The sequence below is a fragment of the Schistocerca serialis genome, chromosome 9 (genome assembly GCF_023864345.2).
Source record: "Schistocerca serialis cubense isolate TAMUIC-IGC-003099 chromosome 9, iqSchSeri2.2, whole genome shotgun sequence".
NCBI lineage: Eukaryota > Metazoa > Arthropoda > Insecta > Orthoptera > Acrididae > Schistocerca > Schistocerca serialis.
In genome coordinates, this window is record NC_064646.1 from 458,915,392 (window position 1) to 458,987,480 (window position 72,089).

At 42.0% G+C, this 72,089-nt stretch overlaps 2 long non-coding RNA genes across 3 annotated transcripts; both read right to left on the reverse strand.

Annotated features, from left to right (window-relative positions):
- Nucleotides 1-23,716: 23,716 nt before the first annotated feature.
- LOC126418920 (uncharacterized) lies at nucleotides 23,717-51,973 on the reverse strand. 2 transcript variants are annotated; one of them, XR_007575910.1, is made up of 4 exons: nucleotides 51,739-51,973; nucleotides 51,506-51,635; nucleotides 37,810-38,355; nucleotides 23,717-24,143 (listed from the first exon to the last, which is right to left on the reverse strand). It is a non-coding gene; the product is annotated as an uncharacterized LOC126418920 (long non-coding RNA). The 2 variants fall into 2 exon arrangements; XR_007575909.1 differs by having other exon boundaries at nucleotides 51,506-51,631; nucleotides 51,723-51,972.
- A 3-nt stretch (nucleotides 51,974-51,976) lies between these two features.
- Nucleotides 51,977-59,474, reverse strand: LOC126418921 (uncharacterized). Its single transcript, XR_007575911.1, has 4 exons — nucleotides 59,313-59,474; nucleotides 58,185-58,335; nucleotides 57,958-58,077; nucleotides 51,977-52,122 (listed from the first exon to the last, which is right to left on the reverse strand). It is a non-coding gene; the product is annotated as an uncharacterized LOC126418921 (long non-coding RNA).
- Between the last annotated feature and the right edge of the window lie 12,615 nt (nucleotides 59,475-72,089).

Consider the following 72,089-nt stretch of genomic DNA (forward strand, 5'->3'; position numbering starts at 1 on the left):
GGCGCAGTCAGTGTTATTGTGATAGCCAGAACACACCATGCACTCAAATTACGAGGGGAGGTAGACAAAGACACCACAGATGATTATTACTCTAAGTTCAGTCACATGCAACAGAAGCAATACAATTAAATACTCTCCCTACAGTAGGAAGGGAAATGGAATGCTATCCATGATGGTACAGTTACACATTAATACTGTAATGTATTTGAGACAAAGAAAATAGACAGGTAAAAGAACAAGCCACATGTGAATTTTGCTCTATAATAATTACAATGTAACTAGGCAACATGATTTAAATCCTCTCGTTACTGTGAAGATTGAAATGATTGGTTATTGCTGAAAGGGCAGTCCCATTCTGGTGCACACGTGCACTCCCCTTTAACAATACACCTGTAGAGATGCGATACAGTCCATCATGCTGTGAAAGTAATACAAGCGATCCCATGAGTCAGAGGTTGTAAGCTGTGGAAATGAAGCTGCTTGGTAGTATGTAAGGATCAACTGTAAAACCCGGTTTGTATCAAGAGTAAATGGAGGACTCTGCCTCAAGTTCTCAATAAGGCTTGAACATGGCAGCAATTACAGTTTGGCCAAAGTGCATGGTACTGACACACTGGCATTATCTTCACTTCACCCATACCTGTATGCAGCACTGTTACAGCAAGCCGTCATATGTTCTCATTTAAACGAAGATGCAAGTCGCTCTGCATCTGTGCGAAAAGTGCTGGTCAGGGAGAGCTTTCTGCTGTGTGCCTTTCTGGGAAAAAACTCTCAGTTGCAGCAGGAAGTGCAAAACAGGGACTCCAACTCTTGGGTCCACTTTTGCTCACAGCCTGATCTGGCACTGTGCAATGAGTCATCTGCTGTTGCCATCTGTTGAAGTGGACTGTTGGGGTGTATTTGCTGTAATACATCTCCACAGTAGTACTGCGTGAGTCAAAAAGAAAGAACATATTTCAGTTGTTGTTTATTACAGACAGACTACAAAAGACAAATACATTACACATGGCAATGGACAGAGGAAGGTTCAAAGTTTTGACATACTGTGGTGTTTGTAGGAACATGCTGACTGTACCACAAGAGAAATCACTTTGTGTTGGACAACAAAATCTTTTTCACCGCCTTTGGCCTCCCAGGCCACCAGACCTCAGACCTTGCAATTTTTTTCTGGGAGGGACTACATAAAACATAGAATCTTTGTCCCACATAAGGCCACTACTCTTCAAGAGCTGAGAAATCCAATTGTTAAAGCTTTTGATTCAATAAGCAGGGTCCTATTGATTTGTGTGTTGAATGACATTGACTACCATTTTGATGTTTCTCAAGCAGCGCATGGTGCTCATGTTGAGTGAATGGTACAGCATTTGTATGAACATAAAACTTTGAACCCCCTTCTATCCAGTGCCATGCACAAAGTGTTTCCATCTTTTTGAAATTGTTCTTTGTTTTTGAGCAATCCTCTACGATTTCCTCATATTTATATACCTATCCTTGTACTCATTGCTTTTATGAGATACATCTCACAATAATCTGCAATACTATGACTTTGTTGAGTTCTCAAATGTACCATTTGTTGGTACAATGTTGTTCATGAACAACATTAGTGTGACTTTTTGAGCAGCAGCTTGACACGTCTTCTACTATGCATTTACTATCAGCTAGGCATATAGAAAAAAATCTGTCAGTTGTGTTATCAGTAGACAAGAACATATAATTTTTATCTGGTTTCTTTTAATTTTTTACATTACTTTCAGACAGAATTCTGTACATATCTCCTCTCTGTGGAACTGAAAACAGTTTTCGGGTTCAACCCATGATGTTACAGTCTCCAATATTCCTCCATTTATGAATATCACATTCAAGACATTTTCAATGTACACTACTACTAATTTTGTGAGTACATGCATATAGGCAAATGAAGTTTTCATTTACACAGCAGTGCGCCTAAATAGCACATGGTCAGCATGTCCAACAGGTGTGGAGATTGGTTGGTTGAGACCAAACTGTGACGTCATCGGTCCCTTGTTCCTGGTAAAATAATTACACAAGGGGAAGAAGAAAAGAAAGACGTGTAGCACAATAACGGGAGAAAGTAAGAACCAGAAGAATGACAGAAGGACAACCAACACTACTATGGACAAAACAGGAAAAGAAAAAGAGGAAACAGGTAGAAGGGGGTAAAAACAAGAGAGCAGATGACCATGGCTTGCCGACCATGAGAATAAAAAGGAAAAGCCAGCCACTCTGCGACACATTAAAACATCCACCCTAAAAGCATTAGAGTGGAGAACGTGAAGGGACAAAGGACATGCACTAAAACTTATATAGATTGATAAAACCCACCGTCACGCATAAAACGTAAAACTAAATTAACCAATGAGGCGCTGTCAGCTAAAATTAAAGGCAACAAGTCCAGTAACTGAAGAGTCCATCGCAGGGCAGCCAAAGGAGGACAGCTCACCAAGATATGGGCCACTGTCAACTGGGCACCACACTGACACCGAGATGAGTCATCACGGTGCAGGAGATACCCTTGTGTTGCCCAAGTGTGGCCAATGTGCAGCCAGCAGAGAACCACAGTGTCCTGCGACAGGCCCGCCACACATTCGTAGTCTCCTTAATGGCAAACAATTTGTTGTGTGTGCTGATGTTACGCCATTTCGTCTCCCAAAGCCACAAAAGCTTGTGGTGTAGTACTGAACGCAGGTCAATTGCAGAAAAGCCAACCTCCGTAAGCAGTTTCCGTGTAGCCTGTTTGGCCAGCCTGTCGGCACGTTCATTACCTGCGATTCCAAGGTGACCTGGGGTCGAGACAAACACCACTGAACAACTGGACCATTCCAGGGCATAGATGGACTCCTGGATGGTCGCTACAAAAGGATGGAAAGGGTAGCACTCGTTGATAGCTTGTAGGCTGCTCAAGGAGTCAGTACACAGAAGAAATGACTCCCCAGGGCATGGACAGATGTGCTTAAGAGCACGAGATATAGCCACCCGCTCGGCAGTGAAAACACTGCAGCCATCGGGCAAGGAATGCTGTTCAATATGTCCTCCATGGCACACGTGAAGCCGACATGAGCATCAGTTATCGAGCTGTCGGTGTAAACCACGTCGTGGCCTCGGTACATGTCAAAAATCAAGAGGAAGCGGCATCGGAGAGTCGCAGTGTTAACCGAGTCCTTAGGGCCGTGTGAAAGGTCCAAGCGAAGCCGTGGCCCAAGTGTACACCATGGAGGTGTACGTGAACGGACCTCAAGTATAGGTGGTACAGGGAAGGACTCCAGTTCGGAAAGAAGGGATTGGACACAAACTACAATTGGAAGCCCTGACCTAGGCCACCAATGCGGGAGATGAACCACCGCGGGTGGGAAAAACAGATGTTAATTTGGATGTGCAGGAGAACGACGAAAGTGTGCAATGTAACTGGCAAGCAGTTGTGCATGCATAACCTTCAATGGAGGGACTCCAGCCTCCGCAAGGACACTGGTGACTGGACTCATCCTGAAAGCTCCTGTCGCTAGGAGAATGCCACAGTTGTGCACTGGGTCGAATAAATGCAATGCTGAGGGCATCGCTGTACCATAAACCAGACTCCCATAGTCAAGGCAGGATTGAACAAGGGCTCTGTAGAGCTGCAGCAGTGTACAGTGATCTGCACCCCAGTTGGTGTAGCTCAGGCAGTGGAGGGCACTGAGGTGCTGGCAGTACTTCCGCTTAAGCTGATGAAGGTGAGGAAGCCAAGTCAATCGAGCATCAAAAACCTGTCTTAAAAATTGACGTGTCTCCACTACGGTGAGTGGATTGTCATTAACGTAAAGTTCTGGTTCTGGATGAACAGTACGACGCTGACAGAAGTGCTTAACACATGACTTTGCAGATGAAAACTGGAAACCGTGGGCTAGAGCCCATGACTTCATCTTGTGAATAGCTCCCTGTAGGTACCGCTCAGCAAAACCAGTACTGGTGGAACAGTACGAAATGCAGAAGTCGTCTGCATACACAGAAGGTGAGATGGACGGCCCTACAGCTGCTGCTAGACCATTAATGGCCACTACAAATAGAGAGACACTCAATACAGTGCCCTGCAGGACTCCATTCTCCTGCATATGAGGGAACTATGGGAGGCACCAACTGACACTGAAAGTACGAAGCAACAGGAAATTCTGGATAAAAATCCTGAGCGGGCCTCTGAGAACCCACTCGTATAATGCAGCAAGGATATGATGTCGCCAGGTCGTGTCATACGCTTTTCGTAAAAAAAATGGCAACCAGGTGCTGGCGACTGGAAAAGGCTGTTCGGATGGCAGACTCTAAGGACACTAGATTATCATTGGTAGAGCGACCCTAGCGGAAGCCACCCTGCCATGGAGCCAGTAGGCCACTTGAATACAGTACCCAACCCAACTGCAGACACACCAAATGTTCCAGCAGCTTTCAAAGAATGTTGGTGATGTTGATGGGCCAATAGCTATCCACATCAAGTGGGATTTTACTGGGTTTCAGCACCAGAATGATTGAGCTCTCCCACCACTGCAATGGAAAGACGCAATTGCACCAGATCCAGTTCAAGATGACCAAGTGGTGTCACTTGTCAGATGAGAGATGTTTAATCATCTGACTGTGGATCCGATCTGGCCCAGGAGCTGTGTCAGGGCAATGTTGAAGGCCACTAAGGAGCTCCCACTCTCTAAATGGGTCTTTATAGGATTCACTGTGGCATTTAGTGAACGAGAGGACTTTCCCTTCCAGCCACCATTTGAGAGTGTGAAAGGCTGGGGGTAATTCTCCGACGCAAAGGTTCGAGCATAGTGCTCAGCAATCGCGTTTGCGTCGGTAGATAACACGCCATTTATGTTGAAATCGGGAACACCTGCTGGGGTCTGATATCCGAAAACACATTTGATCTCTCCTCAGACTTAGGAAGGCGACGTATGGCACTCAATGGTCGAGACATATCTCGACCAACACTCCTGCTTCCGTCGTTTGATAAGTTGGAGAACATGAGCACAGAGCCATTTAAAGGGTATGATGTGCTCTAGAGAAGGGTGCCACTTATGCCACTGTAGAGCTCGCTGACGCTCCTTAATTGCTTCAGTGCCTTCTGGAGATCACCAAGGGACTGCCTTTTGCCAGGGGCATCCTAAAAAGTGAGGGATCGTGTTTCCTGCCACAGAAACGATTTTTGTAGTGAATTTCATCCATAGTGGATGCTGTTTAACTCCGTGACTGTTCCTTTAAAGCTTGTGCCCATCCTCAGGTGCTTATATTGCTGGTAATTACTGTATAAATACAAAAAAAAATATTTGCTTGTGACTAAACAGGTACACGTGGGATAATTGTAAGTGGCAAGGCAGCATTTGTCAAAATTATCTGTACTTACATAAAGATGAAGCACCATTATTATAGTTACGCTGTGGTGATAGTTTTTCCACTTAGTTGGACACTTATTTGCACATCCATATTTCAGTTTTATAAAGTTTAGCTGCATGTTTCACTATTATGATGTGCACTCGCGAAATACACTGTGTTTATATACAAACATGTGGGCCATGGTCAAAGAACTTAGATGTAGCAGGTGCAAAGATGCTGCACATACATAAACATGTAGGTTATAGTTAATGAACTTAGCCACACGAAGTGCAAGGGTGCTGCACATATAGAAACTTAAGCTATTATAGACTGCAAAGCTTTTCAATACACATCATGAAATTTTTTGATCCACCTTTTTGACAGAGTACTTAGATCTAGGAAGTACAATGATGTTACACACACGAAATTTTGAAACCTATTACAAATTATACAATGACAGTTACAGTTTGTGTTTACCATGTGACTTATAAATTCTGATAATGACACTAACTGTTGTGTGACAGCTACATCTAATTTCCACAGAATATTACTTTGTTATTATATCAGAGGATAATTAGTTTCTGTTTTTCAATATTTCATGAAATATGTTGTTTGCAAGCTCCACTTGTTCATTGAGAATAAGGTCTGGTGAGTTAAAGGGGTGGATATAAATTTCTAGTTCTTCGAGCAAATTCATTTTCTTTCCTTTGTTCATAGTGTGTAGTATTTGTTGGTTGTCTGTAATAGCTGTGGCTGAGTGACCATGGTCTTTTAGACATATTGCAAAGATGGATTTATCAAAGTTATTTAGCCAGAAGGCATCCATATGCTCACGGTATCTTATAGTGAAACTCCTTCCAGTTTGGCCTACGTAGAACTGTGGGTAATTGTCACATAAAAGTTTATAAATACTTGATTTGTGGTGGCACTGGTTATTTGTCTTACTGTTGTGGATGATGTGCTGTTGTAGCTTCTTGTTAGTGCTGAAATAAATCTGAATACCAGTTTTCTGTAAGAGGAAGGCATGTTTGTTGTTTATATTAGATATTGTAAGGTCAAGAAAACTGATGCCTTTATTTAATTGATGTTCTACAGTGAAGTTTATGTGCATGCTGCTGAAGCCTTTAGCTATTTTCTCAATCTCCTCAGCTGTACCATTATACAAGATAATGGTATCATCCACATACCTTTTGTAGTATATTTTTTTATTTTCAAGTACACTACCTGATCTGAAAAATTTATTTTCTATGCGGTTAATGCAAATATCTACAAGTATTCCTGCCAAACTACTGCCCAATATGGTGGTGTTGTCACCTGCTCAACCATCACATCAATGTTACCGTGTGGGAGAGATTCAATAGTGACAGCAGAAGTGAAAGTTTCCCAGCCTGCCTCGTTTAAAGCAGGCGACCGTGGGCCTGACGTCGGGGCAGTGACAGGAAGATGGGTAAGTGGCCACCACCACACAGGTCATCATGTGCTCTCCAGTGGATAGATGGGGAGAAGTCCTGGGCTGCAAATTGATAAATCAATGGCCTAGTAACTACCACGAGCCACACTGAAATATGTAGTGGCCCCAGTATTTAAGAGGCAGAGGAGTACTGCACCATCTGGAGGAAGATATACATTGCATTTATTTCCCACATCGTCTTTATTCTGACAGCCACAGCATCAAGAGGGGTTTGAAGGGGCACAGTTTAACTACACACTGAGTTTAGGACATAAATGCAAACTCCACCCGACACACTGTTATAGTTGCTACAGTTCCTGTAGTATCCCTTATAGTCGCGGAGGGCCGCAGTCCGCATTGCTGGGAACCAGGTTTCCTGGAGAGCAATCCAGAAAGCAGGTGTAAAGCTGAACAGTTGCTGTAGCTCAGCCAGGCTGTGGAAAAAACAGCCACAATTCCACTGGAGGATGATGTCATTGTGAGACTGGGAAGGCATGGAACATTCAATGAGGCTTTTTTTTTTTGTTTAGGGCGCTCAACTACTAAGGCCATTAGCACCCAGTCACAAACGTTAGTGCACTAATAGCGTAGAAAATAACAAGGGGACAACACCAGAAATTACTTAAAAAGACGCACCTAAACAAAATAAAAGAGTTAGATCTCTTTGGAAGGATCTGTCAATATAATAAAACTAAGGACACGAGCAGCTGCTCGAGAGTCATCAGATGGTAGGCACAGGACAACACGAGAGTGAAGAAAACGGGGACAGGACAACAAAACATTGTGCACTGTCAATGGATGAACACAGAGGCACTGCGGGGTGGGGTCACTGGACAACAGGTAGCGGTGGCTAAATCGGCAATGCCCAATCTGCAACTTGGCGAAAATGACCTCTCGCCGGGAAGGGCGCGAGGAGGTCGTCCAAGCCGTTGGGATCGGTTTGATGGCCTTAAGCTTATTTTCATGCAGAGAGGACCAAGCCTCATGCCACAATAATGAAACGCGCCGACAAAGAACTCCACTAACATCAGTTGATGGGACACAAAAGGAAGCTGCCCGAGGCAGGAGGACAGCAGCCTCGGCCACAGCATCAGCAGCTTTGTTCCCAGGCACACCAACGTGGCCAGGAATCCACAAAAAAAAAAGGACACGAGCACTGGTATCAGCTAGGGACTAAAGGGGCTGTTGAATTCGTTGCATGAGAGGGTGGTCCAAATATGGGTCACGGAGACTCTGAATGATGCACAAAGAATCAGAGCAGATGGCATAGGGAGAATGACGATGGCAGCAGATATACTGAACAGCCTGATAGAGAGCAAAAAGCTCAGATGTAAAGCTTGAACACTGGTCAAGGAGGCGGTATTTAAAGGTATCATCCCCAACGACAAAGGCACATCCGACACCAGCAGTAGTCTTGGAGCCACCTGTGTAAATGAAGACATTATTAGCGAGCCGCGAATGAAGTTCGACAAACCTCGAGCGGTATATCGAATCCACGGACCTCTCCTTTGGGAGTGAGCTGAGTTCAAGGTGAACGCGAACCTGAGCCTGGAGCCAAGGTGGCGTCGGGCTCTCACCCACTCGAAAAGTCGTAGGGAGGGTAAAATCAAGTTGCTGAAGCAGGCAACGAAAGCAAACTCCAGGAGGTTAACAGGGCAGACACATACAGTCCATATTGGCAGTCGAGAGAGTCATCAAAGAAGGAGAAATATGACGGGTGGTCGGGCATTGACATCAATTGGCAGGCGTACCGACAGAGCAACATATCGCGCCAGTAGTTTAGTGGTAATTCGGCAGCTTTGGCATACAGACTCAACAGGGCTGGTGTATCATGCTCCAGTCGCCAGACGTAACCCCCGATGCTGGATAGAGTTTAGATGGCCTAAGATGGACGGCCGGGCAGAAGAGTAGACAAAGCTCCCATAATCCACCTTTGATCGGACAATGGACCAATATAAGCAAAGCAGGATCATTCGATCCGCTCCCCATGCTGTACCGCTGAGAACACGGAGGACATTTAGGGAACAGGTACAACTAGCAGCCAAGTAAGACGCATGTGGAGACCAGTGAAGTTTCCTGTCAAATGTAAGACCTAAAAATTTTGTTGTCTCCATGAATGGGAGAGCAACAGGACCAAGATGTAAGGATGGTGGAAGAAACTGTAACGCCAGAAGCTCATACAGACCGTTTTCTCACCAGAAAAACGGAAGCCGTTAGCGACACTCCAGGAATATAGTCACTCCAGGAGACATGTTCTCTGAGCGCTGCAGTAGATTGTAAAGTCGTCCACGAAAAGGAACCTGAAACGTCATCTATTATTGGATTGATAGCTATGGCAAAAAGGGTCGCGCTCAAAATGGAGCCCTGGGGCACCCCATTCTCCTGGCCAAAGGCGTCTGACAAAACAAAACCCACACACACCCTGAACATTCGATCCATTAAAAATGCATTAATAAAAAGAGGGAGGCGACTCCAAAGGCCCCAAGTGTGCATGGTGCGGAGAATGCCCGCCCTCCAAAAGGTGTCTTAAGCCTTCTCCAAATCAAAGAACACAGCCACCATCTGGCGCTTACGCAAAAAGTTGTTCATAATGAAGGTCGACAAGGTAACTAGGTAGTCAACAGCAGAGCGGCGCCTATGAAAGCCACATTGGACATTGGTAAGGAGGCATCGAGATTCAAGGAGCCAAACCAATCGAGAATTTACCATGCGCTCCATCACCTTGCAGATGCAGCTGGTAAGGGAGATGGGGCGATAACTGGAAGGAAGGTGTTTGTCCTTTCCTGGTTTGGGTATGAGAACTACAATTGCTTCACGCCAGCGAGTGGGAACATGACCTTCAGTCCAGATTCAATTATAGGCGCGAAGAAGCAAACCTTTACCTGCAGGAGAAAGGTTCTTCAGCATCTGAATCTGGACACCATCGAGCCACGGAGCAGAGGATCAGGACCGGGCAAATGCACTTTCGAGTTCCCGCGATTCAATGACTGGAAAGAAGGTGGTCATGCCTCCTCTGCTTGTTTGTGGGGGAGGAAGGCAGGGTGGTAATGGGCAGAGCTCAAAACCTCCACGAAATAGCGGCCGAAGGCCTTTGAGACACCCTCAGGATCCACAAGGACTTCATTTGCAACAGTCAGGACAGAAATCGGGGAGAGGACCTTGGTGTCAGATAGCCGGCGCAGGCCACCCCAGACAACCGAAGGAGGAGTAAAACTGTTGAATGAGCTGGTAAAAGCCACCCAGCAAGCCTTTTTGCTTTCTTTGATAACACAACGACATTGTGCACGGAGTTGTTTGTAACTGATACAGTTCGCCATCGGTACATTTGGAAGGTAACAGCTGAGGCAATGACCCCTCCCTGGGCCTGGCCTTTACCAGGGGGTACGTGTGTGCCTTACTTGTCTACCCAGGGTGAGGAATTACACGTTACCCTATCACCGGCTACGCGTGCGACTGTGTGGGTCAGCCTTCAGACATGCACAGGGAGGAAAGAAGAGAGGAAAGAGGGAGGGATAGAGGGATAGAAGAAAGAATCTCAAACACCGAAGCGGAGAATAAAACACAGAAAAGAAGACAAGGAGAATAGGGCAAGGAGAATGACGCAGAGATAGAAGTAAGGGCATGAAAGCAAGGGGAAGAGCGAACGTAGAGAAAGACCAATACAGGAAGAAAGAGTGAGGATGGAGAAAAACAAAGCAAACAGCATCCTGGAGTTTTGAAACGTCCGTCTCTGGACGAAGGCTTGATACATTACTCCCTAGAAGAAGAGTGTTAAGGGGAGGGAAGGTAAGGGGGGGGGGAGGATTGGGTATGAGGAGGGATGGGGGAGGCGGGTAGGGCAGCCCAGAAAAGGAGAACTGCACTAGCTCAGGGCCCCGTGCTCGCCACGTACGTATCCACAAAAAAGTCATGGACGCCCTTGGGGGGGTCAATGAGGCTGTTTACACCTCAGGGCCACCTGCTGCCAGACTTTTTTCCTGAGTGGTCTATATCCCTTGTGTCCGAGGGTCTGGCAAGATCTAGGTCCTCAGCGGATTCCAGAATCTTCACCTTATCCTCAGACACAGAGCTTGTAGGCAGTGGTGGTGTGGGTGCCATCGCAATTCCCTTGGTCTTGAGGACCTTCTTTTTGGATTTCTCATGCTGCTCCTCAGGTTTCCTTGGCTGGGAGGACTTCGGTGATTCAGCCTACAGGACTGAGAATGAGTGTGCTGCCCTACGACCAGCTGCCTTTGGGCTCCTCAGCCACTGGTGGGTGTCATCTTTCCCATTAGCAGAAACCTGGGAAAGGAGTGACCCAAGGGACCTCTTCCTAGCGAGAGAAGTCGAAGAAGACTTACGCTTCTCCGACTCAGAAATGGGGACTGATATCCCTGATGGTTGGGGGGTGGGGGGGGGGGTTGGTGTTCCAGATGTAGGTGTTGCGAGAGTAACAGGGAGGGAAGCACCCCCACCATCAAGGGGTCAGGCGTAGTCTTCTGGTTCTGAGAGGCGACAGGAATGCAAGGAACTGATGGGGTGGCAACTGTTCTCATAGCAGCGGCGTAAGAGGTGGTCATGGCCACAGGATGTAGGCGCTCAAATTTCCTCTTAGCCTCAGTGTAGGTCAGTCGGTCCAGGGTTTTACATTCCATGATTTTCCTCTCTTTCTGTAAAATTCTGCAGTCTGGCGAGCAAGGTGAATGATGCTCTCCGCAGTTGACACAGATGGGAGTCTGGGCATATGGAGGTTTGGGATGTGATGGAGTCAACAATCTCGACATGTGATGCTGTAAGTACAGTGGTAACACATATGGCCGAACTTGTACCACTTGAAGCACCGCGTCGGGGAAGGGATATATGACTTGACGTCACAGTGCTAGACCATCACGTTAACCTTCTCAGGCAATGTTTCACCCTCTAAGGCCAAGATGAAGGCACTGGTGCACTGGTGGCAACCTGATCATCCCTCGGACCCCGATGGATGCGCCGGACGAAATGAACATCTCACCCCTCTAAACTGGCATACAGCTCGTCATCAGACTGAAAAGGAAGGTCCCTGTGGAATATAATACCCTGGACCTTATTTATGTTCTCATGAGGTGTGATGGTAACAGGAAGACCCCCAACTTGTCACAACCAAGTAATGCCTGTGACTGGGCAGAGGATGCTGTTTTTATCGAGACGGACCCACAGTGCATTTTGGACAAGCCCTCCACCTCCCCAGACTTGTCCTCCAAATGCTCCACAAAAAACTGAGACTTCATGGACATGAAAGTTTCCCTATCAACTCTCGTAAATACAAGGTACCAGGGCGAATAAGCTTCACTGCCATCCTTAGCCTGGTGTTCCTCCCATGGTGTGGTCAGGGAGGGTAATGATTTGGGGTCATATTTCTTAGCACTGAAGTTAGCCTTTGCCCACTTAGAGACTGCTGGTGGTGGACCACCAGCAAGACATGACATATTACATTTCATGGTGTGTCATCCGCCCTGATGCCACCCACTCTGACCAGGGGCCCTCCCCATGGGTGCCACGCAACCTCAGCAAGGGCCACCTGGCACGATGGCCATTGCTGGGAGTCTTGATGCCCCAAGGAGATGGGCTCTACTCTTTGGCATATGTAGGGAGTTAATGGCACAGGCATCAGCAGAGCGATCCCTGTGTTGTAAGGGGGTACAACCAACAGGGTATATGGTGGCCCCACTACAACGACTGGCTACCATGCTGGATATGAGGTGCTAAGAAGTCCATGGTCATCATCAGCACAGAAAGCGACACTGCACAGTGCATGGTGAAAAACGCACCTAGGAAGGTGTCCTCACCTAGGAGATGGAGAATGAGTGTGACTGCAGTGTGACAACGAGAAAGTGGGCTTAAGATCTCAATGCATGATGAACACTATGTGCTCTTCCCCAACTGGCTCGCTCTTTGGGAAAATTTAGAAAGATGGAGGTCAAACCCGACAGGGGACCATCACATAAAGGCTGAAATGTGTGAAACTCCTTTTAGTCACCTCTTATGACAGGCAGGGATACCTCGCCATGTCGTGATCCTTTCATTGTGCCTATCTGTGACTCTGCATCCCCTCTATATGGTGAGTAGCAACATTGGTGGTGGTGGTGGTGGTTGTCTTCAGTCCAGAGACTGCTTTGATGCAGTTCTCCCTACCACTCTATCCTGTGAAAGCATCATCATCTTCAAGTAACTACTGCAACATAAATCTTTCTCAATTTGCTTACTGTATTCATCTCTTGGTCTTCCTCTAAGATTTTTACTGCCTCAGAATGTGTTCTACGAATCGATCCCTTCTAGTCAAATTGTGCCACAAATTCCTCTTCTCCAAAATTCTATTCAGTACTTCCTCATTAGTTAGGTGATCTAATCTTCAGTATTCTTCTGTAGCACCACATTTCGAAAGCTTCCATTCTCTTTTTGTCTGAACTAGTTATCGTCCACATTTTAACTTCCATACATGGCTACACTCCATACAAATACTTCCAGAAAATACTTCCTGACGCTTAAATCTATATTTGATGTTAACAAATATGTCTTCTTGAGTAGCATCTATCCTTTTCACAATATTGATGTAAGAAACTATTTGTCTAAAGGTTTAAATACACTGCCATCGTCATTAAAACTGAAAAAATGGAAAATCCAGGATGGAATAGTGATAATATTATGAAAATGGTAGCTGCTACTCACAATATAGCGTTTCAGATAGGCACAACAAAACGAGTGTCAAACCTTTTGGCCAAAAACTATCAAACAAAGCGTTTGGCCAAACAGCCATTCATCATAGTTAGAACACACACACACACACACACACACACACACACACACACACACACACACACACACACAAAACCCAGAGACTGTGGTCATGTGTGTGAGTTGCAAGTCTGTGCATTTGTAAGTTTTGTCTAATTCTGATGAAGGCCTCTTTGGCCGAAAGCTTTGTTTGACAGTCTTTTGATTGTGGTTCTCTGCGTCTCAGCATCTCCGCTATAGGACAAGTAGCAACTACCCTTTTCGTAACGTTGTAGTTAAGACTGAGTGAGAGATAGAAAATTAATCCGCACACTTCCACTGCACGGAGTTTTCTTTCTCATGGTAGGTTTTAACAGAAATTCTGTACATTTGTATCTAAAGAAAATATGTAGCTGATGTCCAGTAGAAATTTTATTAGAGTATCGTATGAATATTTGAAATAAATTGGTCAAGAGCTTTGAGATTTTTGGAAACAATAGTGTGATGATATTGTATATGTTGGTGTATTCCAAATGTTTGAACTTTATATCTAACAGAACTGTGTGCATGAATTGAAGTACAAATTAAATTGTGCAGTTATGCTTTTTGAATGAAAAATAAGCTTAATATTTTCCTTATTGTGGGTAATAAAACATTTTGTTAGCAATAATTATGAACAGTGTTCTTAATGTCTTGTGAAATGACCACTGTAATCCACAGATATGAAAATGAAGTAGTTACTCATGGTGGTGCCTCACCAATGTAAGTAACCTAACAAACTTGTGCTTACTTCACAAGAACAGGACAAGGATAATTTAAAATGATGGTAGATACTCTGGTGAGGAGTCCACTTCAAAGCAGTTTCCCATACCTGGCATCTCCTTCCTGAGCTTGTGATGGGACCTTTCTTCTGACATCTCTCTAGCCCCTAGACACTAGGTATATAATTATTCAGAATGGGATTTTTCTGAAGAGAATAAACTCAATACTACTAATATTGAATACTGAAAAAAAAAAACTGTGGATATAACATCAAAAGTTGGCAAAATATCACTGTAGGAGTGTCATGTGACATACAGGTCAAATTTCTATTGAAACTATTCAGTAAACATAGTGGAGATTTTTTATTTTATTATATTTTTTTCTTCCAGGACCTCAGATTCATTGGCTTTGTCCACTCTGGTCAATGTATCACCATAGCCTTCATTCGAAAGAAAATGTAGAAAATATTGGAAGCTGTGCTGTGGCAATTTTAGTGACATTTTTAAACAAAACAGTGGAATCGCAAATGATCTGTGAAGAATATGAAATGATTTCAGTTTCAGCACTCACAATACCTTGCTCTACATTGCTATTTTATGTGACATACAGTAAAAAAGCCTTTGCTGGCAGTGCTCTTGTTCTAGATTTTGGCCAGTTACTCTACAAATACTGTATACACCACTCATTAGTCTTCAGCATCATTTACATTGCTATTAGGACTTTCAGTAATATTGTTCTTGGGCTGCAGAACTTCGACAGTGTAATGTTGCGTTGCTGATCCAAGCGAATGTGTATCTGGTAATGACAAATGATTGTTGAAAACTTCGAATGTTAGTAAGGATTTTGCTAGAGTGATTCTCCCTTGACAGTTTTAAATATCTCTGGTCTCCAATGAGAGTTTCAGATACTAAATAATCAGACATTGCTGTAAGGTGCTTCTACAGTGATGAAGTAAATTTCACTGTTTATCCCATTTGCTCTGAACTGTTCTGGACTGATAGGAAGTGGTTTACATTTATCACACCCTGAATTTAAAAAAAAAGGGAGATATGTAACCTTAAACATGTATCAGTACACTTCAATCATTGTGAGAGGTTACTGTTATTTGCATGTTGTGAATGTCCTGTAAATGCCTAATGGTCTGATGTTCATCAGGCATATACAGAACTCAATTTCAGGTCTTTTACATGGTAGTGCTCAAAAAACTTTATCTCATTTTTAACACACTTGTTAGTTTCGTTTGCCGGCTGCTGTGGCCGAGCAGTTTTAGGTGTTTCAGTCTGGAACCGCGCGACTGCTATAGTCGCAGGTTCGGAATCCTGCCACGGGCATGGATTTGTGTGATATCCTCAGGTTAGTTAAGTTTAAGTAGTTCTAAGTCTAGGGGATTGATGACCTCAGATGTTAAGTCCCATAGTGCTCAGAGCCATTTTAGTTTCATTTTCTTTTTGGAGACCAATGCCTATGAAGCTGTCTTATCCCTGAAAATTACATGACAATTTTAGATCCATTGACATCCAAATATCTTTCTACATCAGTAATAAGAATATGGATGTAGGATGTGTTGAGTAGCAAGACAGCTGCAATCTAAAAGGGTGTTAAAATATCAAAGCTTTCAGGTAAAGTTCTCCTTCTGAAGTAGGGCGTGCACGCTGTGTGGCAACTTAGAGCGATGAGTTCATTTCGTCTGGCGCATGCATTGGGTTCCGAGGGATAATCAGGTTGTCACCAGTGCCTTCATCATGGTCTTCGAGGGTGAAACATTACCTGAGGTCATGGTGCTGGTCTACCACTGTGATGTCAAGCCCTATATCCCTCCCCTGATGCAGTGCTTTAAGTGCTGGAAGTTTGGCCATATGTCTTCCTGCTGTACTTCCAGCATAACATGTTGAGATTGTGGATGTCCAGCCCATCCCAATACTCAATGTGCCCCGCCCACCATCTGTGTCAGCTGCGAAGAACATTATTCACCTTGCTCACCAGACAGCAGAGTTGTCCAGTGTGAAAGGAAAATCCAAGAATACAAGACCCTGGACTGACTGTCGTACACCTGCCGGGGTGGCCGAGCGGTTCTAGTCGATGCAATCTGGAACCACGTGACTGCTACGGTCGCAGGTTCGAATCCTGCCTCGAGCATGGATGTGTGTGATGTCCTTAGGTTAGTTAGGGGACTGATGACCTCAGAAGTTACGTCCCATAGTGCTCAGAGCCATTTTGACTAACCTACACTGAGGCCAAGAGGAAATTTTATCGCCTACATCATGGCTATGACCACCTCTTAAGCCGCTGCTACAAGAACAGTTGTAGCCCCATCAGTTCTGCGAGTTCCAGTCGGCTCTCAGAGCTGGAAGACTACATCTGCCCCCTTGATAGTGGGGGCACTTCCTCTCTGTTACTCCAACACCATATACCTTGGGAGCACTGTCCCCCTAACCACTGGGGACGCCAGTCTCCACTTCTTAGATAGACAAGTGCAAGTCGTGTTCGGCTCCTCTTGCTAGGAAGAGGTCCCTTGGGTCACTCCCTTCCCAGGCATCTGCTAGTGGGAAAGATGACACCCACCAATGGCTGAAGTGCCCAAAGGCAGCTGGTCGTATGGCTTCACGCTCATTCTCGGTCCCAGAGACTGAATCAGTGAAGCCCTCGCTGATCCTTGGGTTTCCCTAACCCAAGGATCAGAGAGAGAAATCCAGAAAGACGACCCCACAAGACCAAGGGAATTGCGGTGGCACCCACACCACCACTGCACGAGCTCTGTGTCTGGCGATGAGGTGAAGAGCTGGCGTTTGTTGAGGACTTACATCTTGCCAGACCTTCAGACATAATGGATATAACCTGTTCAGGAAATAAATATTGGCAGCAAGTGACCTCATTGAGTTTCATGCCTTCCCAGTCTCAAGTTTTTTCCACCACCTGGCTGAGATACAGCAACTGTTAAGCTTTAGACCTGCTGCCTGCATTGCTTTCCAGGAAACTTGGTTCCCGGCAATGCAAACCCCTGCACTGCCTACAGGGGATATTACTGGAGCCGTAGCAAATATAATAGTGTCAGGTGGAGTTTGCATTTATGTCCTGAACTTGATATGTAGTGAATCTGTGCCCCTTCAAACTCCTCTTGAAGCTGTGGCTGTCAGGATATGGACGATGCAGTAAATAACTGTCTGCAACGTGTATCTCCCTCCAGATGGTGCAGTACCCTTGAACATCTTGGCTGCACTGATTGATCAGCGCCCTAAACCTTTCCTACTTGTAACACCCATAACCCCTTGTGGGGTGGCACCATGCTTACTGGCCGTGGCAGAGATGTGAAAACTTGGCTGTTTCAGTCCGACCTCTGCCTCTTAAATACTGGGGCCGCCACACATTTTATTAGTGTAGTTACTCAGCCATTGATTTATCAGTTTGCAGCCCAGGACTTCTCCAAGCTATCCACTGGAGAGCACATGACTGCCTGTGTGGTAGTGACCACTTCCCCATCTTTCTGTCACTCCCCTGGCATCATGTCCATGGACGCCTGCCCAGATGGGCTTTAAACAAGGCATACTGGGTAGCCTTCACCTCTGATGTCATCATTTAATCTCCTCCACGTGTTGCCATAGATGTTGTAATTGAGCAGGTCACTACAATGATAGTTTCTGTGGCGGAAAATGCGATCCCTCATTCTCTAGGAAAAGACAGTTCCTTGGTGGAAGTGTCGGCGAGCTCTACAGTGGCATAAGCGACACCCTTCCCTGGAGCACCTAATAGCCTTTCAGTGGCTCCGTGCCTGCATTCGCTTACTTATCAAACGACGGAAACAGGCGTGTTGGGAGAGGTACGTGTCTACCATTGGGTACCATATGTCACCTTCCCAAGTCTGGATGAAGATCAGACCTCTTTTTTTGGGTACCAGACCCCAACAGATGTCTCTGGCATTAACGTCAATGACGTGCTCCCTACCGACGCAAACGCAATTGCCGATCACTTTGCTGAGCACCATGCTAGAGCCTCTGCATTGGAGAACTACCCCCCAGCCTTTCGTACCCTCAAACAGCGGATGGAAAGGAAAGTCCTCTTATTCACTACACACACTGAACCCTGTAACGCCCTTGCACATTGCTCTGACACAGCAATTGGGCCAGATCGGATCCACAGTCCACATGAAATGTGTCGTATGACCACAAGTGACATCTCTTTGTAATCTTCAACTGGATCTGGTGCAATGGCATCTTCCCATCCCAATGATGAGAGAGCACCATCATTCCGGTGTTAAAACCTGGTAAAAATCTGCTTTATGTGGATAGCTATCAGCCCATCAGCCTCACCAACATTCTCTGTAAGCTGCTGGAGCGTAAGGTGTGTCAGCAGTTGGGTTGGGTCCTGGAGTCACGTGGCCTACTGGCTCCATATTGGCAGGTTCCACCAGGGATGCTCTACCACTGATAATCTTGTGTCCCTCGAGTCTACCATGTGAATAGCCTTTTAAAGACGCCAACACCTGGTTGCCGTCTTTTTTGACTAGTGTAAAGCATACAACACAACCTGCCAACATCATATCCTTGCCACATTGCATGAGTGGGGTCTTCGGGACCAGCTCCCGAATATTATCCAAAACTTCCTGTCGCTTCGTACTTTCCATGTCCAAATTTTGCCTCCCATAGTTCCCCATATTCACGAAAAATGGCATTCTGGGGGGCTCTGTATTGAGTGTGTGTGTGTTTTTAGTGGCCATTAACGACCTAGCAGCAGCTGTAGGGCTGTCGGTTTCCCTTTCTCTGTGTGCAGATGACTTCTGCATTTCATATTGCTCCTCCAGTACTGGTATTGCAGAGCAGTGCCTACAGGGAGTCATTCACAAAGTGCATTCATGGGCTCTAGCCCACAGTTTCCAGTTTTCAGCCAGGAAGTCTTGTGTCGTGTACTTCTGTTGGTGTCATACCGTTCATCCTGAAGATGATCTTAACCCTCACGCGCTCGCGCAGGCGGTGAAGTGACCGCCTTTTTGCAATTTCGCACCATACTTACTCCACGAAGGTAACGAGGTGGCGGGAGGGACATTTATTCTCTAGTTGCACCTTTTTCCGACAGATGCTGCTCAAAGTTTGTTTTAAGTCGCACCTCTCTGCCTCTCAGGACAAGTTCAAATAGGTCCCAACACGTTCAGCATTCAGTTTACCACCTTGCGAGTGCTTTGTTCTACTCGTCTACTTCAGAATGTAAGTATTTCTTTTTGTAATACCCCTATAATTCCTCAATTTTATAGACTCTTCCAATTCTCTAGTGAACGTGCATTACTTTCTGACTTGTGTGTTCAATAAATGAGTGTCTAGTCAATGGTGATGCACTGTTCTATTGCTAGCCTACCCTTGCACTCCACAGCCTATTGAGCTGCTTTGTGTCGAAATTGTGTTCAGAATACCCCTCTGACCTGACACCTCAACTTCTAATTTTGAATATCAATATCTGCAAGGTGGGCAACAGTTTGTAAGGGCACAGAAAAGAATAGTAATACAACAAACAGTGGAGAATCAGTGAATGAAAGGGTGGAACACTTTTTACTTAGGCAAACAGAAAATAAAGCAATGACAGGCGTTATTAAAGTTTTAGTAAATGATGACCACCTACTATGTTTAAGATATATTGCCTGAAGAATTCAGTAATCAAATCATACAACAGTTAGATCCTTCTTCCACAATAAGAAACACAAATTTGTGGATCATCATGAAAGGAAATTCTTCAGCACAAACTGAACTTAAACCCTCAGTGAGACAAATGGATGAGGGACTGTTTTATGTCAAATGTGTTATATCCTGATAGTGTTGCACATAGTACATTTTGCAAAATGTAATTGCACATTATGATTTTAAAGGTGGAAATATACATTTCTTTGCCACTTTGATTTATTATCAAAACTGAGGATTTCGTGAGCTGAATGAAAGTTATAAATTAACACTTTAATTTGTCTTGGCAAGATATGGGTTTGTCTTGCGCAGCAGTTATTCTGCACATAATAGCCATGTGTTACAAAGTTCAGACGATACCAGCAGTAAGGAGGGACAATCTCAAAAGCCCAGTCTTTACATCAGAGCAACAAGACACGAAGGAGTTATGTACACAAGTTATAAATCTGGCATCCAAAAGTAGAAACTGAGGAGCATTATGTAGATAAGCAAACTTAAGAGAATGTGCACAAGTTATGTTCTCAATTCCTGAAAATTGTGTTCTCGTAGCAGTATCAGCAACAAAAATTCAGAAGTAGTCTTTTTCTGAATCTCATTTCAACACCAGCATCACTTTTACATCAACTTCAATAGGCTGGGAATTGTCTTAAATGATTATGTCATTTTATGCTTTTAATATATGTTTTTTCCTCATTAATTTCAGTATTCTTTTATAAACACAAATGGATTTCATATAATTTGAAAACCCACTCAAATGCGCCATTCGAATCATGTGATGCATGTGACGGTCATAGTGCCTCTAGAATTTCGTGGTAAATTCTAGAGTCACCTCTAATTCCACCGTCTCAAACACATGTTATTTTAGAGGTAAGTGTGGTATAGTAGAACTGTGTCTACTGCCCCACAGTTATTTGTGTGCAGGACGGACAGGTATCAGACAGATGATCAGCACAAGCAGGTAGTCACCGAGCCCGCCTAAGAAGTTACACGGCCCGCTCAAGGAATAAACACGTAGTACTCTGTGTGAACATTTGAATGTTGTTGAAAGAAAAAAGGGATTTTTATTGCTTCATTCTCTCACTGTCTTAAGGTATGGACAGTTGTCTTGTTAAACTTTAAGAGATTTATAGACTGTATTTATGGAAAGATGATTGTAATAGCTTCTGTCGGACCAGAATGTGTTGAGCTTATGGGAAATGTTTTAGTGTATGAAAACTTGTGTGTTATGAAAATACAGTGAGACTGAGTTCAAAGTATTCTCAAGTGTACCAAGTTATTTAAAAGTATACAAAATTCCTTTAGAGTATCATCTATTCTTCGGAGAACGAGCTGGGCAGAATATTACACCCGGCAATCCTGAAAGAAGATCGGCATATCAACTCCAATAAGTTCAAAAGCCAAGGGGGAGTTGGAGTCTTTCACACCAGCACCGAACTGCCACCCTTCATCACCGGAAACTGCCGGAATGTGGCGACCAAAGTGAGCAGAGCATGAAAAGGAGGAATTTTCTTGAAGAAGATGGAGATAAGAAAAAGTTGAGAGCTGCCATAGCAACACACAATAACGAGATGAAGAAATTGGTCTGCAAGACCTGATCAAGAAGATTTGGTCGTGGGGAGGAAACAATCCTCTCACACGCAGTAACCAGCCAATGCCGATGCAGTAACCAGCTGATGCCAACGCAGTCACAGTAACATGCCATCAGTGCTGGTTGCTATTTGAGTTGCTGACTTTGCACCCGCCGACACGACGACCAACATTTGATGCTGCCAGCACCTGTGTGGTTCACCGGTGCCATTCCAACACCTCACTGACTCCGTCTACAATCCTATGCCAGATGAGCTCAAGATGATGATTACTTGAATGTGAACTAGGCTGGTCATTATTTACAGAGGTGATATTTTTTCAATGATTGCAAGTTCGAAAAAATTTACAACTATGGAGAAGGAACAACAACCTACAGAGACTGTAGAATCAGCCATGGCATGACTGGACAAAGACATGCCAGATTTGTCTGAAGTAATAAACTTAATCAAAGCTCAGAGTGTTCAATTAAATGCAGTAAATACACAATTGAACATCAAATTACATGCTCAGAGTTAGGTTTTAATTAGCCAAAGTGAAATCTTGAACAATGAAGCAACAAGTTTAAGCCTGCTAAAGACTGAATTTGATACCCTGGATTATGAAGTCAAGGATTTGAAAGTAGATTTAAAGAGTGAACTATCCAGTTCTTTAAACACTCATATTACTCAATTATTTACTGAATTTAACCAAAGACAGGAAGAGAAATTACAGAATTTGACCAAGAAACTAGAATTTGACAATGAAGACCAGTGTAGTAGTGTAGAGTCAGAGTTTAATGAAAAATTACGATCATTTCAAAATGTGTGTAATGTTACATTCAACGCAGCGAAACAAAGATTACATACTTTAAATGATTCCATTGAAAGACAGGAAAAACTGATCCCTATTTTCCATTCGCGAATTTCAGGGGTCAACACTAATGTAGATGTGGTAGAGAAATTTTAAGGGGAAGTTAGCAACCACAGACACCATAAACATAAGTGGTCTGGAGGAACAAGTATAGGAATTAATCGGTCAGAAAGTTGCTGAGAGGGAAAAGATAGATAACCTTTCATCACATTTAGCGTCTGAACATGACAATACTAAGAAAGGCATAGACGATTTGTGGAAGGAATTTAAACTTATCCAGAATAAAGTAGAGAAAGGGGTAGCTTCACAGAATGTAGTGTTGACTACTAAAATAGTAACAGATTTACAATGGGAAGCAAATTCTGGACTCGCCAGACAATTGCCCAGTTTTAAAAAAGATGGAGATGTGCACCCAAACCATTTCTTAAAGCCATTTAATCAGGCCTTACCAAAAAAATAGGGAAGATAAAAAGTGTTTGCAGTAGGTTACCTTTTAGGAGAGGCTTTCAAATGGGGCACAGTGAATACAGAAAACTTCTAGTCTTTGGTGGACTTTCAGAGAAAGTTTAAGGAGAAATATTGGTCATCTAGTGCCCAGGAGAAATTAATATCGGATTTATGGGACCCAAAGTATTACAACAGTACGTGGGGTACAATGAGAAAGTATTTCGACTGGCATTTAACAAGAGCTAAATATTTACATAAATAAATGGAAGAGAGGGTTTGGTATGGATTTTGATAAGACGATTACCCACTTATACTAGGAAAAATGTTATGTAGCAGGTGGAAGACAGTAGAAGAGTGTACAGGATGGGCGTATGGGCAGGCGGTGGGTGTTATGGAATGATTACGATTATTTTCAGAGAAAGGCCATTTATTGGCGAAAGCATGTTGCAAGGGGTTACATAGGCCTAGGGAGGTGAGGGTGAGCCAGAGCTTAGAGTTTGGTGAAACATTGTTCGCTACTACAGGGCGCGCATCCAGCTTGTGGGTGAGCAAGAATGCCAGAGAGCAGGTCGGCAACGGGCGGCCGGGTATATTCGACGCACCACATGGCTTCCTCCGCCCTGATTGGCCAGGACCAAGCAAACCGTGCAGGCAGCATGGAACTTTCAAGAGCGTTGCCTGCTAAGCGACGCCTGAGGCAGTATTACTTCGTAAGTACATGAGAGGGGCGCGTGTCCACGGCAACACTGCCGGCCGTGGCTTGGCCACAATGGAAAAACGAAGTTACTGTTTGGAGGCTCATCCTTTACACTCCTCCCCCTTCCGTGGGAGCAGAGAACGTACGTGAATTCGCTCAATGTAATTATTATTTAATGTAAACAAATTTAGCTTGCGAAACAAAGTAAACATCACTTTATTAAGAATGGCCCTCATGGAAGACTGCAGAGGTCTTAACCTATGGGAGGGTGTAGTGACTCAAGACCTCCTAGAGGTCGCAAAGGGACTTACATCAACAATATTGTGTGTATACAATAATCATCATAAAACATCAAATCATCATAAAATATCAAAACAAAATGAGAACAGAACATAACAGTGTGAATTAGGTAAACATGCCATGTGTTCTTGTTGCTAAGATGAAGTAAAAATGTCTATTTGCTTTTGTTTAAATGAGTTGAAAATGTAAACATATCGCTACTGATGAGTCACTGCGGGGGCGAGTGGAGCGAGGTGGCGTGGTGTGTTGTCCTCAGCGGGCAGCGCGCAGGCTGCCAGCGGGAAGGGGGCGTGGCTGTGGCCAGGTCCGTGCACTGGAACTCATTGCAGTGAGGGTATGAGGGGAGGTCCACACGTTTCAAACATAGTTGAAAAGGGAGTTATCACTAAGGGAACACTTCATTACACTACACTAGTTTTTCCACATTAGTTGATATCAGACTTGCACCTCTTAAAACTAAGGGAGGGCACATGCCTGATAGGTTCTCTGCTTAATTGCTTAGTTTAGTTTGTGGCTGTTTGCCATTCATGTAAGTGTGCCAACAGGCGAACATAAGAAATTTGTCCTTTTTCATGTTTTAGCAGGTCCTCAATTGACAATAGGAGGTGATCATTTGGTTTATTAGATAAAGCAGGCAAATCAGTTGACAGAAAAATCACGAATGGGCTTTCAAGTAGAAAAAAATAAATAGATGAGCACGAATATTGAGTAAGCCGTAGTGGCATGAACGGTTATCAGTGGTGTTCCAACAGGAACCATTTGCTGAAGACCTGCGCAGAGGCTACGTCAGAGTCGCAGCTGACTGCAAGGCCGAATCTCACGCTGCGTCAGAATCGCATGCGGCAGATAACTTCCAAGGCCAGCGCCGTGTCAGAGCCGTACGCGGCAGCTGAGAGGCAAAGCCGAAGCGGCTACAACTGTCAAATGCCGCACGCAGGGCACACGTGTGCTGCACAGTAAGCGTCAGGTGTGAGAGCGAGAGAGATGAAGCTTACCGACACTGATTCACTGCGCTGTCTGTATTTTACACTCTCCCCACACATTCTTGGGCTCCTGCACCCGATGCGCGTATTTATGTGCTTCAAAGTGACGAATATTAATGTCACAAAAAGGGGGTATACTGTCACTGAATAAAGGGTAGTAGATGTGCGTAATAGATATGGTTTCTTCACAGATGACCAACAAAACAGAAGTGGGATTACACGTGACATCAAGCTAGATGAGTTGTTACAGTGGGTTCTGTTTAAATTACATTATGCATTAGTAAATTGGTTCATAAGTGACAGATACGTCACAACCCCGTAACATAGGTCCTATGAAATCCATTTTAGCCCAAACATAATTGTTACAAAAACATGAAAATATAAAAATGAAGCACTCAAATATCATATTACATTTCTAAATATGCTATATCAATAAGTAAACAAAATTAAAAGCATCTTTAGGCTGACCATCCAAGAGTTATAACATTCACATTTTGAGAGGCAGTTTCTCATGTTTCAATGTGTTTGCTAAACACCATCAAGTGAAATTGACAAAGAAAAGTGACACCTGTTTGGTGCAGGTGGGTCGTAGATTGTGTCATTGGATGTCAACGATGTTGCTAACAAGTTGAAAAACAAAACTCGACGAAAATCTAGAGATTTCCACAGTGGACAAAGAAAGTGTAAGTGTTTGAATTAGAAAAGACTACATTGAGTGTAATTTCTGAAGGACTTTTCCTTTATGAAGGTATAGTGCACGGTGCATCTTTGACACAACGGTATCACCTACTTAACTGTGAATACGACAATTCTGCATCTTCAAGATACTCCTACGTATTTCTTCTTAAAACTCGACATCTCTCATACACACACACACACACACACACACACACATATATATATATATATATATATATATATATATATATATATATATATATATATATATATAAAAACAAAGATGAGGTGACTTACCGAACGAAAGCGCTGGCAGGTCGATAGACACACAAACAAACACAAACATACACACAAAATTCAAGCTTTCGCAACAAACTGTTGCCTCATCATCAGGAAAGAGGGAAGGAGAGGGGAAGACGAAAGGAAGTGGGTTTCAAGGGAGAGGGTAAGGAGTCATTCCAATCCCGGGAGCGGAAAGACTTGCCTTAGGGGGAAAAAAGGACAGGTATACACTCGCACACACGCACATATCCATCCACACATTCAGACACAAGCAGACATATTTAAAGACAAAGAGTTTGGGCAGAGATGTCAGTCGAGGCAGAAGTGTAGAGGCAAAGAAGTTGTTGAAAGACAGGTGAGGTATGAGTGGCGGCAACTTGAAATTAGCGGAGATTGAGGCCTGGCGGATGACGAGAAGAGAGGATATACTGAAGGGCAAGTTCCCATCTCCGGAGTTCGGATAGGTTGGTGTTGGTGCGAAGTATCCAGATAACCCGGACGGTGTAACACTGTGCCAAGATGTGCTGGCTGTGCACCAAGGCATGTTTAGCCACAGGGTGATCCTCATTACCAACAAACACTGTCTGCCTGTGTCCATTCATGCGAATGGACGGTTTGTTGCTGGTCATTCCCACATAGAATGCATCACAGTGTAGGCAGGTCAGTTGGTAAATCACGTGGGTGCTTTCACACGTGGCTCTGCCTTTGATCGTGTACACCTTCCGGGTTACAGGACTGGAGTAGGTGGTGGTGGTTGGGTGCATGGGACAGGTTTTGCATCGGGGGCGGTTACAAGGATAGGAGCCAGAGGGTAGGGAAGGTGGTTTGGGGATTTCATAGGGATGAACTAACAGGTTACAAAGGTTAGGTGGACAGCGGAAAGACACTCTTGGCGGAGTGGGGAGGATTTCATGAAGGATGGATCTCATTTCAGGACAGGATTTGAGGAAGTCGTATCCCTGCTGGAGAGCCACATTCAGAGTCTGGTCCAGTCCCGGAAAGTATCCTGTCAAAAGTGGGGCACTTTGTGGTTCTTCTGTGGGAGGTTCTGGGTTTGAGGGGACGAGGAAGTGGCTCTGGTTATTTGCTTCTGTACCAGGTCGGGAGGGTAGTTGCGGGATGCGAAAGCTGTTTTCAGGTTGTTGGTGTAATGATTCAGGGATTCCGGACTGGAGCAGATTCGTTTGCCACGAAGACCTAGGCTGTAGGGAAGGGACTGTTTGATGTGGAATGGGTGGCAGCTGTCATAATGGAGGTACTGTTGCTTGTTGGTGGGTTTGATGTGGACGGACGTGTGAAGTTGGCCATTGGACAGGTGGAGGTCAACGTCAAGGAAAGTAGCATGGGATTTGGAGTAGGACCAGGCGAATCTGATGGAACCAAAGGAGTTGAAGTTGGAGAGGAAATTCTGGAGTTCTTTTTCACTGTGAGTCCAGATCATGAAGATGTCATCAATAAATCTGTACCAAACTTTGGGTTGGCAGACTTGGGTAACCATGAAGGCTTCCTCTAAGCGACCCATGAATAGGTTGGCATACGAGGGGGCCATCCTGGTACCCATGGCTGTTCCCTTTAATTGTTGGTATGTCTGGCCTTCAAAAGTGAAGAAGTTGTGGGTCAGGATGAAGCTGGCTAAGGTAATGAGGAAAGAGGTTTTAGGTAGGGTGGCAGGTGATCGGCGTGAAAGGAAGTGCTCCATCGCAGCGAGGCCCTGGACGTGCGGAATATTTGTGTATAAGGACGTGGCATCAATGGTTACAAGGATGGTTTCCGGGGGTAACAGATTGGGTAAGGATTCCAGGCGTTCAAGGAAGTGGTTGGTGTCTTTGATGAAGGATGGGAGACTGCATGTAATGGGTTGAAGGTGTTGATCTACGTAGGCAGAGATACGTTCTGTGGGGGCTTGGTAACCAGCTACAATGGGGCGGCCGGGATGATTAGGTTTGTGGATTTTAGGAAGAAGGTAGAAGGTAGGAGTAATGGGGCCCCCTTAGGGAAATGGCAGCAAGAGAGGGGAAGAAAACCAATGTGCACTCCGTGTGCATACCGGGGGGAGTCATTCCAGATGTGGAAAGGGTCCTTCCAGATGCCATGAAGGGTACAGGGTGCACCCATCTGCAGGTGGTCGCTCATGTCGGCACCAATGATGTGTGTCGCTATGGATCGGAGGAAATCCTCTCTGGCTTCCGGCGGCTATCTGATTTGGTGAAGACTGCCAGTCTCGCTAGCGGGATGAAAGCAGAGCTCACCATCTGCAGCATCGTCGACAGGACTGACTGCGGACCTTTGGTACAGAGCCGAGTGGAGGGTCTGAATCAGAGGCTGAGACGGTTCTGCGACCGTGTGGGCTGCAGATTCCTTGACTTGCGCCATAGGGTGGTGGGGTTTCGGGTTCCGCTGGATAGGTCAGGAGTCCACTACACGCAACAAGCGGCTACACGGGTAGCAGGGGTTGTGTGGCGTGGGCTGGGCGGTTTTTTAGGTTAGATGGCCTTGGGCAAGTACAGAAAGGGCAACAGCCTCAACGGGTGCGGGGCAAAGTCAGGACATGCGGGGACGAAGCAGCAATCGGTATTGTAATTGTCAACTGTCGAAGCTGCGTTGGTCAAGTACCGGAACTTCAAGCGCTGATAGAAAGCACCGAAGCTGTAATCGTTATAGGTACAGAAAGCTGGCTTAAGCCAGAGATAAATTCTGCCGAAATTTTTACAAAGGTACACACGGTGTTTAGAAAGGATAGATTGCATGCAACCGGTGGTGGAGTGTTCATCGCTGTTAGTAGTAGTTTATCCTGTAGTGAAGTACAAGTGGATAGTTCCTGTGAATTATTATGGGTGGAGGTTACACTAAACAACCGAACTAGGTTAATAATTGGCTCCTTTTACCGACCTCCCGACTCAGCAGCATTAGTGGCAGAACAACTGAGAGAAAATTTGGAATACATTTCACATAAATTTTCTCAGCATGTTATAGTCTTAGGTGGAGATTTCAATTTACCAGATATAGACTGGGACACTCAGATGTTTAGGACGGGTGGTAGGGACAGAGCATCGAGTGACATTATACTGAGTGCACTATCCGAAAATTACCTCGAGCAATTAAACAGAGAACCGACTCGTGGAGATAACATCTTGGACCTACTGATAACAAACAGACCCGAACTTTTCGAATCTGTATGTACAGAACAGGGAATCAGTGATCATAAGGCCGTTGCAGCATCCCTGAATATGGAAGTTAATAGGAATATAAAAAAAGGGAGGAAGGTTTATCTGTTTAGCAAGAGTAATAGAAGGCAGATTTCAGACTACCTAACAGATCAAAACGAAAATTTCTGTTCCGACACTGACAATGTTGAGTGTTTATGGAAAAAGTTCAAGGCAATCGTAAAATGCGTTTTAGACAGGTACGTGCCGAGTAAAACTGTGAGGGACGGGAAAAACCCACCGTGGTACAACAACAAAGTTAGGAAACTACTGCGAAAGCAAAGAGAGCTCCACTCCAAGTTTAAACGCAGCCAAAACCTCTCAGACAAACTGAAGCTAAACGATGTCAAAGTTAGCGTAAGGAGGGCAATGCGTGAAGCGTTCATTGAATTCGAAAGTAAAATTCTATGTACCGACTTGACAGAAAATCCTCGGAAGTTCTGGTCTTACGTTAAATCAGTAAGTGGCTCGAAACAACATATCCAGACACTACGGGATGATGATGGCATTGAAACAGAGGATGACACGCGTAAAGCTGAAATACTAAACACCTTTTTTCAAAGCTGTTTCACAGAGGAAGACCGCACTGCAGTTCCTTCTCTAAATCCTCGCACAAACGAAAAAATGGCTGACATCGAAATAAGTGTCCAAGGAATAGAAAAGCAACTGGAATCACTCAATAGAGGAAAGTCCACTGGACCTGACGGGATACCAATTCGATTCTACACACAGTACGCGAAAGAACTTGCCCCCCTTCTAACAGCCGTGTACCGCAAGTCTCTAGAGGAACGGAGGGTTCCAAATGATTGGAAAAGAGCACAGGTAGTCCCAGTCTTCAAGAAGGGTCGTCGAGCAGATGCGCAAAACTATAGACCTATATCTCTTACGTCGATCTCTTGTAGAATTTTAGAACATGTTTTTTGCTCGCGTATCATGTCATTTCTGGAAACCCAGAATCTACTACGTAGGAATCAACGTGGATTCCGGAAACAGCGATCGTGTGAGACCCAACTCGCCTTATTTGTTCATGAGACCCAGAAAATATTAGATACAGGCTCCCAGGTAGATGCTATTTTTCTTGACTTCCGGAAGGCGTTCGATACAGTTCCGCACTGTCGCCTGATAAACAAAGTAAGAGCCTACGGAATATCAGACCAGCTGTGTGGCTGGATTGAAGAGTTTTTAGCAAACAGAACACAGCATGTTGTTATCAATGGAGAGACGTCTACAGACGTTAAAGTAACCTCTGGCGTCCCACAGGGGAGTGTTATGGGACCATTGCTTTTCACAATATATATAAATGACTTAGTAGATAGTGTCGGAAGTTCCATGCGGCTTTTCGCGGATGATGCTGTAGTATACAGAGAAGTTGCAGCATTAGAAAATTGTAGCGAAATGCAGGAAGATCTGCAGCGGATAGGCACTTGGTGCAGGGAGTGGCAACTGACCCTTAACATAGACAAATGTAATGTATTGCGAATACATAGAAAGAAGGATCCTTTATTGTATGATTATATGATAGCGGAACAAACACTGGTAGCAGTTACTTCTGTAAAATATCTGGGAGTATGCGTACGGAACGATTTGAAGTGGAATGATCATATAAAACTAATTGTTGGTAAGGCGGGTTCCAGGTTGAGATTCATTGGGAGAGTGCTTAGAAAATGTAGTCCATCAACAAAGGAGGTGGCTTACAAAACACTCGTTCGACCTATACTTGAGTATTGCTCATCAGTGTGGGATTCGTACCAGGTCGGGTTGACGGAGGAGATAGAGAAGATCCAAAGAAGAGCGGCGCGTTTCGTCACTGGGTTATTTGGTAACCGTGATAGCGTTACGGAGATGTTTAATAAACTCAAGTGGCAGACTCTGCAAGAGAGGCGCTCTGCATCGCGGTGTAGCTTGCTCGCCAGGTTTCGAGAGGGTGCGTTTCTGTATGAGGTATCGGATATATTGCTTCCCCCTACTTATACTTCCCGAGGAGATCACGAATGTAAAATTAGAGAGATTAGAGCGCGCACGGAGGCTTTCAGACAGTCGTTCTTCCCGCGAACCATACGCGACTGGAACAGGAAAGGGAGGTAATGACAGTGGCACGTAAAGTGCCCTCCGCCACACACCGTTGGGTGGCTTGCGGAGTATCAATGTAGATGTAGATGTAGATGTAGGGGTGCGGGGTGTCGGTGGGGTCAGGAGGTTGATGGAGTCAGGTGAAAGGTTTTGCAGGGGGCCTAAGGTTCTGAGGATTCCTTGAAGCTCCGCCTGGACATCGGGAATGGGGTTACCTTGGCAAACTTTGTATGTGGTGTTGTCTGAAAGCTGACGCAATCCCTCAGCCACATACTCCCGACGATCAAGTACCACGGTCGTGGAACCCTTGTCCGCCGGAAGAATGACGATGGATCGGTCAGCCTTCAGATCACGGATAGCCTGGGCTTCAGCAGTGGTGATGTTGGGTGTAGGATTAAGGTTTTTTAAGAAGGATTGAGATGCAAGGCTGGAAGTCAGAAATTCCTGGAAGGTTTGGAGAGGGTGATTTTGAGGAAGAGGAGGTGGGTCCCGCTGTGACGGAGGACGGAACTGTTCCAGGCAGAGTTCAATTTGGATGGTGTCTTGAGGAGTCGGATCATTAGGAGTAGGATTAGGATCATTTTTCTTCGTGGCAAAGTGATACTTCCAGCAGAGAGAACGAGTGTAGGACAGTAAATCTTTGACGAGGGCTGTTTGGTTGAATCTGGGAGTGGGGCTGAAGGTGAGGCCTTTGGATAGGACAGAGGTTTCGGATTGGGAGAGAGGTTTGGAGGAAAGGTTAACTACTGAATTAGGGTGTGGTTCCAGATTGTGTTGATCGGAAGGAACTCATAACTCAATACAACAAAGCCAGAGATCAATCTAAAATTCCAACGTTTACTAATCCTGATGGTTTAGACAATGCATCCCGAGAAAAAGTTCTCTCACGATTTTGTTCCTTACTGAAAATTCAAATAGACAACACAAATAGATCCCCATCTTTAGATCGGACTAGTAAAATCTGTGGGGCAATACTAAGCTGGTGAATTTATTTCTATAACTATCCCTTTAGGTTTGCTGTTTAAACTGCAACGTACAAATGTACGAAGGTGTAGAGTGGCTCGGGCACGTGGCCTGCAGGGCGAAGGGAGAGTGTTGAGGAGGGGCGAGGGGAAAGGTGCAGATGCTGCACGCGCCAAAGACAGAGGCAATGGGCTGGGAAAGGGGGAACTGCAATGGCTGCTCTCGGCCACAGGAGGGAGGGAAGGGAACGGGGCCGCGTCGCCAGCTGACAGGGAGGGGCGGGACTCACCACATGTGTACAGCTGGTAGACAACAGTGGCGGTATTTACGAGACTCCTTCCATGGCACCAAGGAAACACCTTTTGTCCATTCAACATCACATCATGAAAACAATAAAACAGCACTTGAGGAAGACTCCTTTTACTTTAGAGTAACATATTTGTTGTTTAACTTGGACGTACCTATTCTTGTTATTATCGTTGTGTGATCATTTAGCAAAACATACATGTAATATGGCGTATTTCAAAGGACAGGTAGATGGCAGCATGTAGTCACTGATCGACTGGCAGTTATAAAGGTGTGTTACTATCAAATTTTTATGGTAGAGCTTTGACAGCTGTGTTCATGCACTATTCCTAAAGCAACAGGTGAAGTGTGAATCCGTTTAAGATATACAAGAGTAACCGAGTCATAATTCAGCATATTCTATTGGCAAGGACAACTATCCCCTTAATTCCACGATTAAAGAATATTTGTGTTTCTACTTCTCGACTGCTACGATAACATTGCTGGAGATGTTAAATGATTACGTAACTTCAATCACTTCCATTAACATGTGACATCATAAATTCTATTACCAATGGTTGCCAATTCTTATGTCTACTTATAACTAACATGCACAACTTAATTAAATGTATAGTAACGGCGGTGTTTTCCGTCAATTAATTCTCTTGCTGCATGCAGCACTTTTCCAACCGTTTACATACCATCTCAGATCTACTCTCTCGAACGTAAATCATAGGGGTTTGACCTTAGAGCGTATCTACGTTGCTGTCTAGGCGGTTGTATTACCTTCTTTCTTGCTTTTTTTTGGGTGCAACTACTGGTGTAATATGCCTGGTTTCACTGTTAGGTGGGGGTGGCTCGCGTCCTTTATACAGTTTCCATCTGTCAAAATTAACGATCAATGTGCATTCTGCTAATTGAATTTCCGCATTTACTGGTGAAGTAAGCCAGATGATACAGTTCGCTCCTTCGTAAGTAGGTGTAAACTTTTTGGTTCTTCCCTTTTTTACTACTGGATTGCTCAACATAACTAGGTCTCATACCTTGTACTCGCACATTTTTGCTTTTTGATTATTTCTCTTTAACTGTTGGGTGGTGGCTCAGGCGTTGTTCCTTCTTTTTTCCAAATGGCTTTTAGACGTCGTGCTAGACCTTTCACATCTTTGGATTTAATTCCAGGGGGCAGTTTGTCAATTTCAAAAGGCGAATTCATAGGGCGGCCATATACTGCTGCACAACGTGAGTACCCTGTAGCTTCATGGACATGGCTGTTATATGCTGATGTAACATACTGAACATACTTGTCCCAGTTAGAGTGATGTTTATTACATAGTAAGACAGCATACACCTAACAGTGCAGTGGACTCACTCCAGGTGACCGTTCACTTTTGGGTGGAATGGCGTCGTTCACCACTTTTTAATTCGCAATAATCTACAAACTTCGGTATACACTGCAGATATGAAATTAATACCTTTGTCTGTGAGTACAGCTTCAGGGCTTCCATATGGTAACACCAAATGGGTGACAAAAGCACGCACTACTGTTTCAGCGGACATATCTGGTATAGGAATGATAATCGAGAACCTTGAGAAATTATCTGTAAGGGACAGAATATACTGATTACTTTGGGGCTCACAGAGAAAGAACCGACAATATCTGCTGCGACTACTGCCCAGGGGTAAGTGGCTTCTGGTACCTGCTGTAAAGGCACTTTCGTTTTAGGTGGCAATGACCTCTTAATGCAAGGTAGACAATTTTGAATATACTTTTGCACGTCTTTCCGTCTTCCTGCCCAGAAATAACGGGCAGCTATTCGGCAATTTGTGGAGCGTAGGCCGTTATGACATACTTGCAGGCTATCAAGACATTGTGCAATAATCTTGGAACGTAATTCTTTCGGGATTACTGCCTGTTTACCCAAGTGGGTCTTTCGATATAAAATTCCATCTTCAACAGAAAATTCAGGCAAAGCCACATATTTCTGACATTCGACGTCTCTCTGCTTTGCTTACCTTAATTCTTCAGTAGAAACGTCATTAGCTACAACCACTCTGACTTTTCGGCTTAATGTGTCGGCGTTTTGATGTAACTTGCCCGGTTTGTGTTTTACCTCACTCTAATTCACTCAATTTCAAAGCCCAACAAGTTAGCCTACTACTAGGATTTTTAAGCTCCACATCCACTGTAACGCGGCGTGATCAGTGATGACAGTGAATTTTCTCCCATACCAATAACATCGGAAATAAGTTACACCAAACATGAGTGCTAGAAGTTCCTTCTCAGTTGTGCTGTAATTTGACTCTGCTTTATTAAGCTGTCGAGATGCATAACCAATTGGTCGTTCTTCGCCATCTATCCCTTGTGATAGAATGGCTCCTACAGCATAATCTTAGACGTCCACTGACAGTATGAATGGTTTTTCAAAATCTGGGTACACTAGTACAGGGGCTCTAGTTAAAACATGTTTAATTTGTTGCATAGCTTTATCACATTCTTTAGTCCAAATAAAACTAACTCCTTTTTTCAATAAATTAGTCAGAGGCTTTGCAAGGGTAGCATAATTATTCACAAAACATCTGTAGTAGTTTGCAAGGCGTAAAAATGACTGTAGTTCCTTGACATTTGTCAGTGTCGGAAATTCCTTTACTGCGGTGGTCAAACAGGGGTCCGGTTTGACACCTTCTCCACTTATTATATGACCTAAATATTGTACTTGTGATTGGGTGAAAGCACACTTTTTTAATTTTATACTCAAATGAGCCCTTTTAACCTTTGCAAAACATCGCTCAGTCTCTCTGCATGTTCTTTTATCGTTTTAGAAAAAAATAATAATGTCATCTAAATACACCAAGCATGTTGTGGGTTTCAACCAATGCAGCAGAAAATCTGCAAATCTTTGAAAAGTGGCAGGGGCATTTCTTGCACCAAATGGCATCCTTACAAATTCATACAATCCTGTAGGTACAACAAAGGCAGTTTTATGGCAGTCCTGGGGTGCAACAGGTATTTGATGGTACCCAGAACGCAAATCAAGGGTGGTAAAATACTTACAGTTGCCCAATCGGTCCAATGTTTCATCAATGTGTGGTAACGGATAAGTGTCTGGTGGTTACCTGATTTACTGCCCGCATATCGACACAGAGGCGATAGGCTTTCTCCCCATTTACTGATTTCTTTGGCACAACGACCACAGGAGACGCCCACGCACTCGAGGAGGGTTGTATGATTCCTGCGCTAATTGCTGCTGAATCGTATCTTCAACTACAGACTGCAAATGATATGGTATACGGTAAGGTTTTTGTGCAATTGGCCGAGCTTCTCCAGTCAGAATTTCGTGCTGAACCAAATTCGTAGCCGGTAGAAACTGCCTCTCTTCAAACAACCATGAGAATTCCTCTAATAATGGCTGCAACATCCTTTTCTCGTCACTGTTGAAATGACCTAACTTCTCTGCTAACTGACTCCTTAACGTCAACGAGACACATCGCACTTCTAACTGAAGATTTCTTTCTTCTCCTTCCTTTCTCATCTTTACTCGCTGCTTCTCACTTCCTCTTATTTCCTCAAAACTTTCCTGTCCACTGGCAACAATAGTACCCTTCGGTATCACATCTTTTACACCAAAATTATCTATAATTACTGGTATCGCAAAACCCTTCTGTCTCCTTTCTGGTCAGCAGATACTTCTCTTTATATGTACTGACTGGCAATCTAAAACATCATTCTGGGTGAGCGGGTCAACCAGAGTGTCTCTTAGGCTGTTCTTGATTTTTGTCATCTATCCAGATAATCTTTCCACTTCCGCCTTTTATCCTCACAGGGTTAGTGGTTTTTATTGCCCACATCTGTGGTTTTACGGGAGACTGAACGGCGCCTTTCACAGCTCCCTCACATCTGATGGGGATGCGCACTGCCAAATCGGTGAATTGCTTCGACGAACTGCACAGTTCGCGTTCGATAATCCACTATCCCCTGATAACGGTGCAGGAAGTCATTCCCTAGTATGATATCAAATTCACCCTTCTTTAGTCTTACTACTTCCATCTTCTGTCTGTATTTACCCTCGACCATTTCCAGATTCACTATACACGAACGTGCAGGGACAATTACTTCCTCTCCAAGGCCACTGATATGGTACTGGGGTGGCTGCAACACCCTTTGATCATTTTTCTCCAGAAACAATACACTAACTTGAGCACCAGTATCAACTAAAATTCTAACTATTTTGTTCCTGAGTACGCCAACTAGACTAATGTGTTCCACCTCTTTACATTTTTCGGTCCTAACCGGGTGTATTATTTTTGTCGGGGGCGCGGGTGAGAGGCGGAACCTGCCCCCCCCCCCATGCGTTTCCCTGATTTGACCCCGCGTTGCGGCGGTCACCGCGCATCTGATTAGAAAATGGTGACTGTGAGGCAAACATTAGCATGGCCTACTGTCTGGCAAATGGTGCAATACAACGCGCGACAGCGCATTGCCGTATGGTTGGGCCTCCCACAATGCTGACAAAATACTTCTTTTGCTGGGACCGGTACTGGGTTCGGTGGACGCATTTCGGCAGCGCAAAAACGCAATACCTCTTCGCATACCATTGCCAAACAAACAGCTTCAAACAGAGAAGTGGGGGAGGCTGCTTTGCCTTCTTCTCCGATGCGGGGGTCAATACCGCAAACAAATGCATCAACTGCATGCGCTTCCGCTTCTGAGCACAAAATGCTGTTTTCACTGGTACTTTCGCCTAGCTTATAGGTACGACAAGATACTGCTCATATGCGATCTGCAAAGGCATCAAAATCGTCATTAGGCTTCTGCCTAAGGGTTGATAATAGATTTCTGTAATATCCGGTACCTCCGGTATCGGAATAACGCATAGTCAATCCACGGGCCAATACTTCAAATACATGCGTGTCATGCAATTCGTCCACCGTTTCTATAAACATTCGGGCTTCCCCTGTCAACTTCAGTCTGGCTACATTGACCAATAGATCATCCGGCCAGGCACACGTGCAACCCACATAACGAATATTTTGTAGGAACATAGCCACATTTTCGTGGGACTTCCCAGAAAAAGTGGGAATGAAATCAGCCGCAGGAAAATTGCTTACGGTTGCCTTGTTAGCAGAAATTGTAGCATTAGCAATAGAGACAGAATTAGTGTCAGTTGCCACTGTTTGAGCATTTGTTACAGGAGTGGAGCTAGCCACAGGTATGGAAGTTTGCGCACTAGCTTCCAGCGCCTGATTTAAGATGCCGTTTTGTTCAAGTAGCTCTTATTTTGTGCGAATAACTGGCGCATTTGTGCATTTATGGCCTCAAGCGGGTCTTGCGAGGCAGGTGCCCCTGCTGGAGTATCCTGTTCTGTCGCTCATGTTCCTATCGGCATGTTTACGAATTTATGGGATGTTAGTGACCAAAAAAGTAATAATTGTTACAAGAAAAGGATGGCCACAGAGTTTCCTAACTCAACAGCGGACAATCGCCGAAGCTAATGTTGAAAGCATCGCAGCGACTTACATGGCGATACAAGTGGTGCGACACATTGGTGATGGCGACGGCATGGTGCAGTGGCTGTGGCGGGCGGTGGTTGGCTGGCAGCAGTGGCGGCGGAGTTGTCCAGACCCTCGGGCAGTGGCAAATGTGTTGGCAGCGGACGGCGCTGGCTCAGTCATTTTGCGATGGCGGCAGGCCCCTGGCGCGTCGGTGACAGCGGCGGACGACGGTGGTGGACAACGGCGGGCGACGCGTCGACGGATGACGGCGACCCAGCTGGTCGTGCAGTGCAGGCCCCTTGAACTCAGGCAACGGGCAGCGCAGCGGCGTCCAGGTCACATGGCTGAGTAGCGTGGGCTGCCTTGCTGCAGCGCGCGGCTGGGTATATTCAACGAACCAAGCGGCTTCCTCCGCCCTGATTGGTCAGGACCGAGCAAACCATGCGGGCGGCATGGAACTTTCCAGAGCGTTGCCTGCTAAGCGACACCTGGGGTGGCGTTACTTCGTAAGCACATGAGAGGGGCGCCTGTCCAATGTGCCCGTCCTCGATGCTGACTTCCTGTTACTAGACTGTGGGATGAAAGAAATTAGAGACAGCTAACACTGCCAGCCATGTCTTGACCACAATGGAAAAATGAAGTTACCGTTTGGAGGCTCATACAATAAAGTAAAATCTCCTATTGTCTGGCTCATCCTTTACAAGAGATATTACCCTTTGTAGACGCACTTAAAGAGACAAAAAAGACCGAAATGAAAATGTGCATCCGATTGAGAATCAAAATTAGAGGAGTAATATTCATAACTCTAGTAATTTTGAAAGACACTAGACAAATTTGACTACTGTACACAGATATAAGTGGTATAGGGGTAATAAAAATTGTCAGAAAGGACATCCACCTACGAATATAGGGCTCAAAATGGAAATGTCACACCAAGGTTTAGTAACTAGCCAGTGAGGAAAACGTAGGGCGATCTGGACCCAGGGCCAGGACTCAGGTTGTAGAGAAACATTAAGAGGCCTACCTCAAAATGATTGTGTTTCCTTTACGCATAAAGTACCAACAAAAGAATGGTTACTACTAAGAAGAACCTAGCATAACTACAATTAATCCACAACCGATTATAGTTGGAAAAGTAGGAGATTCTCAAGTGGACATATTTATTGATTCTGGTGGTGAAGTATCACTTATTTCTAGTGGATTCTTTAATACATTAAGAACTAGCAATAACTTAGCTGTATTACCAGTAACTGGAGTATTTATAATCGGTATAAATGGAACTAAAAGTAAGGTTGTTAAATATGAAACCCAAGTAAGCTATAACATCGGCGAGATTACATTCCAGCAAACACTTCTGGTAGTAGAAAATATTAATAGAGAGGTATTATTAGGTTTAGGTTGGCTCTTTGAGTTTAATGTTATATTGAATTTTGAAGAGAGCTGCCTTTATTTCGGACTCAGGGAAGATAAATATTGTATTAAGTTTCTGGCAGACAGTTATGTTGATACAGAAACAACTTAACACCAGAGTATACAATTAACTGTGACAGCTCAATTGTGACTGGAGATGGAAAACGCAAGTTATACATCACAACAAGCTGACATACAAAATAATGTAAATGGATCCCCAATATTAACCAACAATCAGAAAGCATATTTAGCCAAAATTCTATTAGAATACAAGATGGTATTTTTGGATAGTACAGGTAGTATTAATGACTACATATGTAAGTTTAAGATCAAAGATGACATACCATTTTTCTGTAAACTGTACCAGTGAGTTTAAAAGAAGCAGTTGAAGTAAATAAAATGGCAGATAATAGAACACCGTACAAGTGTTATAAATAATCTCTTGGTAGTTGTGAAAAAGGCTACAGGCGGTGTGCGGCTCAAGCTGGATGCGCACATCCTGAACAAACATATAGAAACCGAAAGAGATAGACCCGCGAACATCGACCAGTTATTATACAAATTCGAGAAAGCACAGTACTTTAGCTTGATGGACATGACTGCTGGGTACTGGCAGATCCGGTTACATCCAGATTCAAGGAAATATACAGCATTCTTATTTGATGGAAAATCATATCATTTTAATGTGTTATTTGGATTAACTATCTCGGTATCAGTGTCTATACGCGCACTGGCAAAGCGATAGGTAGATTGTTACTAAAGGATTTAATTACATATGTAGTTGATATATTGATAACATCACCCACCTGGAAAGAGCATTGCCAAACCTTGAAGAAACCACTTAAAAAATTTAAAGAAAGAGGTATTACAGTAAAGTTGTCCAAGTCACACTTTGCAAGCCAAGAACTAAAATTTTTGATTACTAGGACATATCATAGGTGTGTAAGGAATTAAGCCCAATCCAGAATGTATAAAGGCTATTAAGGAGTGTCAACCACCTAGAAATATAAGACAATTTAAGGGATTTCTTGGAATGGCAGGGTATTAAAGATGTTATGTACAAAGTAAAGATGTTATGTACACAGTAAATAGTTTAACAACTCTTAAGTTCTGCATTTGTTACAAAAGGGAGTACCATGGTGTTGGGACCAAGAGGCACAGGAAGCATTTGAAAAGGCAAAGCAAGCTATATCAGAATCACTGATACTGTATCATCCAGTAATGGGTGAACCATTTAGGATTTCAACCGATGCATCACACTATGGCATAGCCGCAGACCTGTTCCAAGGTGAATGGGGGTTGAACAGTATAGACCATAGGTCAATTTTTTTTGCTAGCCGGAGTCTCAACAAACATGAATTAAATTATACGGCAACAGAAAAGGAATTATTAGCCACAGTATGGAGTATACAAAAATTCCAAACAATGATATGGGGATCCGAAATATATGTCTATACAGATCACCAAGCTATGTCATTTCTAATGACTAGCCAATTACTACAAAGTAGATTAATGCGGTGGATGTTGTTTCTTCCAGAGTATGACATTAAGATCCATTATATAAAGGGTTCAGAGAATATTGTACCCGATGCTTTGTCTCTGGTACCAGTAGGGATGAAAGAATTAAAACTTTCAGAAGGACCTGTCTTAATCTTTGCAATTAATTTTCGAACATTAGAATATTCACACAACAAAGTGCAGGAGATAGCTCAGAAAATTACAGAGAACATCCAACATGACCCTTATTTTACAGATATCTTTGCTATCTGCGTTAGGAAATCAATACCACCTAATCAACAGGGAAGGTGGAAGATTGTGCGATATAATCTGTTCCGGAGAGACAGTAAGACAACTGAATGTTGGCGTTTATGTACACCAAGTCTAGTGGAAGATGAGTTAGTGTGATACATTCATAAGGGTTATGGACATTTCGGTATAAAGAAATGCATTACACATATGAGTAAGTTCTATTACTTTAAAAAGCTGGGACATAAAGTGGCATTAGTCATTAAGGCTTGAGATTTGTCAGAAAGTAAAAGAGGCTAACTCTCACATTAAATATAAGATGTACCCAATTATTCCTGAAGTGTTACACGATCTAACTGCTGCAGATTTCTTTGAACAAATTCCAAAAGGAAAAGGAGGAGTGGCCTACATTTTTGTCCTCATAGTGTTGGTCAAAGTATGTTAAATTCTATCCAATTAAAAAAGCAAACACACCAACAGCAACACATTGTCTACAACAGTACTTTCTCGAAGTAGGCAAACCAAAACCATTTCTTTCTGACAACAGACCTCAGTTTACTAGTAACTAGTTTAAAGAATTTTTAGCGTGGGAAAGGATTCATCAAATACTAATAACCAACTACAATCCTTCTTCTAACTTGTGTGAAAGAGTTATGAAGGAAATTGGGAAATTATGCCATGAAAACCATACATCATGGGTGAGAAAAATTAGAGATTTAGCTTATTATAAATGAGTTGGCTCATTTATCAACTGGACTAACACCATTGGAAGTAGTAGGTAAATCCTTTATAGGTGAACCACTTATTACACGTTTTACATGGCCAGAACAAACTGCTACTGATGACAAACTGAATCAAACAATAGTTGCTAAGAACTTAGTTAAGAGAGCACGACAACGAGTAAGCAAACATAATGAGGCTATAGAACCTCAATATAAGGTAGATCATCTGGTCATAGTGAAAGATCTTCAGAGCTCTGCACTGAAGAAAAACTCAAATTTTTTCAAGAGTATGTGGGGCCTTACCGAGTACAATCAGTAATCCACCCAAAAACCTTATTTTTAGTGGATCTTACAACTGGAGAAAAAAAAAGGAAAATATAATGTTAAACATATAAAGTGGTATACTCCTCATGGACTTTAACATTCTGTGTTAATGGGCGCAGTGACGACAGTCGGTTCCCAAGTTGGGTTCGGTGTTACTTCCACATTAGTTTTCCTACACCGAATTCCCTCCAAATCTTCGACTATTCTATAATCTATTTATAATCTCTTAAACTATCTTATCATATTAGTATTTAAGTGACTGATTATGATTGCACAGTTATGACTAATTTAATGAGTCACGGTAACCAGTGACCTCTAAGGATGAGGTATAAAAATAACAGAATAACATTCTAGGAGAAGATATAATATGATGGTACTGTTTAAGAAGAATGATACCTAGATGACAAAGTGAACAGGGTATTTTATGTGTGTATAAGATATAATGTGAGGTGGCTAACTGGTAAAATAATTATTTTGTTGTAGGGTATAATTTACTATTTTAATAATTATTTTATAACTTTTGGTGAGATCATATGAATGGGGAGGGTTTGTATTGATTTTGAAAGGGGGTGGGTAGTGTAGGTACCCAAGGTTAACACGCATGCACATGCACAAAAACCCTCACACGCAAGTACGACATTCTTCACCATTTGCCGTTCCATAGGAGATCTTTCTTCGGGGACTTCAAAGGTGAAGGTGAGAATGTCCATTTTGCAGGAGACATTAACATCATACCTACTCCGGCTTCTCACTCAATTAACGACCAAGTGGGGATCCTGGGGAATGGGGTGGGAAGGGTTTCCTGCCTTTGGGGCTATCTTCTCTCTCTACTTCGATCTTAGCCACCATTTCTACTTTTTCCTTTCTTACTTCTCTTTTGAATACCAATCTACCTTTCCCTCTGTTCATATGCATACACTTCTATCACTGAAGTCCTCATCAATTTCCATGGTTTTCTATAACCTTTAACTTATTTTACATAAGCTGGTCGAAGAATCAGGCTACAGGACTACATATACGCATACACACAGTGAAACACAAAGACACAAACAGAAAGAGAGTACAGTTTAAGGTACTGTGGGAACCATCATGTGTTGAAGGGGGAAAATCATTTGCCTAATGATAGGTATGCACACATGGTTATGCGAGTTGACAGATCCACATCACATAAAAGTATGTGGTCATGGTTATGTACAGGGATATTTATATAGGAAATAACAGAGTATTCATGGTTATGATGACAGTGTAAGAGTCTACAGATTGCACGCAGCAGTACGGTACGTTAACACGCGCTCACCAGCTGACCTGTCGGGAATGCTGACAATATGCTTTGTCAGTGGATATGCTTTTCCGGTCGCAGTGTGACGCGGAGGAGTATGCGACTGGCCGCCGTCCGCAGCGCGCAGTATTAACTAGTGCGGCCTCGGGCGCGAATGTGTCTCTTGCCTTAGCTCACCATGGAGCCTTTCAATACAACCGTAATTAGCCGGTGTTATGATGTCAGACAAAGTGATGATGGGCGTGCATAGCATGCATGTTTTATAATCTGTCTTTGTTAATAAAACTGTTTAAACTTACTTCTCGTGTTCGCATATTGCCATACCTCAAGGACCCACCACTTACAAATCCTGACAAAATATTCGCATAATCATCATCTGGGGCAACAACACAAACTACCCCTTTCATACCAGTTTAACATCATAGTAGGTGTACATTGGAGAAGGAGAACATGTTACAGCGTATATTTAAGTGAGCAGAATTGGTGTCAGTCTAACAACTATTCTGACAAATTGTAGGATAATGGATTTGGATTTGATGCGAGTCTAATGACTATGTGACGGTGGGACAAGCAGAGTATAAGTAAGAATATAGATATATTAAATAATATTCCCAAGTATGGTGTCTCCTGGAAACTTAGGACTGGAAGAGAAATGGAGGACTCAAAAAGGGTTAAAGGAAGTGGTGTGAAGCAAGTGTGAGGGGTAAAGTAAGATGATAATTTATCCAGGTAGTTTTGAATCAGTGTACATAAAGATGTATACTAGGGCAATGGACTTTGATGCCTACTCATGAAGGATAAGGAGAGTGCACCCAGAATTAATTGGATGAAAAAGGGCAGGTAGGCAGACCCAAGGAAGGCTGACCTATACTATGCGGGGAGGGGCACCATGAAGGGGACTGACTTGTACCATAGTGTATTAGGACTTTGTTTAAAGGGGCATACCTACCATAATGGAAGGAGAAGGTGTTTTCATAGTATCAACCCGTATGTGAGGTATAGGTACTGTGCCTAAAGGAAAAGGGCAGTATTGGAACAAAAGTCACATTTTGGAGAGATTATTCTACTAAATTTGGATTCTTGTTTCCACTCACATTGTTATATTTGTGTGAAGTGACATGTGTTGAAGAGAACATCTTTATTGACCCAGAGTTCCTCCAGATTGTAATAAATAGTGAAAAAATCCATACTTAGAGAAAGTAGTACGTGAAGTAAGAGCAAATAACAGCAATTTACGATTGGAAAGGGAACAGAAAGATCCTTGTCCTTTCAAAGTTTAAATTTATCAAAAGATCAATGATAATAATGGTATTAAAATGGAAAAAGAGTTATATATTACACAATTGATAAAAGGAAAACGGTTGGAAGCATAAAGTAATGTTATACAAATACAATATTAATGTACGTAATGAACATGTATAAAATACCATGCGTTCGATTCTAGAGACACACAATTCCACTGACATGCATTACTTTAGAGATACGCGTGGTAAAGTAGAACTATGCCTACTGCCCCACAATTGTGGGTGTGCAGGACAGAAGTGTATCGGATGGATGATCGGCGCGAGCAGGTAGCCGCCGAGCCCGCCTAAGAAGTTACACAGCCCGCTCAAGGAATAAACTCCTTGTATTCCGTGCGACGTGAAACATTATTGTGCGAACATTTCATTGTTGTTTAAAGTAAAGAAGGGACTTTTTCATTCATTCTCTCTCATACTGTCGTAATGTATGGACAGATGTCTTGTTAGACTAAGAGATTTATAGACTGTATTTATAAAAAGATGATTGTAAGAGGTTCTGTCGGACTGGAAGGTGTCAAGCTTACCGGAAATGTTTTAATGTATGAAAACTTATTATATGAAAATACAGTGAGATTGAATTCAAACTATTCTCGGGTGTACCAAGTTATTTAAACGTGTAGAAAATTCCTTTAGAGTAGCATTTATTCTTCGGAGAATAAGCTGGGCACAATATGCCTGTGACATATTCCTCCTCCTGTCAATGTTAATTCACAGTCATGTTTCGTTTTGGAAAAAGGGTTACAAATGGTTTGTAATGCCATACTGTGCAAATACATCTATAAAAACTCCTGGAAAGTTGTTTTTGAGTGTCCCAGAAAATGAAAAATGCATAAAATATGGTTGCACTGTAGTGGCAACTTGCCACCATATTGATGGACAAGTTCACAAACTTTATTAAAATTGTGTTGCACAGTGAAGTCAACATTAATTTACCTGAGAGGTATGCTCTTGCACTGTTACAAGGAAGGATAGTGTCATTCAACAAAACTAAAGTATTGATGAAAGCTGCTGTTTTACCCAACTAAATATAAATTCTTCAGTAGCTCAGTTGTTAAAGCAGTAGTCCATCAAAATTTAGAAGATGATGCATATACTAGATCACTGGTTCAAATCCAACCCAGAATAATATTTTAACTTCTTTATAAAATGACTGACAGCCCTCTCATATGAAAACCAAATCATAATTTGGAAGCTTCACCACACCGATCAGAAATGGAATATTGTTTTTTCCCTTGCAGTTTACATGCACTTACATATGCAATTGCTGTTCGGCGCACAGCATGTTCAGAAGGATATTTTATGGTTACCGTGACAACTCATTTTTTACTTTATTAAAAACATTTTTTAAATCTTTGTACTGTACGGCTAAGATCCTCATTGTTTAAACTTTTGAAAAAAATGGTTCAAATGGCTCTGAGCACTATGGGACTCAACTGCTGAGGTCATTAGTCCCCTAGAACTTAGAACTAGTTAAACCTAACTAACCTAAGGACATCACAAACATCCATGCCCGAGGCAGGATTCGAACCTGCGACTGTAGCGGTCTTGTGGTTCCAGACTGCAGCGCCTTTAACCGCACGACCACTTCGGCCGGCAAACTTTTGAAGTTTCGTCACCTTACATAATGCTGAAGTAAGTGTTTCAGACACTGATGTTAGTTTACACTTTAAAGCTTCGCAGCCCTCACGTTTGTGTTACCTGCAAGTTGTATGTGCTTTATACCTCTTTGTATAGAAAACCTCATTGTCTTACACCTCGTACTGTGGGCTTGTGGCGATAGGTTCACTACTAGCAATGCTTTTCAAAACAGTAAATTGTTTGTTCACAAAGTAAATGCATTCATCCTCTGTTGGCCATTTCTCAAACTAAGATTAATGTGAAGCTATAAATAATACACCCCCACAATCAAAACAACCACTACAATCAGTTCTTGCTAATGCTATTTTCATATTTCATGTAAAACTTAAAAATGCCCTTACCAGGAATCGAACATGTGATCTCATTATCTATGATCAAATGCACTCTGCGTTGTGCCACCAAGCACTTGTTGCCAGTAGTACTTCTACCAAGTATGTTCTATACAGGAAATCAGCATGAAGATTTATACCAAGATTTATTTTATTGTGCTTGTGCCAAGACTGATAGTCAACAATCTAGTTATAATATACAGATTCATTTGCAAAAGTTCTACATTTCCTTACTTTTGAGCAAGTTTTTATGATGTTGCACTGAGCAGGGGAAAGAATATCCATTGTTGCACATATCCGCTCTACATGGGTGGAGCACGATCACATCAACTTTTGCGAGGTTTCCACTATCAGCATTCACAATATTCTTTTCTATTGATACTTAAAGTTGTAATTGCTCTTTACATCATTGAACTATTGAACTGCTAAACTGCTTACAGAGAAAGTACGTAAAATATTTGTAACTGACTGACACTCCTGTAACACACGTATAGCTTCATCTTACTCTTAGTCTGTGGCATCACCATTTACAGAGCGTTTTCGATCACATGACCAAATCTTGATATTTAATGATTTTTAAGCTTTTATTACATAAAATTAACAGTTATGTTTGGGAGAATATGGACTGTGAATGCTATTTAAATAACATCCAAACCATATTTTTGACACAGGAAAATAGCCTATTCTTGCTTCAGAAAAACCGATAACACCATACAAAGGTATCAATAAATTATGACTAACGTATTCAGAAGAATAATCTGTATGATGTCCTGAAACTGTATTATTTCTAGGGATTGTATTTGATTATTCGATGTTGAATAAATATTATTATTATTATCTTCACTTTCTCAGACGTTAAGTCCGGTGAAAAATGGAGTGACGCGGACCTTGATCAAGCGTCACTTCCTTTTAACTGTACGGTATGTGTTATATTGCATTTAGGAACTTTCGGGTAATTGAACATGTATCAATAATTACGGATTTCTGTAGCTGTATGTATATGTTTGGATGTAGCTGTATTGCATTGATGTACTGGTGGATATTGTGTGGTATGACTCCTGTAGTTGATAGTATAATTGGTATGATGTCAACTTTATCCTGATGCCACATGTCTGACTTCCTCAGCCAGTTGGATGTATTTTTCAGTTTTTTCTCCTGTTTTCTTTTGTATATTTGTTGTATTGGGTATGGATATTTCGATTAGTTGTGTTAATTTCTTCTTTTTATTGGTGAGTATGATGTCAGGTTTGTTATGTGGCGTTGTTTTATCTGTTATAATGGTTCTGTTCCAGTATAATTTGTATTCATCATTCTCCAGTACATTTTGTGGTGTATACTTGTATGTAGGAACGTGTTGTTTTAAAAGTTTATGTTGTAAGGCAAGCTGTTGATGTATTATTTTTGCGACATTGTCATGTCTTCTGGGGTATTCTGTATTTGCTAGTATTGTACATCCGCTTGTGATGTGATCTATTGTTTCTATTTGTTGTTTACAAAGTCTGCATTTATCCGTTGTGGTATTGGGATCTTTAATAATATGCTTGCTGTAATACCTGGTGTTTATTGTTTGATCCTGTATTGCAATCATGAATCCTTCTGTCTCACTGTATATATTGCCTTTTCTTAGCCATGTGTTGGATGCGTCTTGGTCGATGTGTGGCTGTGTCAGATGATACGGGTGCTTGCCATGTAGTGTTTTCTTTTTCCAATTTACTTTCTTCATGTCTGTTGATGTTATGTGATCTAAAGGGTTGTAGAAGTGGTTATGAAATTGCAGTGGTGTAGCCGATGTATTTATATGAGTGATTGCCTTGTGTATTTTGCTAGTTTCTGCTCGTTCTAGAAAGAATTTTCTTAAATTGTCTACCTGGCCATAATGTAGGTTTTTTATGTCGATAAATCCCCTTCCTCCTTCCTTTCTGCTTAATGTGAATCTTTCTATTGCTGAATGTATGTGATGTATTCTATATTTGTGGCATTGTGATCGTGTAAGTGTATTGAGTGCTTCTAGGTCTGTGTTACTCCATTTCACTACTCCAAATGAGTAGGTCAATATTGGTATGGCATAGGTATTTATAGCTTTTGTCTTGTTTCTTGCTGTCAATTCTGTTTTCAGTACTTTTGTTAGTCTTTGTCTATATTTTTCTTTTAGTTGTTCTTTAATATTTGTATTATCTATTCCTATTTTTTGTCTGTATCCTAGATATTTATAGGCATCCGTTTTTTCCATCACTTCTACGCAGTCGCTGTGGTTATCCAATATGTAATCTTCTTGTTTAGTATGTTTTCCCTTGACTATGCTATTTTTCTTACATTTGTCTGTTCCAAAAGCCATACTTATATCATTGCTGAATCCTTCTGTTATCTTTAGTAATTGGTTGAGTTGTTGATTTGTTGCTGCCAGTAGTTTTAGATCATCCATGTATAGCAAATGTGTGATTTTGTGTGGGTATGTTCCAGTAATATTGTATCCATAATTTGTATTATTTAGCATGTTGGATAGTGGGTTCAGAGCAAGGCAGAACCAGAAAGGACTTAATGAGTCTCCTTGGTATATTCCACGCTTAATCTGTATTGGCTGTGATGTGATATTATTTGAATTTGTTTGGATATTAAGTGTGGTTTTCCAATTTTTCATTACTATGTTTAGGAACTGCATCAATTTAGGATCAACTTTGTATATTTCCAATATTTGTAGTAACCATGAGTGGGGTACACTATCAAAAGCTTTTTGGTAATCAATGTATGCGTAGTGTAGCGACCTTTGTTTAGTTTTAGCTTGATATGTCACCTCTGCATCTATTATCAGTTGCTCTTTACATCCTCGTGCTCCTTTGCAACAGCCTTTTTGTTCTTCATTTATAATTTTGTTCTGTGTTGTATGTGTCATTAATTTCTGTTTAACGACTGAAGTTAATATTTTGTATATTGTTGGTAGGCATGTTATGGGGCGATATTTAGCTGGGTTTGCTGTGTCTGCTTGATCTTTAGGTTTCAGATAGGTTATTCCATGTGTAAGTGTATCAGGAAATGTGTATGGGTCTGCAATGTAACTGTTAAATAATTTTTTTTTGTCTTTAAATATGTCTGCTTGTGTCTGTATATGTGTGGATGGATATATGTGTGTGTGCGCGAGTGTATACCCGTCCTTTTTCCCCCTAAGGTAAGTCTTTCTGCTCCCGGGATTGGAATGACTCCTTACCCTCTCCCTTAAAACCCACATCCTTTCGTCCTTCCCTCTTTCCTGATGAGGCAACAGTTTGTTGCGAAAGCTTGAATTTTGTGTGTATGTGTTTGTTTGTGTGTCTGTCGACCTGCCAGCACTTTCATTTGGTAAGGCACATCATCTTTGTTTTTAGATATATTTTTCCTACGTGGAATGTTTCCCTCTATTATAACCATATTGCTAAATAATTTAGTTAGATGTGAATGTGTTGAGGTGAACTTCTTTAGCCAGAAATTTGCTATTTTATCATTTCCAGGGGCTTTCCAATTGTGCGTAGAATTAATTGCTCGGGTGACTTCATGTTGCAAAATTATCACTTCCGGCATTTGTGGTATCATCTTGTATGAGTGTTTATGCTTGTATCCACCGTGCATGCCTGTTATGCCGGGTTTGACCATATGTTGCTCCAGAAGTGTTCCATGTCTGTCATGTTTGGTGGATTGTCTATTTTAATGTGTGTGTTATCTATTGTTTGGTAAAATCTCTTTTGGTTTGTGTTGAATGTTTGGTTTTGTTTCCTTCTATTTTCACTTATTTTGTACCTTCTAAGTTGTTTGGCCAATGCTTGTAATTTCTGCTTCTTTTCATCTAATTGCTCTATTGCTTCTTGTTGTGAGATTTTACCTAATCTTTTTCGTTTTTTGTCTGATATTTAATTTCTTATGAATTGTGTTAGCTGTCCGATGTCTTTTCTCAGTTTTTCTATTCTGATCTGTAGCCTGTGTGCCTGCCTAGTGTGTATATTTAGTGTAGCGAGTGCTCCTACATAAACCAGTAGTTGTAACTCTTCCATAGTTGTATTTTCATTTATTTTGTTGTGTATGATTGTGTTGATAGTTGTTATTGTTGTTATTGTTGTTTCGACTTGTGGGTTATTTGGTGGTCTATGCAAGATTGACCTAATGTCTGTATTTGTGTCTTTGTATTCTATATATGTCAGCTGAGATTTATCTTCTATATCTAATATGTGTGTCACTTCGTGTTCTATTTGTGCTTGTTCTGGCGGCTGTCTTAAGATTTCGTTTTCCTCTGATTGTTTAATTGACACGTTTTGTTCTTTGTTTGTTTTCTCTGGGATGTTTGAGTCCATTACTGTATTTTCTTCTTCTTCTGATTGCACATAATTTTGTTCCAGTATTTGTTGTACTTGTTGTTTGATGTTTTCCAATTCTGACTGGGGTATCCTGTTATTTTTTATTATTACACGGATCTGATCAGCTAGTCGTCGTTCTGTTAAAAATTTTAATTCCGGGTATCTGGTAATAAATGTTGTGTATACTTGTGATCTGTATCTAGTTGTGTTGGTTCCTAGGTTTGTTGCTTGGTAATAACAGAACATGAGGTGTCTATTAAATTCATCTGACCATCTCATCCTCTGTCTGTTTTCCTTCTAGGGTGGTTGCAGGAAGCATATCCAGCAAAACACCTCTATTTGGATTTAAATCATTTTCCAGTTGGCTAGCAGTGTCGTTACCATTGTGGGCGGGCATAGGGTTCAAGCGTCGTCCCCAACCATGACGGCGCTTGTCCGAGGCTTCTTTAGTTCCGTCCTGAACCAAGTAATCACACTAAAAGGGGGGTTAGCCCTATTAGTGGTTTGTTCTTTTCGTCGCCTTTTACGACTGGCAGAACATACCGGAGGCCTATTCTATTATTATTATTATTATTATTATTATTATTATTATTGATAGTGAAGGGCTTAGATAACCTGTTTCTGCACGTATAGTTCAGGAACTGGATACTCACTTCTGTTTTCCAGTTATTTGCTTCTCGAATAGAAAACTTGGCGAAGACTGACGCATTTAACTGCAACTGTAGCTGAGCAATTTCTCTTGTTTATGATCTTCATATTTTTCCTTTGATTGATACGGTCTGCCTTAAGCAGAGAACAAAGTAAATTTACTTTTTAAAAATTTTCCTGTAAGAGATATGCACAAATCCAAATAAATATCACTTAACACACCTTGATGTTTCCTAACCAGGTAATGCACCACAGTTGTCTTTGTAACAGTAGGACCTACTACATCTGTGCATGCACTGTGTGTGGATTACATTTCCCACAAGAGGAAGAGGTACAAGAGCGAACACAATATTGCCTTTTAGCAACTGGGAGAAGGCAACTGTCTTCTGAAAAAGAATACAATGTCTTAAATTTTTAAATAACATTGCTCTAAAGTGATATCTTAAAAATCAGTGCAGCTAGCAACTTATCTTGAGTTACACAGAAGACAATCGGCAACTGCAATCTCGTTTCGTGAACAGTACTTTGTCTTGTTCACTGCTTACACACAGCATAAGAGACATCCAAAAAAGCTGCCCTGGACGTTGCTTTTGAAAGCATCTGAGAAAGATGACCACTGTACCTGTCAACGGTAAAATAATTTTTTTACCCATGAAATACAAAAAGGATAAATAATTCTTATCTAGTGACAATATTATGAAAAGAATAGTTACTACTCTCCAAATAGTGGAGATGCTGAGTCACTGATAGGCACAACAAAAAGACTGTCAGAAAATGAGCTTTCAGCCAAAAAGGGAGAGCAAAAACACACACACACACACACACACACACACACACACACACACACACACACGCACACACACACAAACTGGCCTCAGCAGCCAGAGACTGCAGTGTGTGTGTGTGTGTGGTTTTAGGCCGAAAGCAAGTTTTCTGACAGTCTGTTGTGTTTATCTGCAACTCAGCACCTCCACTATATGGTGAGTAGCAAACCATTCTTTTCATAATATTGTTACACTCCATCCTGGATTTTCCATTGTTGAATATTTAGTGGTAAATTACCCATGTAACTTGATTAACTGAAAAGGGCATAACTCTTCTAATGCTCTCACGATTTATTTTAAAACAAACTAGATCATTGTTACACATGCAGAACAATCCAAATTTATAACGAAATAACACGAAATGATAATTGGTAAATAACTGAAGTTAGTGTCGGAACAAAACAATCAGAGCATCACACTACAGCAAAGATACATTTAGTCACAGTGCGCTCCTGGTGGCCAACGCACTCATTTTTTTGACACTTCACTGAACAAATCAGCTGGTGACTTTTTACTCATGTGTAGATGTCTACTACTACATGTTTGACTGCAAAAGGGATTAGTTGTTCTACACTGCCAACAACCTAATGAAAGTGAGACTGCAGTTTGGAGATACAACAATCTATGTATGACCAACAAGGTGTTGAGAAAAATGTCCTTTTCAACACAGTAATCTGTATGTATACTAATTAACAGTGGTATACAGCAGAGATTCATTTTACTTATGCAGGCTGCATGTAACATTTATAAGAGCAGTAATATTCTATTGTATTAACTCTGCTATATCATTGTAAAATGATCCATGGTGAATAAAATGCTTGAGTGTTGATAAAACTTAAGTGTTCAATCTACACTCTTCAACACATTTTCCCTCCATACAGTTTCTAATTTTTTTGACAGTGAATGTCAAATTTATGTGGTTTCTCCAACTGTGTTAATCCAATATTAGCTGCAATATGTCAGTCTGTCTTATCAAAGTTTAGAACAATGCCTCCCAAAATACACAGATTTCATTTTGTACATTCCAGTTCACACAATACTTTTCACCAGTAACTAAGGGCTTAGGAAATTATTGTGGTACTACCACAAACATCGAAGATTCCCTTGCAACACTCAGTCTAAATTATTTATTGTATCCACAATTCACATCATGATTGGATAGTCTTAAGAAGCTTTTACAGAAGTATTTAATTGCAAATTGCAAATGTAACATGTACGGAAATTTTACTATGAAAAAATCAAACTCTGCCTGTGACAACTTCTACCATGCGCCCACCATTCTGTATACAATGATCTTATAAAATGACAAATTACCTGCAGACAATGAGCAGTGCTATAAAACAGATTAATGTCTCCATTTCTCATTTTTCTATACCTGCACTTTATATGTCAATGCAAATGAGAAGTAGACTCATATGAGAAAACCACACAGGGAACCTTTGCCGTATCACATTCTGTCATTAAGTATAATAATTACAGGCTTCCAGAACTGCATATGTAACAGATTTACAGAAATACAGAAGTGTCCAATTCAACCCATCTGCTTTGACCCATGACGTCACAGATATGGCAGAAATGATCATCCACTACGACTCCAATATGGCACCTATTACATTACATAAACATGACAACAAACATGAAAATACAACGAAACACACACACACACACACACACACACACACACACACACACACACACACAAAACAAAAGAAAAGAAAAACCCAACCCACCCACACCTACACCCCACCCCAATCCAACCCCAAAATAAAATACCAATAAACAAAAAATAAATCTATCACACACTACAACTCAACAAAACCTGCAACAAAATAGATCCTCCACAACTAAATCACAAACCAACACACTCTGCCCCCCCCCCCCCTCACTAACACTACCAATAACAACCCCCCCAAGCCACAGCCACTCACCCACACAAACCAACCACTTTTGGCCTGTACATCTTACTGATAGCCCTTTTTAAAAAAGAAAAAAAAAAAAAAATTACATAAATAAAACAATAGCCCTCGGGGATGCTCTTCCGCCAACAGTACTCATCTAAATGGTACTGAAGGTTAGAAAAGTGCCTCTTCTCCCTCCCAAGAACTGACTGAATGGCCCCCCACATCCCCTCCATGGTATTCGTACAAACCCCTGTCTCATAATTTTTAAACTCTAAACTATGGTGCACTACTAAATGATTTTACCCCCTCTCACCCAGTCCCCTATAAGAAAAAGCATCAGAAACTACAATAGAATCCAGTTCTGTAAACTCCTCAATTAACCCCACTAATTCCCTCTTAGACCGCCCCTCCACAACCCTAAAAACACATTCCAAACACCCACCCCCGATACAGCAGCCCCCCCACACCCAGAGACCAAATACAGACTTACCCCTCCTATACTTCCTTTTCCCAAACTGCAACTCTACCACCTCCACCACAACCCCAGGCCCACTCAACTTACCCCTGTACTCGAACTTAGAACATACTTCACGACAAAATAAAAACCAGTCAAGCACACTCCTCTCACACCAGTCTCGTGCGTGCAAAGACATAGGATTTATAAAAGTAGTACGTCAACAACACAATCTAGTGCATGCCCAACCTAGACTTCTCGAACCAGGAACCGTGACATATGGAGCACCATATGTTATCCCTACGGCACCGCCATATATAACCGTCCCTGGTCCAAGACGCCCAAACTTTTGCCAATTTCATGTCATGACCACAAACAGCACACTTCACAATCTCCGCCAACAAGCCAAACAGCTGCAGAAATTTAATCAACTTCAACAGACTCACCCCCAACTCAGCATGCAAACGCACACTTAATTTTATCCATCATATCCATCCCTAAAAAGAGCAGCAACAAATTAATTTACTCAAATTGACATATGGCCTACAGTGAAAAGCACTACAATAACTTTCACACAACACTAAATCGTTAACTCACTGAAAACAATTCATCTCCACACACAGCTAAAATGAGAACCACCCAGAACAAGCAATAACACCAAACAACCCAATACACCACACAACACGAAACCCCTAAACACACCACAAGAGAGCATCACGAACAGCAACACGACACCTACAAACACGCCACACTCACAAACCAAACTCCGTGCAATCATGACATCACACCACAACAGCCTTACATCACTGGTCAAAGCCAACAGTTGGGATGGGACGCTTCGGATTTAAAACAATAGTAGTACGACAACACAACCTCGCACATGCCCAACCAATACTTCTCAAACCAGGACAACCAAGGTCATTGGAGACCATATTTGCTCTGATTTTGTTAGGGAAAGAAGTGACTGGTCTTCTGACAGAATCATCTTGGCATCCGACTGGAGGAGAAATCGAGGAAACCACAGGAAATTCAAATTTGAATGGTTGGACTGGAAACTCCAACTGCACCTCCCAACTTCAGTGAAGTACACTAGGCACTACACAACCTCACTGTTGGAACAGGAAGGGGCAAGATAACAAAGGTAGATGGCTTGAGGAGGGTGCTGATATAACAAAAAGATTGTTACGCTGTGAGAAAATAGCTACTGGAAAAATATTACTGATGATGAATATAGCAATACCATTAATAACTACTGGAACTATATATATGAATTTATATTTCGATATACATATAGGTAGAACAACTGAATAACATTTGGGAATTGTGTACAGAACTACAAGAAATAATGGGAAATCACTACATGATGAGCCATTAACTACCTTGAAAGAAGAGCTGTCATCAGATTGCCACCAAACTTTAGACACGAAATTCTTGATACTTCACAAGAGTATCACTAAACTTTCAAGCCAGAAGACCAATTGTGCATCACGTTATGGTAAAAGCAGACAAATACAGACTGAGTCATTCCAGGCCCCTCATTACCCTTAAGTAATAACTGTAATGAAGTTAAGGCAAGACAAAGAATCTGTATTGGAGGCAAGATTTGCAGGATACGCTTTCATGTGTGTGTGTGGGGGGGGGGGGGGGGGGGGGGGGCTAAACAGTTATTTCTAACAGACTACAGAGCTGGAACCTGCGTAAGCCAGAGAATCCAGTGTTATGTAGAAGAAACGCATATTGTGAACCAATTACTTAAAATCAAAATTGTGTTTACCACTGGTTTGTTATATTTACACAAAATGAAATATATACTATTTCTTGTATGGCTCTGTTCACAGATTCATGTGACTAATTTGTATTTATGCTGATCTTGCTGTCCCCTACTGGCTGTCATATAATCATACACAGGTTATTTGTGTGGGCATTATCAACTGCAAGTAGAGTTCTTTCACTGACATCATAGTTATAGTGCACAGTATGATTTATTTGTACTTACATATTCTTGCAGCTAAATCTGCTTTGGCAGACAGATGGGGTACTTCACGTCCCATTTGTACAAGCAAGGAATCCATCTTTTATTCCTTCCTTCTGTCCATTTTCGTTTTTGTCCTGACATGCAACCTGAGTTAGAGACTTGCATGATTTAATAGAAGACCATCAGCTTCTGTGTTTGATGACTAAATCTTCCACACATTGTGGAAGTATATTGATTATTCCATTTAATGCTTCTCCATTTCTACCATTATTATGCCAGATTTGTAAATTGTCTAGCTAACTTCCTTGCAAGTTGTTCCTACCATAAGGAAGTTGGGCTTCTAAGATTGTTGCTGCCTTGGTTTGTTGGCTCCTGATACCTGCTATCCTCTGAAGTTTGTAATATAAGGGTGGCAAGTGCAGAGCAACTGTTGCAGTCAAGCCAAATCAACACATCTCATCATCACAAAATAAAGGGCTCTTCCAGTAGTTTTCACTAATTTATGAAATGTTCAAATGTGGGTGAATTCCTAAGGAACCAAACTGCTGAGGTCTTTGGTTCCTAGACTTACACACTACTCAAACTCCCTTACGCCAACACACACACACACACACACACACACACACACACACACACACACACACACACAGAGAGAGAGAGAGAGAGAGAGAGAGAGAGAGAGAGAGAGTGTAATGCTTGCAATGGCATTTTCAACTTTGGAAATCTTGACACATGCAATTAGGCTTTGCAAAATTAACCTTATATTAACAGTTTACTACAGGAAACGATCCATCACCCATTGAGCTTTTGGCAAGTTCAGTTTGCACTTAAGGATACTTTTTCATTACACAATTCACAAAGTCATGTGTCTTATGCAAGAAATGATGGTTCTCTTTTACAAGACTTGCTTGCTGAATTCTTCAGCACAATACTTCTTAAGGAGGCTAAGGAGGAAGTGATTAGCTGTAACTTTAATAACATCAGTGACTTATCTGCTGTGTGCCTGAATAAAAACCCATTAAATAGTGATAGACATTGTTTATTACCATAATCAAATACACTGAGATTTTTAAGAAATAATTCCTGAGTTTTAAATTTTAATTTACCAACTAAGAACTTTTTTCCCTTATGAGCCAAGATTGTCTTCCCACAGGGCCAGAATTTGCTCAATATCTGCTGCCATAACCAAATTTTCCTTCTTGCTGAGATATCATTGTTATGTTTGCAGACAAAGAATTGAACAAAGATAAACTATAGGCAGAGGAAATGCACCTTCAATTGCATTATTCAATTGGATACTCACTTTTACGAAATGTTCTGCTGATTTTTATTGTGTAGACACGTTTAGCATCAAGTGTTGCTCACCATCTTTTCTTCCTTGTGACCACTATCAGTCATCTTTTTAGGATTGAAACTGGTCCACCTTTATGTATAAATGAACGAAAAAATTTATTTAACAAGTCCTTGCCAGCAACTATGCTTTCTGATTGGGAATATTTATAACAGCTACTACAGCTTTATTTTACTTACCAGAGTGGCTGCAACAGCAATCTCTTATCCAGTCCATTCAAACAAGAGTGCCAGTATATTATTTTTGGAAAGGGGTTCTATTGAAAACGCCAGGTCAAAAAATTCAACTAGCATATTGCCTTCACATGGCTATATTAGAAGCCTGTACCATCTGGAAAAACAGTTTTAATTATTCTACAATAATGTTACCGATAAATGAAAATGGATTTGTCCACAGATGGATGTAAAAAGTTGTAGTATGCCTATACACTATATATGATAGAATTATGAAATACCAAAAACGGAATTTAGTGCAAAAGCCAATTAACTTGTCCCAACAGGTCATAAACTAGCACAATCAAATTCAATTTTGTCATCCACAAATGGATATAATTCACTATTCGAGGCAAGTAGTCGGCTTTTCGTATATAGAGATGCAAACAGTGTGGTGGGAGTGATATGAGTCGTTAGCTGTGAAATAAACAGTTTTATTTTTTTTACAACTATATAGGAACTAAAAACTTAACGGCCAATATACAACATTGTGTAGTCGCTAAGTTTACTGTACATTACAAAGAACCTTACAGAGGGAAGTAGTAAGATTGGCGTTTGGAATGTGGACGCTGTTATATATGTTCAATGAAAAATAGGTGTATTTATGTTTACACTAGAGCTAAATTTTAAAGTTTAATACATATAACGATGTTTCTACCATCTCGTTTATTTCCTACATTCGCAGTCTCCATGTTATTTCTACCTTGTTTCTCACTACCGCTATATAATAAAATAATTTGATACAACTTTCATTTTTATAACCCTGGGCAACTGTAATGCCTCTTTTTCTTTTTTTAGTTCATTCCTAGTTACCCACCTCCACAGGCAAATTTCTTTCTTTTTGCTGCATATTCATTAATTTTGTTTAAGGGTGCCCGTCCTAGACAATGATTTATTCACGCGATATGAATGTGTTATGAGAGGAGATACAAATTTTTGGACCCAGAAACGCAAAAAAAAGCTCTTGATTTGCAACCAACATCATTTACTACATATGATTATTTTTAACGAAGCCGAAGGACATAAACGGAAAACAACGATATAATTGTGTTAAATCTCTGGCGAATTTAGTCCCTTACATACGTTTAAGCATACCTGAAGGGACTGGCAGTGAACACGCATCTTCTCACTAAGTACGCATAACCGTAGCCACTTAGCTTGTTCAGAATTTTCTTAATCTCATCTTCCAGGGATATCTCCATCACTACCAAGGCGTGTACCTCCTTCAGCGATCGTCCCACCAATACCTCAAACGCGTCTAATACGGTCAGCACGTTCACAGAATTCTCCATAACAATTTCCTGTCACATGTGACAAACACATACACACAGAACCGACTACTTCTCCAGCCACGCCCCTTTCACGTCAACTCGATTTGTACTCGGATTCGCCGATCGAGATATCGACTATACATTCTGAAAGCTTTACATAATTTTGATGTCACTTCCATTGGCCTTTTGAGTGCAAAATAAAAAGCTCACATGGTATTTACTAAACGGACGAGTGGACAGACCTGGGAAATAAGGTCGATCCACATCACCGGAAATTTGCGCATGTTTGAGATGTGGTCGAAGTCGAAATTGATACGACAGCGCTGGAAGCGTGCACGCGCCACTTCAGCTGTTCCGAGTGCTGCCGAAAAAGTCCGACGAAACCCGAGGGTGTCCCCCACTTGATCTGGAAGCACGTGTCGGCCAGTTCAGTCGGGGAGTGCAAATCGCGTGGACGTGTGTTGTACTCTCTTAAGCGAAGTTTTGTTTTGCTTTTCTGCGACCGACCGGGAAGAAATTTTTTCGTTTTTTCTCTTTTTGTTTTGATTTTCTGCGACCGACCGGGAAAAAGTTTTTCGTTTTTTCTCTTATCATGGGCAAGAACAAACGTGGTAGACGTGGAAAGAAGTCGAATAGACGAAAGGTAGTCGCGACGGGCGCGCCCATAGAATCGGCAGACAAGGTGTGCAGCTGTGCTGAGCACTACCACAGCGACGAGTACTATGACTCAGACGAGTTGGACTACAAGAGAAGGAAGAAAACTGCCGACACTCTTCCGGCGCTAGCAGAACCGGCCGACCAGGCGAATTCTAATGGGGAGCAGCATGGCTGCACCACGCAGCAGGCGAAGTGTAGTGAAGATGCTCAGGACGAAAATAAGCTGCAGGCGGGTCCTACTTGTGACGGAGACGCCAAGAAGACGAGGCGCCGAAGGAGACGCGGGAAATGTGCGGACGCTCTTCCGCCACAGGAAGAAGCCGCGCCTCAGTCCGTGGAGCAGCCACCGGAAGAAACAGCAGACGTAGTGAGCGAGAAGAAGAAACGGAGGAGGCGCCGCAAATACGCAACGGCTTCCCCCCCTGCCAGTGAAGACGGAGCCAGTGGCAGTGGAGGGGGGAGCCGGCCAGAACAAGCACCAGCTGTGGCAGGAGGCTTCAGCAGCCTGAAGCAGCTGGAGGAGCAGGTGATTGCCGACTTGAGGAGGCTCTTCACCGACGACAGGCTGTCTGCCACCGTCCTGGAGTCGCTGCTCAAAGCGACCAAGTAAAAGGCGGGCCAGCTCCGGCCAGGCTTTCCGCAGGTTGTTCTGTGAATGCCAGAGCTGCCCCCAAAATGCAAAACTCTAAGATAGCTCCCTCCCCATGTGACTAAATAAACAGTGTCACAACAGAATCAAAATTCCTAAACAAATTACTTGTTTGCTCTAAGAATAAGACATGGAAAAATTAAAAATGTAAATAAAAATATTTAAAATATTAAATGAAAAATAAAAACCACCAAAGTTTAGAAGCAAAATAAACAAAATATTGTGCGAAGGCCGTTTCTCACGCGGCGTTTGTCGGTGAGGACAGATCATAGCGTGTGAACGGAAATTGCGCAAACTGAGGACGTGGGGCCGCAAGCTTGGGGTGTGTGTGTGTGTGTGTGTGTGTGTGTGTGTGTGTGTGTGTGTGTGTGTGTGGGGGGGGGGGGGGGGGGCGGCGGTTTACACACGTCCGGCCAGCACGCTAAAATTCGTCAGTGCTTGCGGATTTGATACAGAGGGCGCGCGGAACGTAAGGCTGCAAAGCTGTCCTACTAAAGGCGTTTTGACCGACAAACTGACGGAGGATTTTTTGTCGGTATGTCGGTCGGGTTCCGTCCGACAGCCGAACCCTCCACCCAACAGATTGTGTCGCGTGTAGTGCTAACCGCCCGACAAAGTTCAACTTCAGTCACTGCGCGCGGCATTAGATACTGTTCTAATGTACATAACAGGGTTCGAGATGGATGTTCAATTTGTCTTCGCCAAACTTCCCCACGTCCATTTTCCAACGCGAAACGACACTTCACACGAGGCGGCGCCAATCTTCGCAACCTAATGTACTATGTAGTTAGTTGTCCACAACTCAGTACGACATGAGTGGTGCGACTTGAGATCGAACGTGGCACGCGTGTTCGTCAGACTGTCGTCTGTTTACCAGTTGACATAATAGATTTGTTCCATTGAAATGTTAACGTGTAAAAGAAGAACGGCTTAAGTAACAATCCCGATAGAGTCCGAGTTATTTTAGAGTGACTCCGTAAACATTCGAGTACATGCCCCCAAGAAAGTGTGGCAACCTTTCCGGAAACCATATCTCCACGTGAACGTGTGGTTGTCCACAAACAAACAACTAAAACATAAGAGATCCGTTCAACAATTACTTTATTCAGGGAAATAGATGCAGATGTCCAGCAGAGCTGAACGTTTTGGTAACATCAAGAATTCAATATCTGCTTGAAGACTATCAGCAGTGACGCACATGTAAAATCGAAATTTTGGGGAAGTTGCATAATGTGAAACATGGATACAGCTTTAAGTTTTGCAGTGGATGCTTTGCGCTGTTGATGTGTTCCAGCTGTGGCAAAAAAATTTTAACAGCATTATACCGGATACAGATTCTGCACTGTAATGTTGTGCAATAAAAATCAGTTTCAAAATAGTCCTGTTAACGACTTACACGGCAAACCTTAAAAACACACACTGATTGGGTTCAGTGATTCTTTCCACCACTTTAGTCCATAACGAATTGCGTTCATAAATTAAACTGTCAACTTTTCAGTATTCATGTCACGCAGTAGACAGATCGTACGACTTCGCTTCTAACCCATGCACGGCGACAACCAGCCGCCACGTTGTCGTACGGCTGATCTGCTTGCAGAGCGCGGTGTTTGGGAGGCTCCCCGCCAACTCTGATTTGTATTCGTTAAGGCCGGGAAATATTCTTTTCAGATGACAGCCTAAAATCTGGCAGATGTCTCTTATTTCTGTATTTTAATAAATTAAATACAATTAAATAATTTACTCAACTTAATTCACATAGTTGTTAAAATATTGACGTTCAAACAAGAAATACCATTGAGTTAACAATGGAATTAATATTTTGGATGAACTTTTAGAACAGATACCTTAATACACTGTTTAACAATCAATATTCTGGTTATAATCGCCTACTGTATGACGTCCGATGCAATAACAGACTGCAGCGGGACCAAAGTGGGTCGTTTGAGTAAACAGTCGCACTTGCTACAATCAGTGTGCGATTTGCAGGGGGGGATGGGGGGGATTTCACCCTCTCTGCATCAGACCATCCCCTCTTCTGGTTTTAGTTTATGCATCCCAACCTGGGATGTTTATTTCCCACGCACTGGAGTAAAACTTTACATATAATTTAAATTTGTGGAGCCGAACACTGAAAGCTTTTAATACAGTCTTACTATTTAATACTATTAATATGTTTGCTTATTAATTCTGAAAAAGTGTTATGCAGTAGTTAAGCATTTCAAAACATTTAGAACTAAATGACAAGCCGACGCACGCCACATTTCCGTAGCATGCCACAGTGTTGCAAGACGTCGCCCCAGCGTAAACGAGGCTTTAGAGCCAGGTCTGTATTGTATGGTGGATGTGATGTGTTGCGTACGAAACTAAAACCTGCAATCAGACCCAAACGTCGTGGAAAACTGTGAAGAGGTGTCAGCAAGATAACGTTCGCCCACATTCTGCCAAACGGGCAGCCGACGCAATAAAGGAGTTAAGATTCGAGGTGCTGGAACATCCACTATACAGTCCAGTCCCGGGTCCAAGCGATTTTCACATGTTTGGACCCTTAACGGAAGCACTACAGGGAAGAAGATTTGAAAGTGACGAAGACGTCATTTCTGTGGTGCAAAATTGGTTACAGATGCAACCGAAAAACGTATTTTCTGATGAAATAAAAAAACTCGTAAAACGTCGGGAAAACTGCAATGAAGTCCAGGGAGGTTACTTAGAAAAATAGCGCATGTTTCAGTTTTCTATCATCAGAATAAGTACAGCTTTTCACGAATGTGCCTTTACTTTTTGAATTTCCCTCGTATACCTGTATGTAGATGATTTTGTAAATAAGCTTTACCTATAATGTACTTTTAAAGATATAACAAGGGATGGCTTTTCTGGTAGTGCATACACGTGAATAGTGAGTTTCGGCATTAACATCTATTTATAAATAACTGTTTAACCATGGGTAACGCCACGGTCCAAGCAAGTAACATATGTAATTATACTAACCCCCTAAGACATCCCCCCCACTGGTAAAAGCACAAATCGCACACTGGCTACAATACAACCTACAGTCCTACTGCAGCCGTTCTTATTATCAACAATACATTAGCAGCATTCTCTAATCGCTTTCAGTGCATTTTTAAACTATTTTCACTTTCAATAAAAAGTAAGTTTTCCTAGACGCGTGTACGTTTTCTGTTAAAATGTCGAAGAAACTTCCGCATGAGCAACAATTTAGAGAGCAATAGTTAAAAGATGAAGAGTTAAAAGACTGGATTCAATATTTGCCGACAGATAACAGAAAAATGAGATGTCCTTTTTGTCACTGCCTTCTCAGCTGCAAGTATTCGGTGCCGAGGGATTATTCTAAATGCGACATACATGTGAAAGCGGCTAAATAATCTTCTTGTGGTACATAGTCTAAATTGAATTTTCAGCCTAACGTTCCATCAGTCACAACTAAAGCCGAAGCCGAAATGACTTTATTTGTGAGTATGCGTAGTGCTATACTGTGCGCTCATCACCTCAACAGGCTGAACAAACGCTGTTTCCAATTAATGGATCCGAAAATACATCTCAAATAGGGTTGCCAGCTGTCCGGTTTTTAAATAAAAACTGTGGTTTCCAGTCGAACGTCCCGACCGGACGTCAAAAGTTTGGCTTGGGGCCCCTGTTAAATTAGGCTAAATTCACATTTACTAATTTCATCTTTTAAAAGTTTTTTACAGAAGCGAAATAATGAAAATAGAGTCAATTAAACTTTTCAATTTGATTATTCTTTGTTTGCAGTATCTTGCATGAGATCGTGTCACAAGCTGGGATCATTGTGGATTTGTCGCAACGAATTCCAATGTATTTTTAATATAAGTTGGCGCATTGTTGTGATGTTTAAAGCTTTCCCGGCGTACTGATTGTTGGTGGCGCATTCATTTGCTAGGCAAGCCGTGTCAAATAGGCTTTGTATTTTTATTACACCGCGGTGTCCATTGTTGTAGTCATTTGAAGACCGCTCCACCAACAAAAAACTAGGAAAAGCTGGCCAGTAATAGGTTGTATTTTGTAATGACAGCTCTTTGTCATTTCCATGTGGGCGATAAAGCGGAGTTACAGTATTAGTTTATGTCCATTTGTTCTTCTGCGCAGTTATATAGCGGCAAAAAACAAACAAATGAAACAAGCCGTGATAACATCGCATTTTCATTTTATTATCGGTGCTTGCAATAAAGACCGATTAATTTTAAAAGGAATATCGCTGTCGAACAAGTGAACGCGCCAACAATGCCCATTGTTGCGTGCGGCTGATTGGTGTAATGAAATATTTTGCCGTGGTTCTATCAAGTGAACAGCACACGGCACGCGTTTAGTTTAGAATTGTAGTGTTTAAGAGCGACATTGCAGTGACTGAGTGATATGTGAACTTATATAACATCGTATTATAGCGAGCTTCTCAAATGCAGCACGCTAATAAACAGTGCCATGTCATTTCAATGACAAATGGCTGCAAGAAACAGACTTTTTGTGGTGGCTTCGGAAACAAGATGAATATTTATTGCATCACCAGGAATTACTTCGTCTTTTTGTCTTTTGCAGCAGTTTGCTTCAGGTTATATCAGTCCCATTGTTGCTAAACTTTATTGACATATTCTTGCCTTAATAATCTGACTTCTTCACGTATGTTTTCCAACAATACACAACTGTTTGTTGCTGTCGTTTGGTTTTACAATGAAACCAGTGTTTATACTGCCATTTTGAGTTGAGACTTTGCAGTGAGAAGATGGGCAGGTCAGTTGAATGAACGCCAGAAAAGAAAGCTGCTATACTTGCTTATTCGTCTGTTGGTCTCAGCCAATAAGACAGGAGTTAGTCAGTCGACGATTTCGAAGTTACTGAAAAAATACCGGGAAAAAGGAAATGTTGATCTTGAGAAAGGAAGAGGTCGGAAAAGGGCATCTATTGCCAAACAGGACAGGGTATTGAAAATGATTTCGCTCAACGATCGTCGGCTGTCATCAACTGGACTAAAGCGAGACTGGGAAGAAATGTGCTACATCTCGGTAACCAGTAGAACTATAAGAAATAGACTACTGGAGGCAGGACTCCCAGCCCGTCGTCCTAGAAGGAAGCCTTTATTGACCAAGGTAACGTGACAACAGTGACTGAAATGGGCAAACGCACATGCGACATGGACACCCGAGATGTGGGACAAAGTGATCTTTTGAGACGAGTCCAAATTTAACCTGCGTGGTTCAGATGGAAAAGAGTTAGTGCGTCGCAGTGCTTAATTTCTAAACTTTTAGGTGTCAGAACGCGCCCCCTTCTACCACTCCCCTCCCCTCCGCCGGCCACAGAGAGAGGCTTGTGATAAGACGTACCATGAGAAATCATTATTTAGAAAATATTGTTCTGAAATTCAGGTTTTTAAACCATAGTGTCTTATAATCAAAAACATAACACCACAAAGTTCCAATATAAACAACAGCTGTCGCCGTACCAGTGTCACTTTGCTCCATAGTTCTGCTTCATACGTATTGGCACAAGTCTGTAGTCTTCGTGATTATGACATTATGTTTTCAAATGCTGCCAGCCGCAACGTTCGAACAGTTGCTTTGTAGCTGCTCTATGAACGTGTGTTCATTATTAATCAACTAGGCATTTAGCGGTTAATGACGATGAAGATATTCCTGCTCCATCTGGGTCTCGTACAATTCCGATTTCCCACGTCTTCACGAAATGTTAATTCCGTGTGCATTTTGTACCATAGCAACTGATCGTTACGTCTCGCCTGAGTTGATAACAATGCAAGACAAAGATAAAATATTCCCCCCTCCTCACCCTGAGACTGCCGTAATCTTCTTCCTCTCCTCTCCTCCCCACATCATGTTACACTGCCGTGGGGAAGGACTATATGTAATGTTATTTAGTCAGATTTTGTCATTTGAAACTTTCACGAGAGTGTTTGAAAAAGAAATCGCGTTTTATTTATACGGGTAATAAATAAATTCGCTTCTAAATGTAAAATGTAACTAATAGAATAAAAAATATATATGACTTACACTCGTGAAATAATTAAGTAGTTTCTACGTTACTAGCCAAAGAGAAAGGTCTTTACCATTTAATTAACATGAGACTCTACGTGTAGAAATTGAACTGAAAAACCACTATTGTTGTTTATAATTTTTGGTGGCCTTGAAACAACTCTACTCTGTGGCGCCGCTGCCCGGGCTAAGCAGCGGGTCGCCGCATATGAGCAATCGGCACGTGACTTCAGCATAGTATAGGGTGTCCATTTCATTTTCACTGAAAAAGGGGACATTTAAAATAAATTAGAGAAAAACCTGGGACAATGAAGAAAAAAACAGGACATAAATATTGTATTGACTAAATTTAATACACACACAAGTTTACCTTTACAACGTGCACTGAGATGATCCCAAATCACTTTTTTCAATTATTCTGCCACACTATCACCGTACTTTTCACTTTTATGTACTTTATCAAAAAGTGCATTTTCGTTTGAAATTGTATCATAAAAATCATTACACGATACACCATTAAATGTGTTTTGACAATGAGCAAGGCCCTCACTGTTTCAACTTTCATTCTGTTTTTTTCATATGACCACAAAGAGTTCACTAACGAAAACACACGTTCTACAGCAGCATTTGACCCAGAAATTGCCAGACAAAACTCCACCAAACGAATCATGTTTTTCATGTTAATGTTTTTACTTTTGAAATAAGCAAATATTTTACACCACGTTGCACTAACACTTTCTTTGTCTCCTTCTTCACTTTTTATGAAGTTCTGTGCACATGAAAATTCATCGAACAATTAATCTTCATCAACAGGAAAATTTGGTACAATACGTTAACAAAAACACAACAGTCCTGAATATACTTCCACTGTAGCTGCTCCTTTTCAGTATTAACCCAGTCAAATGCTTTAAAAGGTGTGAGAAATGGTAAACACCATTCTTTAATATACTCAATGCAAGAGTCATAGAAGATGTCAGTATAAGTATGAAATTGTTCTACAGTAATTTCACTCTCTTCTTCCAGCTTTCTTAGAGTCTCATACACAAAGGATGTGAGAAATCTTTCAGATTTTCTACATTGTAATATGCTCAATCATTTGTTTATTTCTTGATAAACTTCCACTATTGTGATTTCTTGTTTCTCAACACATTTAATTGTTGTGGAGAAAGGTTTTAGCTGGCTAACAAGAAAATGTATAAGAACAATAGACACAGGGTTATCAAAGAATTGTTTAAGGATAACAGGACGCTTATCAAGGGAAATGAAATATGATTTCAAAGCAGGAAATATCTCTACAATTCTTTCCAATGCTGGTAGCAGAGATAGCCACCTCGCCATGCTGTGCCCAAGTACAGTTTTGTATTCAGTTTCAGTACACTTACAGAATGACTTCAGAGATTCAACTCTTGCTGTTTATATGTGGAAATGCTGGTAGATTTTGTTTACAATTAATTGGCAGTCGATGGGTAGGCAATCTGAGCCAGTTTGTAAGGAATTGTACACCACATGTGCTGGACATCCAACACCTACTGTATTATTCACTGTGTTCTTTTGCAGTTTATAGAACAAATTGTTTTTTCCTTTCCTCTGCTTACCGAAAGAATTGGTGTTAGTGTTGTCTGCAGAAACTGAAATCAAAATGGTTCAAATGGCTCTGAGCACTATGGGACTTAACATCTTAGGTCAACTGAAATCATCTTTTCCTCAAGATCATATTTCTTTAAAACCTCCAGCACATAATTCTGAAGTAAATCTGAAGTTTCTCCAGCTAAATTAACCAATTCGAGCACTTTCACCGTGATGCCATTTTCAGGGTGAAAATGCCTGGTAAGGAGAGGAACCAACTTCAAATCCAGATGATTCGATGTATCAGTCATTACAGAAATGAATCGAACACTTCTCAGTTCATTTAAAACCTGTTGAACTGCATACGGTGCAATAACATTTGAAATGATTGCATTACGTTTTGTGTGTCCACATGTGAATTTAGGATTGAAAAGTTTTTTTAATAACTACTGTAGTACAGTCCATTGACTTAAAGCTATGGTTATGCATTGCACTGTGGTATGCAAACGTAGCTTTTTTTGCTGACAACTGCCTATCCATTTCTGTTGCTGATTTTAAGTTTACATAGTAGTCACTCACGCATTTATTTGCTCTTTTCGTTTGATCACTCATGCGATGTTTCTTCGTCTTAATGTGATTCACAGTGTCAGACCTTCCACCATGACCAATAGCAAATTTTGATCTGCACAACGTACAGTCTACAGTTTCTCCACTACCAGTGATAAAAAGAAAACTCGCTTTTTATATTGCTGTTAAAATTACAGTTTCGTTTTGGCATAATGAAACAGTGATTGCACAGTGTAAAACATTAACAGTGTGGTGACGAAAGCCAGAGAGCAAGTATCAGTGGTGTAGAGTATCTCTGGACCGAAAGGACGGATTCAGTGGATCGATTTAGAAAAGAAGAACCTTCTTTGTTATTCGTAACCTATAGTGCCTTTAAAATTACTTGCGACTTTTGACAGTTCGGTACAAAAATGGCTCTGAGCACTATGGGACTTAACATCTGTGGTCATCAGTCCCGTAGAACTTAGAACTAATTAAACCTAACCTAAGGACATCACACACATCCATGCCCGAGGCAGGATTCGAACCTGCGACCGTAGCGGTCACGCGGTTCCAGGCTGAAGCGCCTAGAACCGCGCGGCCACACCGGCCGGCTGTTCGGTACATGTTTGGGGTATGCTGAAAGTCATCACACGCTTCCTAGCGTAAATAATTGCGCAGTTAACAGCAAGTCAAACAACCAGTAGCGTAAAATACTCTAGCCAAGCGGAATCATAAAAGAAACGGGACATTTGAGCGTCCCAAAAAAAACTTTCGGGACAGCGGGACATTTTGGTAAAAAACGGGACTGTCCCGGGAAAAACGGGACGAATGGACACCCTAGCATAGTAGTAAGAATGGCGGCAGCATAAAAGCTGGTCGTGCGGCATTCAGACCGCTCACAGGAGCAGCAGCACTCGTTGCCAGTGGTGGCGTGTTGATCCGTGCCTTTTGAATGCTCGGGCGCGCAGAGAACCGCTTCTCGGTGGTGTCGTGTGGGGAGGCCTTTTGCACTTACCTCAGAACGTCATTTCCGTCTCTTTCTTTCTGCATCTGCTGATTATTTCTCTGTAATCAAACTAAAACATGAAGCGCGCTTGAAAATGCCAGTGAAACTTGTTAAGCATTGTAATTTGGAAAGTAATTCTGGATCTATACGTAATGTAGGCCTAACTGCTGTTGTGACGCTGCGCGACGTCAAAACATTGTATTCAACTTTGTCAGTACTGTCTACCAAATCGCTCAATAAACATTACCTTTCGTTCTGCTCGCGCCATTGAATATACATTATTCTAAACACAGAACACAGGCTATTATGACCCCACAGAAATTACTTTAAATAAAATTAGTTCTATAACAAAACTGTAATGCAGTTAAGTTGCAATATGCCTGACCATAAAAAACGCACCAACCGGTTTTTGTTCTAAACGAAAACAAGTTATGGAAAAGGCCATGTAATTCAAATATTTCAGTATCTTGCTTCCCGAGCATAACCAAAGAAATGCTTTCTCTGTCTATAGCACAGATCTTTGAAACTGTAGGGACAGATCGGCCAACTCTTCTAAGACATCATACATTACAGCTAGGTTGGAGACAAAAGATGTGGATGACAATGTATTACAAAGCCGTTTCTAAGTAGGCCGTTGTTTTGAGTCACGTTTCGTGTCCTCTGATATTTCTAAAAAGTGATTGTACAGATCCCTGTAATCTTTCCATACAACGTTTATTGCCAATAAACTGGAGGCCACCCAACGAGTGTCAAGACACAACCGATTTTTAAAATTTCTTGCTTCAAACCTTTAGCAACAACTGCCAGCTCCCTGCTGTTTTTCGGAGAGCAGCTGAAGATATTTCTAACTTTATCCATGAATATTTTAAAGTGATTAATTCGCGCCAGTTCTTCTATCGTGTCGTGCACGTCGAGTTCTAAACGATGATTCAAACAATGCCAGATGAATAAGTTTGGAAACATTTCCATCACCTGCTTTGCGAGGCCAGACTTTTTTCCTAACATGACAGAAGCTCCATCGCAAGTCAAAGCGATTAAATAGTCTTTCAAAAAGCCATAGCATAGACCTAGTGATTCCAACTGCTTTAAAAGTTCTTTTAAGGTACCAGATGCTGTTGTGTCATTTAGCTCAAAAATCGTCAAAAATTGTCATGGGATTTTCCATTCCTTTTAACAAGGTTCTAAGGTATACAATCAAAGCATTTTTGTTTGAAAGAGAAGTCGCTTCATCCAAAAGAAGCGAAAATTTGGAGTCATCTTTATTAAATTATTTATTAGATCTGATGTCATCTGGTCAGAAATATGAAGCACTATATTAGAGCAAGCAACATTTGAATGTAGAATTCGTCCCATATCCAAACCATTTTTAATTTGGAGATCAATTTCTGTCTCAAACTCATGAAACGGCCTATTTAACTTTGCTTGCTTATAAGCTGTGCGAAATACACGCTCAGAAACAACTTGTTCTTCCTTTAACATGGAAGCAACTGTGCTCTGAATGTGACGTTTTTCTGCGTTAGTCTGGATTTTGTTCGCTAAACCGTGTGCTTGAGATGTGCGGTGATCAAATAGTTTTTTCCTAAGAGACGTTAGTTGATCTTTTTTATTTGTCCCATATGAGCTTACAGTTCCTAAAACCCATTGCTCACTCAGTTTTAACCCTTTCGTTTTTTCAGCACGTAGTGTAGATACACTTCTACAAACTTGTCATCCTAGCTTTTTTTAATAATTAACCACGGGTTTTTAGCTTTATAATCTGTACATTGTTCGATAGACCAAGAATCTGGCTTTTCATCATCATTACAATTATCATTACTGTGTATAGATATTTTGTCCGTATCCGTATCCACCAGCTTACAGAAATTTTCATTTAGCGACGACGACGTAGGAGAAGGATCGTCTGCTTTGCTGTTTGCATCTTCTTCTCCAGCCACAGTTGAAGTCGTGGGTTCTACATCTAAACTGCGGTTTTCATTGCTCTCACTAACTCTTAGGTTTAAAGAAGTCACTAATTTTTGTAGAGGTATACACAACTATTAAACTCTCGTGTCCACTCGCAGTCACAATGTGTAAATAAACACTACAAACAAACCGAAACAATGCTTGTTGAATGTGAATTCCAAAAGTGCCCGTTGGATTGTTTGTTGGCTTCTCTGTGAG